The 72,089-nt window shown below is 35.6% G+C and overlaps 1 protein-coding gene across 1 annotated transcript; it reads left to right on the top strand.

Annotated features, from left to right (window-relative positions):
* Positions 1-12,396: 12,396 nt before the first annotated feature.
* On the top strand, positions 12,397-57,569 carry LOC100374328 (glycine receptor subunit alpha-2-like). The gene is made up of 9 exons (XM_002737410.3): positions 12,397-12,910; positions 13,141-13,238; positions 18,763-18,833; positions 33,067-33,284; positions 45,919-46,001; positions 49,211-49,345; positions 55,028-55,257; positions 55,586-55,747; positions 55,964-57,569. Exons 1-9 carry the CDS (start codon positions 12,828-12,830, stop codon positions 56,201-56,203), a joined length of 1,320 nt encoding a protein of 439 aa, XP_002737456.2. The 5' UTR covers positions 12,397-12,827; the 3' UTR covers positions 56,204-57,569.
* The last annotated feature ends 14,520 nt before the right edge of the window (positions 57,570-72,089 follow it).

Consider the following 72,089-nt stretch of genomic DNA (forward strand, 5'->3'; position numbering starts at 1 on the left):
CCTTAAATGTTGTTCAGACATGCTATAAGCTAGACCAAAAAACATAGATATTACGGAGTTTACAATCAGTAATTATTGAACTAATACTACAAACCAGTGAACAATGAATTTAAAATATCGACCGTTGGTGTAATTTGAGTGCGATTGTATGAAAAGGTCTTCTCAGCGAGAGTTAATGAATGGTTTTGTGTGCAACCACAAGAACTACAAACGGCGTAGGAGGTAGGTACAACTACTATAATATTAGGTTTCTCAACGAATATCGCTGGAACGCCATTATTTCACGCGAAAATGTAATTTCAAATACTATGGCAATAATTATTTATAGTTGCAGATCGAGGTTTCTGTACTTTGTAATCCCGTAAAATGCGAGTTATTGTTAGCAATACTCGTTCTAAATTGGCGCTACGCTGTCGGCACAACGTTCACGCATGTAACACATAGAGATAATGTTCTCGCAATATTGTTGCCAGTAGTATAATAGTATAATTTCTGGTTACAGTCGCCGTCGTGCAATATATTTAATATTTAACCTAATTGGATTTAGATCACGTAGCTCGATATCGCGATACTCCATATTGATATTGAAAGCCAAATTTAAAGAGGAGCAGAGGTCTGACCTTTGACACTCTATACATGACATTTGAGATCTTTGAATGAATTTTGTCGATAAAAACAACTTGTATGTGCAGCGAAATTCCGTAGATATATGGTATAAAACGGGCTGTGAAGTAGACAACAAGCGTCCGCTTTGCCTGGCGTCATTTCGCATCTAGAAGGCCAGTCAATGATGTCATCCGTGAACAGTGATAATTGAACCCGTTCATTCTAGTATGTCAATAGAAATGCTACTATGAAAGACCTTGTTAACTGACAATTTAAAAGTTGAAACATGGCGGGGTGTTGTGCGTATGAATGACATAACGATTCATGTTAAGTTTTTCGAAATACCAAATAAAAAATCACGTTGTTGGTTGCAAGAAATCGGCAGAAGAACTAACCTGAAAGTGAAGACACGTACAACGTTCTAGCTATCAGTAAACAGTGAGTGAATACCGGTCACTGGTAGCATAGTGGTTTTCGCTCCAGACTCATGATTGGTAGACCCAAGTTCAAATCCTACCTTAGGCTGAACATCAAAGGGTCAACCCCTACCCTGGGTGAGTGTGCCACAGACTCAATGGGAAGGCCAATTCCACTGGCCGAGATTCATTCAATAACGAATGCGACTTTGAGGGAACCTTTGTTAAGGTCCGCAGGTGCTTGTGTTCGACCGAGCCTGGCTGACGCCAGGATAGCGCATTAAAATTGCCATTTGACAGAGACATGGCCACACAGCCCTGTCATATAGTTCCAAACATGAATATGACTTCTGTGGCAAAATGCACTATGTGTCAGCACTAGCACTTGCAATTTGCACATACAAAAAAAAGTCAGGAGAGACAACGGTGACATTCAATGTCCAGAACTGTCGCCTGGCACAAAAATAGTTTAAACAAAAAAAAAAACAAAAAAAAACAGTGAGTGAATACATATTGTATGAGTTAAAACTAAATACGCGTACATCACTTTAACTACAGTACTCATGTCGTCCAACGTCTAACTTTTTTTGCGAGCTTTAAATCAGGTCGGAGTGGTTCAATTATTTTCGACCCACTCACTTCCAGATCACTGTTTCTAGTAATTACATACCCACTTCCAGACGAACATGTCAGTCTGATTTCAGTACTGCAAAATGCATGAACAGTATCACAGAATGACGTTGAGAATCTGTTGAGAAACAAGGGACAGCTCCCGAATAACAGTTTTCAGCCCTTTTTTTCCAAGACACATTGGGGATTTCTCGAACCTCTTACAATTAAAAAAAATCCAACCCACTTCTACACCACAAACGTTTCAATATTGATACCCTACCAACTAGTGTGAAAAGGATATCCCAGTCGGGTGGCACATACCCGTAAAGCTTTTTTATTGGATAAGCCAATTTATTGGATCATGAGGGTGGAATGCCAGTGTAATTAATATAATTGATGGAGGCATCGTCATATAATTTCGTGGCCAGTAAAACTAAAACTTGAAAGTTGAAATCATAATATAAGCATACAAGTTGGTACATAGCTAACCTAGGAGTTACGTAATGTTTAAAGTTCTCCCAGACGCAGTGATGACACAATTCGAAAATGCGTGAGATTCTGGTGTGCGTCTCAGATTAATTCCAATTGAATATGATTCAAATCGAATATTCTTTTAAATAAATGTTTTTTTTACATAAACAACAGTGTGACTTGTAAGCAAGTAAAGCAAACCCTATATACATTGGAAATATGTAGCATCGGGAGTAAGCCAGGAACAGTGACAGCTAACGATGGAGCTTTGTAAACCTGCAAAAAATAGAAGCAAGCCGATGCTGATATTGCATTAATTTTGCACTCACGATATATATGTGCATTGTCTTAAAAAACGATAGTGTAATATAAACAAACAAATTGTAGTTCCGGTCCCACAAGTAACCGGGATTAAGGGTGAAGTAAATTAGTGAATCCCTAAACAAAAATTATTAAACATCACCCATTTTTTTTCTCAGGCTACACGCTTTATTTTCTTTTGATTTTCTTGAGTTACAAAAGTACAAAGCTATATGAACTTTTTAGTCAGCATAGTGAACAGCTTAATAATCTTTTTTTTTTTCAATCCACATGAAACGATCCTGTTTTCGTTCATTCTGTGCACGTTTTCTGTTATCAGTTAGGTCAGGAGATAAATCAATAAAGCAAACAGCCGATGTCAATAGAGTAGCCAAGATGTTAAAATGGATTAAGTATTGGCAAATGAAATTCTGCATACGTATGTCTCTAACCCATACTTTTTGTTTAATTTAGTGTACTTTTTGTGGATATTACGTGTAATAATATTACGTGTTTTTCACGTTTTCCTCGTAAAGGCGTGTAGGCTATTCCCTCTCGGGACACACATGAATATTTTCTGCTGTACTTAAGTTGAACAAATGAGCTCAGCGCTAAACACAAAGGGAATGTTATGGCTTAAAGTGGGAATTAGATTGTGTTGTAATCCAAATCCTCTTTGAAAGAGTTGTAAGCTAAATTTTCATAACAAGAAACACTTCTTCTTCTTGATAGTAAAACAGCGTTTTCACCAAGTAGTCAAAAACTTTATTTTTCTCCGAGTGTTCAGCGAAGACGACAAGGCATGCTGCAATTCGTTGCGTACACACTGCGTTTACGTATTGACTGGCTGTTTTGAGGCGTTGATATAAACGAGCCTAATCTGCATAACAAAATTACAGCACAAAAATGAATGCTTCAATTCAGAAGTATACAATCTGCGTCAGATTAATCACTGTTTATCTTAGATAGATAGAATCTTGATCAAAGATGCCCGTTTTTAATGAAATGTATTATTTCTCAAATCTATATTACTTTGAATAAGATTGTGCCGTATTCCATGCATAAATTAAAGTCATTTTAAGTATTATTTTTTCAAATTCACAAAATGTTTTTTTTTTCAACCCAAATATTTTTCTATAGAGATGGAATCTTTTGTTTTGAAGAGCACATTATATGAACTATTTTTTTTATTTTTTTTATTATCTTAATTTGAACAATCCTCTTATTTTTGATGGCTTATCCGCTGGACTAATCAGAAACGAACATGCATGATTAGAATAAACATGTCTTTGTAGAATAAATGCATTTTTTGAAGCAGACCACATTCATTATATTGCGTATGCAATTAAAATTAACGCACTGTTTCCGTTATAACAGTGGTACATTTATGATGTACGTCCAACACTGCAAAGTACATTATTTATTATCATTTATATCACTACAAATTTAAATAATTAGGACGTCAAAGCATCATCCGATTTTTTTTTCAATTCGAGAAATGCCTCCTAATGCCGCGCACGTACAGATTAATAGATCCTGAAAACGCGTGAGCGACAGATGTGTGAGGCATATTATTTGTTTTTACACGTTGTTCGGAATCACCGACGCTATCTCGTTATGACACTGAAAATGTAAGGCGATACGAAATCAAAGTCATGTTGCAAACAAAAAGTCAATAATTCCCCTTGTACTTGTTGGAAATGATTGCGACTGAAAGCTCAAATCCACGGCTAATTAGCCCCAAAACAAGTGTTAAGAATGCTAATAGAATGGATCTTCATTTGAACGTGGTATGTCCACCACATCTGGAGACTGTACTCCGCGGTTTTGGTGACTGTGTATTTACACAGTAAGCTTATACAGACATCCTGTATAAATACGAACCGGAGTTTATTTTCTTCGAAAACAATGATGCGCGTTTTTTTTAGCTTTTAACACACCCAATGGTCCGGAAAGTCGTGGTCATGCTTCATTCGTTCGTTTCGCTGAAAATTGGTGGATGCGCTGTAAAAAACGTCTCTTCAAATTCAGGCCTCGAAAAAAAATAATAATACACGTAATAATAATATAGTTTTCCAGAGTAAAAATGTGAACAATAAAAATAACAATACAACGTTGTATTTCATGCATGGTATTTTGTCCTTCAGTGTACCATTGCACTTTTCAGTTAATAAAGTAAACACATACTAAGGTTAAAGTTTACCAAAGTATTCCGTTGATGGTTGCAAGCACGTGTCCTTCCTCAGCTCAGGACGGCTTGACCTTTCCATGGTGAGTCATCCGTTATTGAGGAACGCACATGCTACAAGAATCCCAGTTTAAATGGACGAATTATATACGTTGGCTGGGTAAAGTCGGTTTTCATAAAACTGTTTGTGGTTGCCAATCTTTGCGTTGACACACGATCCACAATATATATTACATATATACTTGTTGTCATAAAATTGTTAATCATGAACAACGTTGTATCAACATATGTTACGTCACATATGTAACATACCATGGCAAGTTAAACACTCTCAATACACTTTTCTAGAAATATAAATAAACTGGAAAAAAATTATAGTTTCGTACAACTGTGTATCAAAGCAATAAATACTCCAGTTGCCTGGGTACAGCGTTGATGTTTTCCATGTAAGTCAGACGCGATGGGGTGTTAGCTAATTCCTTTTACATGATGTATTCTCAGTAGTATATATGTAACTAGACTAATGTAAAAAAACAAAACAAGATTCATGCATGATGATAGAGTAATCAGTGAAGCCTGAAAGGGAAAAGATACTGTAAGGCGATATATAATTTTTCTAACCCCCTTCGTGGTGATTAATCAGTGTATGAAATCCGCCAGGATCTTACATCAACTAAGTCTTCTATCGAATCAATTAATAAATGTCACTGCGTTATAGCCGCAAACGAACCCATTTACTTGCTTCATGCAGTTTTCATTCCGTTAAATGCATTATGAAAAACGAAACAGTAGCGAAGTGCTGCGGGGTATCGTTCTTGTAGATGCTAATCTGTTCATCGACGGAGCTTAATAATAGCGAACTTGCAGATCAATATATGAGGCTGATCTTAGTTACCGACGTCGATTTGTATTGGGTAAATCGGCAGGTGTATGTTTGAATTACCCGATATTTACAAGAACTTGAGTGAGTAGAATACGTCTTAAATTCCTGCAAAAAGTGGGAAACAATTGCAACGTAATGGTCCATATCAATTTGAGTGTCGTTGTGCATGTTAAAAAAAATATGTTAATTTATAAAGTTCAGCGTGAATGAATTTAAATTAGATTGTTCCATAGCGCGAATCACAACTTTTATATCCAATAGAGTGATTCGTATTGAAATCAATAAGTGTGTCACAACACAACGTATATATATATTAAACATATAGAGTACTGATGGGACGTTGTTTAAATATGTGATGTCGTCATTTGGTGGCAGGCTTGGTGGCAGGCAGAGCGCTTCCTGTTGACCAGCCACTTTAACCCGTATAACAGCTTACATTTGAAGCAACACAGTACAAAAACCAACACATAGATAAGCAAAGGGATATAATCATGGATATATAAGGAGGAGAAATTAGGAAAGTTTTGAAAATCTACCCTGAATTACAAGACAAAAACTAAAATTTTGCAAAGCTTGATGGGTACAATCAAGACTAAGCTAAGCCTTGGTTTATTTGATTCCAAGCTACATTAAGACCTAACGTAAACACACACAAGGTCTAACACCTGGTTATACCATATATACAAGCGGCAAATCACACTGCATTGTTCTACTTTTAATACTTTACAGTGGTACACTAGAATCCGATGAATAAATGGAAGAAAAGGCAGACTAATTAGTGATTTGTCACCTTAGATTGTACAAACATAAACAAATCGTGTGGAACAGACAAAGGATAAAATATTCGAGACAAACACATCCGAAACGCTTATCGAACTGCAATTATTGAAATAAAGGAAATATTGTAATTCATATATATTCACTTTTTTGTCTTATTTGTGCATTTAGGATTTGGATGGTCGACGATAATGTTTTTGGAGAACATGTATCAAAAATGATTGACAGCAGAGACTAAAACATTCCCCAGCATGTCTTGCAGTTATACAGTCCATATTTTTTTTTTTTTTTTTTTTTTTGTGGGGAAACAATCATTTTTTATGTATTTTGTTTTGCTACTGGACGCCCGTGAATATAATACAGTTTAGTAAGAAAGAAATTTCAGGGCATGTTTTCTGGCCGCTGGCTTTGAGCGGACTGAGTGATTAGTAAAGAATTATGGCTAAACAATGTCAAACTTTGACGTAAAAAATATCTGTAATCATTGTTTAAGGGGAAAGTGTTGATTTAATAAAAGCTGTGCTAGCCAACCGGTAGTATCCTCTTGAAAAAGTGGAAACACCTTTCAACTACCCGGAAAAAAAATGATAAATTCACAGTCATCAGTTATTGCGCTATACATAGGTTACGTGAATTCCAATTATCAAAGAATAATGCAATATCCCCTCCTAGCGACTGTGTGTCGTTTGGTGTTTACATTACATAATGTTCATTACAGCTGCCGGAAACCCTCGCTACTTGATTTATGTAATTCTCGTTAGAAATAACGACTCTCTGCACTTCACCCACTTTGAAAAATTTATTACGTTTCCTGAATTACCACAGACAGTTTAGGATATACGGGTGTGTGGCGTGGCGCCGTTTTGTAAAATAGTAATTTCCTGATAATGTCATTGTCCTGTTTCGGCGGTGAAAGTGCACACGACTTCAACTGTCGTATCTTTATTAGTAGTATCCTACTAACTGTATAACTACTGTATATATATATATATATATATATATATATATATATATATATATATATATATATATATATATATATATATATATATATATATATATATATATAAGATTTAGGAATGGGGATTTATTCAACTGAATATTATGTACCAAACCTCGCATTCATATTGGTCGGTCGGTACCGCGTGCCTCGTGATAACAAGACATCACTTGTGGTCAACACACTGAACGTGCGACCTCGCAGCCAGTATTCAACGTTTTCTCACGTCTGTACGCACAATTTTTGTAAAACAAACCCACCACAATTATATCACGTTTAAGAAATCCTGGTGATGATTTTCATCTGGAAAACAGCATGTTTTCGCACGTCGTTTGGTCGTGAACTTATACGAGTAATTGAAACAGCGTTTACGAACGACGCGATCAGCTACCACTTGCACGCAGATTCATTTTATTGTGATTTAAGTAGAGTACTCCGCTTCACTCATCATTGCGTGATGACGGGCTTGGGCGCCAATGTTCGTTGGAATAAAGTGACATGCACGTTTCGTCCATTATTGCACACATCCCCGTCCTTGCCCTGTTACACGCAATAATGGACAGCGCGGCGTCCTTTATTCCCAGAACACCATACCATACGTGAATATGTCGCAGCAAAGGAAATAGACTATAAATCTTGGGTTGCCAGTAGATCTAAAGTACATTATGACTTGATGTGGGTATTGAAGTAACTCTCTGAAATCATTCATATAGATATATCAGAGTCTAGGGACGATTATGTGAAATATTTGATGATCGGAATCTGTGTGATTTGTGGGTGTACATAAGCGTTCTTATTACATGGGTAAGGTACATATCATTCATGGTAGTGACGTTTAGTATGAACGTTCATTGACCCCATATTTCACACATCAGTTTGCGACATGCAAACAACTCACAACTCTCAATATGTTGTGACAGTTCCGTTTTTATTGCCGCGGTGTAAGACATTTCAATCTCAGATTGAAAAACACTCGGATGGTGCAATGAAAATAATTCATAATAATGACGACTGAATTTGTCATCCGGTTTCAAACATTGGCGACTGTAACTGCAAATTCGCGTCCACCAATACGATCAGACGTCACGAATAATTAGCATAAATAAAAAAGCATCTGATTAAGTGTTGACACTCGAATACAAATGTCACCTGATAACACATATTCGTAACACTGGCGATACTTTCGGCTTCTCATTTCATTGTGCCTTCAAATTGTTATTGTTTAGGTCAGAAAATAGTGTTCGATTCACACATAATCGCAGTAGTTCGAAATAAAGCCTTGTAAATGAACGTATTACAACCATGTTATCCGAAAGGAGCTGGTCAGTGGAATTCTCGTCATACGCATTCGTTTGTAGATATGCATCACGTTCGTGTACAATACATACATTATAGTACTTAACTTTCTTGTTATCTTCAATGCGAATCTACATACAATATTGTCCCTGATTTGTTACCAGACCCAAACCCCTGAAGGTTAGACCAATCAGAGAGCAGCATGTTTGTTGACAGGTTTGTTCGACGTATCAAAACCTGCCTTGCATACATGCTTCAACGCATGCGCATGCGTCACTTTATAGTGGATGTATATACAAACTTCGCAGGAGGCCGTTTTTTCGAAGGATTAATTGAATTAACAACACACAATAATGTTATTTATCCACACTGAAAAACTAATTACAAAATCTGCATCATTAACACCGTGCTCTTCACTGTGTAATAAAAATAATATGTGATATACTATGTAGATATACATATATCTGAGAAGGTCGAGATATCTGAAGATAAATTTGAGCAGATCAAAATATCTGAACATACAGGCCACCCAAAACGCCAGGCCACAGACAAAGAACAATCCTTTGAAACACAAATGTCAAGTATTTAGCCGAGTGTGAATCATAGAACGTAGAAAAGGTACAAAAAACCATATGTCGAGTTCTCTGGATTATATGGCTTATTTAAAAACCGATTCTTCGTACAATATGGTGACGGTATTATACGATAATTTACATTCCATCGGTACCTTCAAACTCTTCTGGCTCGGTCGTCGTAGTCATATGGCGTTATGGCCATGACACAGGAGCACGGTAATATATAAAGTCGGGATCCAAATGCAATGGCGCGCCATTCTCGTATGCCAGGCACGTTAACGCGCATAAAAAAATGGCACAAACACGCAAATTGTGAATGATTTCACAGAATAAGCCCCGTTTTCGTTTAACCTTTGCCTACTCTCTTATAGGTGCATTCCGTCCGAATACATCCACTATTATTAGATTCCTTTGACGATTGCAAGTCGTGTAAATGCACGGCTGAACACATCCATCGCCATTCAATTTTCTTTGCGCAATTAATGAAGCATAAAATGACAATTAACTTCAATATGCAACATCCTTCGCTGTGTCCGTCTGCTTATTGATGCTTGTTATGACGACAGCTACAGCTATCCACTCACACTAGCCGGAGTGTTTTCGGAGTTCAAGTTCGCCGACTTTCTAATATTAAACACTCAATGTGGGTTCACTGTGTGAATACATTGCCATAAATGAAAGCATTGTGTATTGGAGCTGACACTATTGGAAAAACATCGAAACGTCATCAAGAGATGTAATATATGTGTTGACAGGTCTATGATCAAAATCGGTTTGATTTTGCTTTCTTTCCTTTTAACGGTGTGATTTATTCATGTCAAGTTCAAGATTCAATTTACCTTCTATATATAGTTTGCGTTCGCTATACGTACAACATGTGGACAGAAAACAGCGACTCTTCGCCCTCATTTGATGTGCAGTGTTGTACAGACGATTTGTCAATAACGCCATGTTCATTGGTCGTGACAGGTACACCACATCGCAGTGCGTGACGTACATGCTTTTACCACGAAACATGTCAGAAATGGCGTGTTTGCACACTCTTGTGAATACATGTGACAACACTGCTACTGTCTCTGCAATAATCAATCTCGCCCCAAACAATGATTCCGCTTGAAACACTGTGTCAGAGTTACATGAAGACAACTTAAACATTTTGTAATATATCTGAAACTACATATCTTTCACCGTGTTTTATAACCTAATGCCGCAATTACATTAACACCATCGAAGAGTACGAAATCTCACTTGGAACAAAATCTTTCAATATATTAAAACAAATTTAATAACAAATATGAAACGGATATGAGAACAAGGAATTCGACCAATCAAATCTTCACACTGTCTGTGTTGCTCATTCAGCAATTAATTTATATATACTATACATATTAACTAAAGTAGGTAATGTACTTCTAAAAATAGGTTGTGAAAGTAAATTAATAGTACAAATGAAACACGAAATACAATAATAATTATGATTATACATAATTATTAATTACACATGCTTACTTTTATTCTGACTGATGTCATTTCGACTGCTAAATACAATATCAATATTATAAATTATATTATATATTAATCATGATGTAAAAAAAACATATTTAAGATTCAATATAAATGTTTATGTCGGATGAGACATGCCACTGGAATACTTTGAGTTGTGTGTTTAATGAATCACTGAGCATTGTCATAGCGACAAAATTTAAAGTACCTGTGAGAAATATTATGAGAAAGAGAGAAGTGTTAAATAATCAGGAGTTTTTTCACCGATATAATAGAAAGGTATATTGTTTAAGGTGCTATTTAGGTGTTTCAACATTTGCGTACTATGCTTTGCACTTTCGTGGCGTGTTTAGTGTTTAACAGTGTTTAACGATTAGTCACAAATTGTCTAACACATCCATTACTTCGTTTACTTTCGACCATATGTCTAACTCTCATATTACCTACCTCGACGGATATGATTTTGTCCGATTTTGGTGATTAAAATGATGAAAACGAAATCATGAAAAATGTTAGTGCGATTTAATTTTAATTTGAAAGTGTTAATGTTCGTACTCGATTTGAATGAATGAGTAAGGTAATATATTTTATTTGCCTTATTGTCAGCCATTGTAGAATTATTTGTATGGAGGTTGGGTCTGCGTATTTACGTCGACAGTGTTCATTTGTGTGCCACCCCTCAATTACATTTTTAACCGTGCGTGTACTATACTGTACGGTCTAACATTTTCTCGAAAAACTTCTCACACGCCATAGTTGCGTTCATTTTTTGTATTTGTTCAATCATAATCACATAAACAACCATGGAACGCTTGCCACAAAAATCTATTGCTAGTTTGTTCTTTTAGCGGTCTAAGGTTGCATCTTGTAAACGCAGTGCTAACACAGCTGCCGAGTCATTCCGATTCCTCGCGTAACACGTGCTACTGGTTTAAAAGTATGCAATGTCTGAATGGACTACCGAAACAACTTTAGAACTTACGACGAACAGAAGTATCGCTTTTCTGGTATGAAGCGCAGAAAGCGCATGACATGTAATGTGAGAACTCAGTAACGTCATGCATCTAGTTCTTCCATGTCAAAAAAACCAATTTATTAAACATACAGTTAATGAAAGTAATTAATAGCATCATGCGGTGATATGTACTTCAACTATGCCCACACACGCTCATCCATACGTATTACGTGACGTTTGTGTTCAAGGTTCTCCCTAAATTTGTTTTTTTGTTACTCTGAAAAAACAACAAAATACTATATACGTCACAATTAACGCATAGTGTGACTGTTAGGGCACGAGGAAACATGAAAACGCATTCACCAGAAATGAACACAGCCATATAGAAAATGCAAAGAAAAACGTTTCCTTCCGTAAAGTCAATATTTCTATGTTTCAAACGACAATAATGAATTTGACCGACAAGCAAGTACATGGTATTTCATTGCTTCTTGTTCCAACTCGATGACACGCTTCAGACGACTATTTATGTGTGCATTGGCGTACGTCCATCACAACTATGAAGGCTCTTTTCCGTAAATTTATTAAGGCTGTCTGCGAGTGACGAGTATGGAATGAATTAATCGTTAATACCTCTGTAAATACTCATAACCTAACATAAACAGTAGTACACCGATCAGTTTAACTCCAACCCTCGCTTGCGTTTTTTTCTTGTGCGAGAGATGCAATCAACCACACCACACAGTCCAGTCAAAGAAAGATAGATCATTCAGTACGCATGCGCAGTGAATCATTTCGAAGGATGATCAGCGGATAGAAAACGACGTACGGAAACCTTCACAGTGTAGCATCAGCGCAAAGCAAGAAGCCATCACACCGTCTGTACAGTGTTCAAACATAAGCACAACCAGCAGTAGCAGTATAAGCATACCATTCTATAACAACTCACTGATTCTCACGTCTTCTTTGATTTAACAGTGGTTTAACCGGCGGCAGATGTCTCATCATAGATCATTAGCCACACCGAGGAGCTTCAACTCACTGTAAGTGGAATGTACGTGGTCGGCGCCAAACACCAGTCGAGGCACACTAATGACGTTAATGCTGAGTAAACTTGATATAGAATACGAAAAACGAACCGAGTGATGATACTTTGCAATTCTAGTGATTCGAGTATTGTAGTGGAAACTCTATTTGTGCCAAACACGTTTCATTAGGCGAGGTGATTTGCATCGTCCCGAACTCATGATTTCCAGTATCTGGGATTACCGGTTGAAATTCTATTTGACTGTCGTCATTGGCAGTGCGTTTACATCATGTTACCTTCGGTAAGTGCATTTTACGTGAAACGAAAAATTTAAGTTGACAACAGATTGCTGTTATTTTTAACCCATCTCGAAGATATCAATATAAAAACGCGTTCACTATGAATGGTCACACGTTATAACTCCCAACACACTGACAGCGTGAAGCTGGTGCCTGGTTGATCCTTAACGCAATTACGTTATAGACGCAACATGGTGAGCCTACATTTATTTCATTTATGGTATTGTTTCAGGATAGCAGATGGCGAGAGGCGAGAGGCGAACTCTACCACTGCTGTATTAGACAGCCTTTTAGACAATTATGATATAAGGATCAGACCGAATTTTGAAGGTGAGGAAATTAATTTATTTTTCGTTAAACAAAATGCGCATTTATAAAATCACACATAAAATATTCAGAGAGGAGAGTAGCTGTAATTTTATTAAAACTGGCACAACTGCGGAGTAGCGTCAAATATATATAAATTGCGATATTTACGACAGTCAAGCGATTGACACTTCAAAATAGCACCACTGGCAACTATACTTATAAAGTCGATATTACATATAACCTTGGTGGTGCGTGTATGCGAAGTTGCCTCACGGTATCCGATGTGAATTTGAAAAGATAAATGCGGTAGCCTAATGGATGTCAATTCTCTTTCACACTTTTTTTTTATTCAGTGCATCAATATTTTTTTTCACAGCGTGAAAAGTGCCGTCTTAAAGTAATAACGTTTTTGCTGGAGGCACCGACTCGAAAACCTACAGTGAAATTACACTATGTATATTTGCAAACTGATCGAAGTACCATTTTGGCTGAACTTTGACTCCATTAGATCAGTGAATGATTATATACTAATCATACAATCATACGCAATGTCTTGTAGAGAGATATTAAAGTGTGCCTATGGTATGTTTCATACTGACGAAATGAACTATACTAATGAAATGAAGCTTCCATATTTTATGATGGACAGATTTGTACAATGCTCCCGAATTGCATTATATCATTACAAATTCAAAATTTACGGGCAATATATAGGGTCATCTGAAGAGAACCAAATGAATTATTCATAACAGGGAAACACGTTTTTGTTTACCTGTTTGTATAATGTATTTTATAGTAAGCCTACCTCTATTGTGGATAGATATAGATGTGTAGTTCAGTTTCCCTCTATGACTACTACTACTTTAATAACACGTCTTCCCTTAATTGAACACGCATGTCATAGGTCACATCCTCGTTCAGTGATTCAGCAAACCGTTTGGCGATGAACAAATTAATGAATACATTTCACCAACCTTTATCGCGTTATTGCTAATTTTAATCGAATTCGAATTGCTATGAGATCAAATATACATTTATGTGTCATCAATATGATGTCGAATTACTCGTCGGTAGGAAGAACCAATTTGTCGGTACAAATTAACGGCTACCCGGATTTACCGTGTGTATATACCGATCATGATGGCATTTGAAAACAGTATATGGCAAGATGGTGATTATGCTAATTGGCAAATACTGTTGACATCCAACAATAATTATATATTTAAAATAATTTCATCTCCCCTGATTGGTTTGAAACAATCAAATGGCCATCGCTCGGCGTTTGTCGTCATGGCATCAACGTGTTTGTCTTTGCATAATACAACTACATTTAGTATAATTTATGCAAGGCGTTATAGAATGTTGAATGCCATGTAATACAACACCAATAACTTATAAGAGCTGAAAATCATAAACCTTACATTTTGTTTGAACTATATAATTTTATAGACAAAGACTAAATTATTTTATGAATAAAAATATTTAAAATACTTTGTCGTCGTGCCACATCGCATTCGACATATGTTCTAAGCGACAAGCGAATGCGAATGCGAATACAACACGTCTAATGAGATTGATCACATGGCATTTAGAATTCCATCAATCAGCTCATTAAAAAACGCGGGGTTTATAAAAGCATATTATTCACTATAATTAAAAATCAAACGAACCCACTTTAAACAATGCACTTTGTTTTTCAAATATTAATTGGATTTTTGTGTTGACATTTGCGCACCAGATTTAATATAGAAGATTATTCGGTACATTTAAACAGATAACTTTTTATTAATTAACAGTATTTGTTTGTTGGTCCATTCTGCACACACTGCAAAAAATACACTCATAGCATAATTACATTATTCAAAACAAGCTATAATAATCTCCAGAAATGTATTCCAGATTTTTATAATGAGATGTACATACGCGTATTAGGGAGAGCCGTATTACTTTGTAGTACTTTCACGCAAATAGATGGAACTGTGATAAGGAATGGCAATAACCTCAATTTTGAAGAGTTTTTTTTATTAATTCAAAGAATGACCAACAAACTACTCAGTTATTAAATTTTCTGTTAAGTGCAACAGGAATATATGAATACCCTAAATGACAATTGCTCACTAATCGGAACATTGCAATAAAGACGGAAGTACTGAAAAGAAAACTTGTAGTTTACAGAATAAAGGGACATCAACTTGAGGCAATGAAGCACGCACTAATAAACGTGTTTTTTTAATCAACGCATTTAGATTGTAGTTGAAACTGATATTTTTAAAAATTCTTTTAAATTCAAACAATGTGAAGGCTCTGTTTCATTCACAATCTTGGGGTTTAATTATTTCATTCATAAACGTGTAGTACTGGGGTTCATACCTTAATTTTATGACAGCTCTAATAATATCGGATGTTTACGGATGTTTATGTAATTATAATGATAAACGCTTTACATTGCATATATTCTAGGGATCAACACCTAACTGAGTCACTCATGGATGTTGTGACTGATGTGTTACTGATTTTATATTCATTTCTTAAAATCTACCCGCAAATATCAACCCAAAAAACGCGCTCAAATAAGTGATAATGCATGTTTTATTAAGGTAATTTTGCCATAATCTTTAACTCAAAAAGCCAGTGCGTTGTGAAACATAGCTATATGTTTAGATCAAAGCATCACCATACATTTAACTGAAACGGTCGAACCTTTGATGTGGATGGCAACATATGGCAACATGAAATATAAAACATCATCGAGAGAATTTCGCTCTTCAGATGTTTGTGAGCTTAATTACAATCGCGTTTTACAGCGGTGCCACACGTTATACAGCGTAATATTGGTACTTAGCTGAGGCAGTAAACTTTGAAGTGTGTATTATGAATCTTGGGTCACACACGTGCAACAGCGGCTGTTACGCGAATTCATTAATATACAAACATCAACTCACTATATCATTAACTTTATAGACATACCATATCTTTATAAGTTATTAATACTTAACACGACTTGTAATATATATATATTAAAACACTGTAAAAAGCAAGATTTATTGCGGGCCTCTCCGAATAAGAACCTAAAAAATATAAACATCTATCTTATCTATCATTAAATATAAATACCTACTATTAAATATATAATTCAACATTGTCTAGTCATATAAATCACGTGATGATATTGCGACATTTGAACGAATTTCTATCACTATTGCAGTCAATACGTGATTGACACACAATACCGAATGATAAATTGAAATCGCGCATTACCCAACAGACATTCTACCAAAATCGTCATCGGCTATTAAATTTTTGATTGACAACATCATGTATCAGAAGAGCCCGAAGCCACTTGTATAATGTGTAGCATAACGTGGTAAAATTAATTGAATGTATATGATTCAGATTCGAATTCGTCGCATGTCACGTTAGAGCGACGTGCTCACATGTTTTAGGTGTTTGTCCCTGACTCGCTGAATTATATTTCGCATCAGGGGTCGCCAGTCGTCGATGTTGTTCAAGTTAAACTAATGCATAAGTGTTTTAGTGAACAAATGTAAAATTTGGGTTCAATAAACTTATGATAATATAAATTGTGAGTCACTAATATAGTGAAAGTGGAGAATTGCGATGAAAGATGATAGAAAGTTCTGTATGTCATTTAAAAAAAAAACAGTAAAATCGAAAATTAGTTTTGTTACAGTAAAGCTTCAAACTCACCTATGTCACTTTAGTATGCACAGCATACCCGTTTTTTGCATGTTACCTTGGCAACGTATCCGGCAGATACAACTACCTGATTTCTGACTTAAGGGGATTCAACAAAACTGGAAAAACAAACAAATGATTTTGATTTAACCTGTCTTTCTGAGGTATAATGCAGGTTCTCATGGGACTTTTTATGACGTTGTTTCTAAGTCATAATTTTATCGGTTTTTGTTTATAGTTTATTTTATTTGAATTTATTTCAAGTGTCAAAATCAGTTGACATCCTGATACACGAGGCGGTATTTGGTCATTTACTGGTGTCAACTTATATTTTTCTCAGCATAAATATTATATGAGAACTGGACTCTCAAGATACCACAGTCGCTTGCCATTAATGTCTAAATCCCAATGAATAACAATGCATTTAACGTGCGCCATTTTTATGCCACATTGTTGTATACGTTCGAGGCAATTTGTCTCCACATGCTGAAAAAAAAAGATCAGAACTTGAATAAAAAAAATACAACACAATCATGTATAGAAAACAATAAATAAAACACATTTCAATCTGTCGATTAAATCCAAACGCGGATGCGATTTAATACAATCTGTTTTGTTATTTGTTCACAATGGCTTGAACACATTCAATTCTTTCTACGCATGATTGGAATAGCATACCGACTGGAATGGATATTTTGTTATTGCCCGTGAAGAAATAAAGTCTAAAAGTTCGTTAGAAGTACAACCATGACAGGGGAAAATAAATAAACCTTTTCTCGGCATGCCATCAACACAACCAGTTGTTTATCGGCTGACAGACAGACAGACAGACAGACAGACAGACAGACAGACAGACAGACAGACAGACAGACAGACAGACAGACAGACATACAGACAGACAGACAGACAGACAGACAGACAGACAGACAGACTCATGGGGATACCAGAGCGTGCGTCACGATATATACACATTTCAAAGATGTATTTGTTTAGTATTTCACCGTAAAATTCACCAATTAAAAAAAACTATGTATAATGTTATGCGTTAAGGGATTCCAGAAAAGCTAGTTATTTAAATCTGAATTATTTTTTTAAAGAGACATTCCTGCATTGATTGTACACGAGAGCTGTATGTTCTAATTATATCGTATCGTAACTTTCGATTTCAAATTTGTTGCACGTGATCAGTGTTTAGGAGTAAGAAGTTAGAGAAATAACATTTTGTATGCATTTAACGTCACTCTGTATAAGTGTCATCGAATTATTATTTCGCTTGTATTATGTTATAAAAAGCGTGGTTCACAAAGGATGTTCATTACGTCATTATATTAATTATTTATGAAAACGTTCGGATCGAAAAAAGGTAAAATAACAAAACCTTGACAGACATGTGTTATGACTGTTTTAAACAGTTTAGCCAAGGCTTTGTTCTGATAATAAACTTAATTTGAATTAATATCAAATTGACGAAAAGCCACATCAAAGCTACACGGTTGTAATTGTCGCGGTCGCTGTCAACAAATGACTAGTTTCACTCTCTGAACAGCGTTATAACTTTACGGCAATTCTATTTTTAGTACTATCTCGTAATCGAGACAAGCTCTATTGTAATATATTATTGTCTAATTTCCGATATTCGTGCATGGTTACAGACTGTTACGATGTACTAATCTAATGTTACTTTCGATGCGACGATATCTAGGTTTGACATCGTCTATGAATTACCCATAAGGCAACGGTATACTGTGTTATTACGTGTCATTGTTACTCAATACGGTACTCCAATGAAGCATACATTTTCACTGTTTACTCGCAATCCTAACCCGCCCATTTATATGTTTACATACAGGTCCAGCAGTCCGTGTGGAATGTGACATGTACATCTACAGCGGATTTGATTCAGTGACAGAAACCACGATGGTAAATGTATATTTCATCTCCATAGTAACCAAAACCTCTTTAGAATGACGATTGCTTTAGTAAATATGCAATGTGCGAAAATCCATACTCAATTGAATTTTGACCAAGCACACGCTGTTCGCGAATAACCGAAAACAACCGCCACTGTTTGCTCAAATTTGTCCCGTTGATATAACAACGATAATGTAACATAGAGTGAATTGCAGTTTCACCAAACTCTGTGATGATATTTTTTTTTCTAGACATTTATTCGTATCAAATAAATGGCGGTGTAGTGTGCGCAAATATACCCGCCATTTAACAGAACGTTGCTGTATCATGTGTCTGGTTACAGCAGCTCTCTTACGAGATTGGAATACATAATTATCCTAACCAATCAGAGGCCCAGATTAAGCCATCGACTGTATCATATACGTATCGATTGCACACTGTAATATTGATTTATGTCAACAAGTCTCCCCAGCCCAATTCAATAAGCTTACGAGGCCCTGTCTTAGATATGCCAACGTATCCACGTTATAGGTCATGTGAGGTGACTTTGTGTAATTTATTGTCTTGCAGAATAATTTCACTTGAACATATCGGAATAAAAAACGATCACCGTTTTAAGGGCTGTGTGTGATTTTTCCGAAAAAAAACTGTATATATATATTAGTATTGTAGTATATATTTTATTACAAAATCGTTGATACCTGCGGCAGTAATGTGTCGTTACTCACATGCTAAGACACAACGCTGTAAACACTGAAAGTGAATACAGTGGACACGATTCTTCATGTCACGTGGTTGTCGTGGTTACATAACGAAATCCACTAAATCCAACCTCAATTTCTCGGTTGCTGTTTTTAAGTTTGTGTTTATTACTCAGTCGGCACAAGTCCGGAATGTTAATCAGGGATCCATTTATATCGTGTATCGAGTAATATCTGACGGCATGTTTTCCTCGGCGAGCCAATGTGTACATATTGGCGAAATGCAGGTAAAGTGTCTCTGGGGGGATAATACGGCACAGGCGGCATTACTCACTATGAACGCATCGAAAGTTACAGTTAGCCGCCTAAACATACACCTGTCGGCATGTAAATTGAAACTTTTTAAACGGATATATTTTTGTTCGAAAACACGTTCCAATTGGTTGAATTCACAGCGTGTTTCGTTCTCACACGGCGAGTCCTGCTCTGTGCGATAACGCTTAAACGAGTATGTTCCAATTGTATCTGATTGTATCTTTGCTGGCTAGACATTTGCTATCAACGAAGATCCAAGTATTTTTTAGTGCAAAGATTTCCAGCTGCCCGTCTTGTCAACTTCAAACAGAGGATGATGCACTCTGGCAGCATTAATTACACCAAACACACAGATTACCGCAATTCATCGTGTTTCATTCGGCATTTTTAGAATATACGGCACGGCAAAAGTAAATGAAGTCTAATCTTCTTACTGCCGTCGACGTAGAATGGGTTTTCCCAAGGGACCCATTTGCAATGAAGTACCTCCTCGAAAACGCATTGCATTCTATCGCGTGTTTCAGACTGATAACGGCTAATGCGTTCCCTGAAAGGCAACGTTACTCGTACTACTAGTATTTGGAATTAAACGCTAGGTCTATAGTAAACATTTGTTCCGCCGAAAACATGTAATATTATTGTGACTATCTGCGTGTATAAGCCTAGTTAATTACAACAACAATGATATGTTATTTAACCCGCGTGGACATCAAATTATTGCCAGATGTATAGTATTTATTGAACAAATTGATCCGGAAGTATTGTCATTTATCCGACATTCAAACCCGTTCAGGCCTACGATAAAAAGACAATGTTGGTAATTGCCAAACTCAATGTAAATGCAGCTGAAAAGATTCGCTAAAACGAACTATATAAATGCATTGTTTATTGAATACCTAATTCGCCAGATTCATGATTTATAAGTTCATTGTCACAGGATGAAAAAAAATCCTTGAAATGCACTACAGCGCTTTTAACAAATAACTGTTCCGCTCATGCTGTAATGGACATCAAATTTAAATTAAATTGCCGGCCTGGTTTTTCTATGTAGTATGACTGGATTCATATATATGCAATACAGTATATATAATTTAAATAAATAATTTTGGCCGATATAATGAGCTTATAGTTAATAACGGAAACACCACAAATATAGCAGAATGCAATTGATATTTTCATTACTATATATGTAGTCTTCCAACTTAATTCTCCTTCAAACGGTTATTTGTAAAGTATGATGTCTTACTATCTACTGTGAAAACTGATTTTATCAATAACTTCAAATGTAAGACTTCAAATATTTGAAAGTTTCGTTTACCTTTTTCGCATCAGTGTTTCTCCCGTTATAAATGAAAGCATTTCCCAATTTTTTCGTGAAAGTAACTATGGTGTCATACTTTACCCACAATCCTTTCCCCCACACAGAATCAGATGTGGGTAGATGTCCGGATTTGATCAGATTGGGACAAGCACCCACGTCTATGAATATTTATAAGTTTACTTTCACAAGTGATAATACTGCGGTAATCCTGTGATCAATAGCGGGATTTCCAAATAAACACTGTGAACAAAAGGAATTAGTGGATCTGCAAATATTCAAACCTAGCAAGATTCTGTGTGGGGAAATGCTGGAGTGCGGACTGAAATACATTGGAACGGTTAAAAAGATGGTCACAGATGGCATCAATGTAATTTTTCTTATATAGACATCAGGTTGCATACAGAAACCACTTCGTCATGACTCATCATGATATATGGCGGATGCCACATGTGGAGCAGAATGTGCCTTTTTTTTCAAAACACCTGACTTTACTTCATACATAGTATGGGGTGAACATACATTCCTCTGACTCATTCGTAGTGCAATGTATTTTTGAGTTGTTATTATTCTTGCGAGTGCAATTGTTTTGTGTTCTTGGACTTGCTATTTTTATATACGACTTCTGTCAAAAGTTCTGCGATCGGGTATGTTATATCTGTTTTAATATTGTATTGTTACAGTAATAACAATTGACATCCTGCTTCGACACACTGTTTTTATTTGAAAAAAAACACATCTAACTTGTCAAATACCTTACATGCCATCCAGCGAATTGCTTGTGCCAATGTACAATATATATACTTTTACCAACAATCCATAATATGTATATCCAAATAAAAAAAAACAAAGAATACGGTCAATGAACATGTTTAAATCACTATGCAATTATACCAATTATAAATGACCTTACAGTGTTAGAGAAATGTACTATTCATCGGGTTAATATAATCTGACAATTTCCAATATTTACAAAACATATTTCACTTCAATAACTGGTATGACGTTTTCATTCACTCATTTTGCTATGCGATTTTTCATAATTATTATTGTTGCCACAATGAACATTGCGTAATATGCAATATACGTATACACTTTACATCATACGTAGTAGAATGAAACACAGTGTACACTATAGGCATAGAAGAATGAACATATGATATATTATGACGTATTACACCACACGTACACAAATGTTATATGCAATACGCACTGGACATGAAATAATGACACACACAATACAAAAGATATAAAATAATGGTTATTACGAGGATACTGCAAAGTATGTACGAAGACAGTACAACGGGAGTATTGCGTGGAGCTTGATGTGACCTCGTACTGTCTGAGTGCATACTTTGCAGTATTTTCTTAATAACCTTATTATTATATGTCTTTTCCTCCCAGGAATACATCATGGAAATGACGAAATTCTAAACGTTTAGAACAGATTTAGCCAACTTCTTTGTGTGGGTTCTGGTTAAACCCTTGGGGCAGCCGTATTTGTTTTAATTATTAGAGGACGCTTACGCGCGTAATAGTTCAATATTTGGAATTCGCGTTTCCAAATATGGTAGGATGAAAATACTCTGTAAAATACCGCAAAATTACGGCACGCTGTAACTTACGGCGTTACGGTGACAGGTGTATAATAATATAATATAACACGTGATACGTTCTAAAGTTAAAAATTATAACACGCACATAAGGAATCATCCCGTAACACACATTGCTGGTATAACTGTTTTATGACTTGAAGTGATTGTAACACAACAGAAAAAAGTAATGTAACACACGCCTTACATAATACAAATTGTAACGCACTTGAAATAATATAATATTGCATACAAAAAACACTAGACGTTACGCAACGCATAATACTCAGTGGATATAATATAATGTAACATATAATACACACTTAGACACAATACAATGTAACACACAATATACCACCTAGGATTTATTTGTAGTAATCTACGTCACCAGCATTGAACACGTGATCTATTTACATCACATTCACCTACTTTATTTTGTTTACGTTCGGCGTGACATGTTATGCGTGTCGGATTTTGTATAATTTTGTTGTTGACGTTTTGGACCCGCTAAATTATTCCTTCGACCAGAGAAAACATGTATAAAAATATTTAAAAAAAACTATAACGGAATTAGTATGAATTATTTCGATAACCAAATAATATTATCGACATATAGAGTTTGACAGACTTTATTATACATCTGTCAGTCTATCGCCACAAGTTACCAACCCACCATATTAGGAAATGCGCATTCCAAATATGGAACGATTACAGCGGTGTTTCCAGACTGGCGGACGCCTTTGAAAACGAAGTTCATAGCGAAAAAGATCTTCTAATTGTCATCACTTTGTTCAGCTCTGGGATTCACATATCAAGTGGTTGGTTCGAAAAGAGGTATAATAAATAAGGTTATTACAAGGATACCGCAAAGTATGCACTCAGGCAATACGCGATCGCATTGACTTCCGCCACTCGTCGGTCGATACTCGCGATGTACTCTCTTCGTACACACTTTGCGGTATTTTCCTAATAACCTCATAATACACACGGAAGAGATGTTAGCACTTCGAAGACACAATATACAAAATAGTATTGCATATTAAAAATACGATACTAGAATAAATATAACACTCAAACCATTCTAAACAAAATATAGAATAATGGTACCCCACTGTTTAACATAACACACACTGTATCTAATATACAACATAGAATAATATGCAACGTGTACACATTTAATTTAAGATACTGTAAGACACGATACGTCATGTACAACAACGAATACAACACACATTTTACACAGTACATTATGTAACACGTACTACACACTACGTAAGGTATAACGTAACATGCAATGTACACAATACATAAAAGTGTTACACGTAATACACAATAGACGAGATATTAAGTAACGCACTGTATACACAACACACACAATATGAGTATACGCACAACACTATACGAATCAGAATGAAAATATAATATAGTGACGGATAAACCTCAGCATGTTTGTTCACCAATGAACTCAGGAAAGTATGCCGATTATTTTACCACTTCGTTGAATCAGATATCATGACAAATGTTAATCATTTTTTCAGTCAATTTACAGCCGCGCTCGTATAGTTAATTTGATGATTATCACCAAATATCAATTCGCCTACACACTTTTTTTCGAAGCTCCAAGTTAGGTCTGTCACGACGAAACGGTTTCCTTCCAAATATGTACACTGTCAAAATGCGGAAGCGAATGAAGTTTCGAATACCATGGTTGCTACGTTACTGAGCTCGCACCCGCAACAGAATGAAAGACCGATTTCATAAGCAGTCGCTCACAGGCCCAGTTTGCCTCAGTTGAATGCAAATCCTAGTCTGTTATTAAATCCCAATATATGCGTGGATAACAAAATGTAATACTGCGCGACATAGCATAGCGTTACGCTCGCGTGCTTCCCATAGCTCTGGCGTTATGCGCGTTTTCTAAATAGATAACTGCGTTGTAGAGGGTCATCACTGTGACATTCAACTTAATGTCATTCACTATATATTTCCATTAAATATGGCAGCGGTTGTGACAATTTTAAACAGACAATGGTACGACTCACATATGACTTCTTAACTAATGTGTGACTCCGTTATTTACATCAGTGAATATTTATGAGTGTCATTAGCCTGAAGTAACGACAGACAAAAAACATCAATATACATAATTAGCTGGCAACGAAGTTCGTATAAGCTACCAGCGATGTATGCATTGTCAAGAGACTGCCATGTCATGGTACGACTATATACATTCAGCGTCTTTATTTGCTTGATTGATCAGGTTGTAAAAAAATCTAATAACAGACTCAGACTGTGCCTGGCTTTGCGTTTGTGTTTGGATTATGGACAGGGATCACAATCGTATCGGTGAAAGAGAATTCCGGCACTTCTATTTATGTGTAATTGTGTCAATAAAAAAAAGAAGGCCATTATCTCGCATATCAGTTAAACAGGATGTTTGAACACTCAGAACCGTTTGAGATCGTGAAAATCACATATATATTCCGGCTGTTTTTTTTTTATTGTGTCTTGATCTCTTGGGCAAACAATAATAGGTAATTCGCAATGTTCTTCTAATATTTATGAAGTAATAATCAACTCTGGTAATTACAAGTATATATCAAATTATTGTCTGTATTCAACTTATTTAACTAACTATCAAATGCCAACTTCTTTGAAAGAAATTCAGTTTTTGTAATTTTCATTTTTATTTGCCTTTCCTTAACAAAACTGATTTAATGATTGTGCACGTCTTTCAAACTAAATACCCACAGATAAAATAATAAGAGGTTGTTGTGGATAAGCTCCTTAGATGTAATCAGATGATGTGATTCTAAGACATTCCATTTAGCGATTCGATTCAAAATGGCCGACTGGCAGCCATCTTGTTTTTTGAAAATGTTGTATTTTGGACATGCTTTGTCAGTTTTCATTCAAACTTGGTACATATATTATACATGTTAGGATACATGTCCATGACGATTTTTGTCCGCAATTGGATCAAAGATGGTCGACTGGCAGGCATCTTGTCTTTTTTATGCAGTATCTTGGACGTGCTCTGTCAGTTTTCATTCAAATTTGGCACATACATGTATTATCTGGTCAAGGATGGCCAATTGACAGCCATCTGAGTTGTTGGCCTTACTACTATATTTCCACAATTTATGTACCATTTTCATTCGTATTTGGTACATACATCATACATATCAGTGTGTTTCATAATCAGATCGAAGATGGCCGAATAACGGCTGTTTTTATTTTTGGCCATATTATTACTACATGGAACACGTGTTTTGATGTAAATAAACAATCTGTTGTAAAGGCCACTCAAGTTGAAACTCAAGTTTCAAGGACACGCTGGCGACAACCCCTCCGCTTTAATATGACGAGCACAAAGAGAACTTTAAAAAAAATAACGGGGACTTTGTCATAAATCTAAATCATAAAAATCATTAACTACATTAGCGCAGCTCGGCTTCGCCTCGGTCTACAATCCTTTCTCAAGGTCTGTATATCGACCTCTCACATCGCCGCTGTATGCAGACGCGCATCTATCTAGGCCACACAAATCTGGAACCCCGAAAGATGGCTCGAAACAGCGTGGAATGAAGGTGCACCTATACAGTGACAAGATGGATATGCATATGCTTTTTTTTTATCGCATATTGCACTATTTGCGTACCTCCATCTCATAATTTCATTAAAATATACACCATCTCATAAATTCATTAAAATATTCACCATTTTTGACATATTTTGTATTTATTTAAACAAACGGAATTTATGAATGTTTATTTTAATCGACGTGCGTCGATATCGTGTTGTACTTCCATAGATCTGTGTTCATTCGAATTGCCAATAGAACAATCCTCTAAATTTGAGTCTAATTTTGCAAATTTTTATGTTTAATAATATGTTTTGCACTCATTAATATATTAATATAATACACTATCGGATACCTTATCACATTTTCTTGAACATTTGTTATGTGTTTTTTTTAATAATTAAGAAAATAAAAAAACATGTTTTTGTTTAGTTTGCTAATTCGCAATTAACAATCAACTTTAATATTTGAACAGCTTCAATTTGCGAAGTTCAACTGTGAAGTGATTTGATATACCAATTTCAACATATTATATTATTGCAATCAAATCAATTCATGCGGAAAATCACAGCTCAGTAACGAAACGTCGCCACACAGATGTGCATGGTTTATGGCTTCAGTCTTTTATGGATTCCTGGTCAATTGTAACCACGGGATACAGAACAGACGTTGGAGCGTATTGCACTGCCGGGAACTTTAATTTAAAGAAGTAGCAATGGCGAGATCGACAGTGAAACAAATCCAACACCTACAAACTTCGCCAGGGTTACACTTGACTTTGATTGCAGCCATGTTATAACCCGGTAAAAGAATGATAAGCGCCCTACAAGACCTTAGCAGACCTTCTCTCTGATCATTCGTCCTTCCACGACTATGCATACAAGACCAGTGATACAGTAATAGTGACAGATGGGGTTAGAAATTTGTAGCTAATATTTACTCACTGTGCATCTAACCAACACACATGCACACATATAACAAACCTAACTCTGCTTAACGTGCTTATATGTGTATCTTTTATTTGAAGTAGAAACCAGTAATATGAGTACATTGATATATTGCTTCATCATGTATTAAAATTTCTTTAATAGTAGTTGGCTGACTTTTATTACAGCTGTGTGGCTTTGTAATCCCCTTTACGCTTAATATAAACAATTATACAGACCCAGACAGATTGTAAGTTACGAATCCGGGAGCTTAAGGAAATCTCACAATTAGAATACATTTTTATCCGAACAGTTATATTTCAAGATATAGGCCCATGACAATAAAACGTAATTCGTAACGTAAGTGGATATCAAGCTTAAGTAGGTTGAATAATAATAGTAGATGGTTTCGATATCGTGACTATTGTAGAAATCATCTGAAAACAGTCATGTAACAGTTATTACAAAATGTAGGATTATCAGTAAAATGGGATAATTCTATATAGCAAAGTAGTATATTCACATTACTGTAAAATGACTAATTTTCACTGGGTTTAAATTTTACTGATTTACCATTTCAGGCATATTTAGTGGGTTTTAAATTCACGGTTTCGTCATCTAGATAACGTTATGCTAAATTTAACATATTTACTGTGTTTTAATTGAGCGCATTTTTCCAGTCAGCGAAATAAGCTAAATTAAAACCCACTGAATAATTACCCCTTTACAGTATCTTAATTTAGTAAGTTTACATTATAAACAAATTTAAATTGAATTGCGCGTCACATACTGTCAATCACTGTGCGAATAAGAATATAAGCGAAACAAACGTGTTATTCCGTTAATCAAGTTAAAATAGTAGTGCGCCTCTTGATATTATGTGTTCAACGTCTTTGATTCAGAATAAGACTGAACCATGACGTAAGTGAATCGCACCAGGGGTTCGGCAATTGCGTCCAAGTTTGCAGTTTACGAACCATGATGATATCCAGATTCTGATAAGCTTCCCATTTCAACCTGAACTTACGAGATTTTTTTCAGGTTTGGATTACAATAAGCATGGTCATTACCATCATTTTCCATCATCATGTTGTGTAAATCGAGTAAAATAATACAGTTGCATGGCAACGATACGTTTAATGATGCGTTTTATTGTCCTTGCTCTCTAAATAATCAAACATTTTCTGGGACTTATGGGAAAAAAAGCATTGAAGAAAAGGTCGAAAACTACTATTCTATCATTAATGTCAATTATATCTGATAAAACTCGTACCTACTAGATATTATCATTCTTTAGTTTAATTTCATTGTAAGTAAACTTTAGATGCCATCGATAAAGATGGCCCAGATAACAAGATATGTTTTGCACTAAAACTCTAAATGATTCCATGTATGACAACAATGTGAGTTCAACAACACAACTAGTAATACATATTGCTTTTAAGACATTGGGACTGTAAACGAGTTTATTTGTCATTTGGCGATGGCTTGTATTTGTAATCATGTATGTTTGCCTAAATATTGCCACAGGTCATCACATGGTGTGTCGGAATCGGATTGTTGTTCTGCTATATTTTTTTTTACGAGCAGCATTTTGAAAGCTGTTCACGAATATAATGATTAACTGCAATACGTAGTTTTATTTAAATCATGATTTGGAAGCATTGAGTTGTACTCACAAGGAAGGTATATCTCTTTACAGCTAGCCAACGCCTGTACAGGATATTCAACCCCATACTTTGCGCGTGCGCAACATTTACTAACGATGTCATTTCAATCGCAATGTTTCTTTCATTTTATTCACGCCTCGTCGCTGTGTGTGCATTGCTGATATATAACACGTGACGTAGTTTGTCTGCCCATGCCGCATCACTATAGCTGGTTTCGAATACGTCGGTTATTACATACGACGGACTGCTGTGTGTTATCAAAGACCAGATGTTGTCAACGTGGCAACCCTTCCTCTTTATGTTATGTAATTTGTTGGATGCGTATTTTTAGATTGCAAGAAATGAGCCAACATATTTTTTCAAATATACAGTGTGAAACCGACAGTTAGCAGTACCGCCATGCCGACATTAATCGGGAAACGGATGACACACACGTGATTGATTAGTATTCAAATTAATTAACATAATACATTAAAAAGCAAACCTTTTATCGTATCATCTCTCAACATTCAGTACACTTTCAAAATCAAATAACATTTTGCATATGACGATTGACGAGCATCTCTACGTTTTTGAGCGGTGCCGCCTCCTTGAACTGAAATGGTTTACTGCGATAATATGTTTGTATACATAAAATAATATCTCATCACGCACGCTGTGGTACACTTTATTGAATGTATATGGTCAGTAGCACGTTGCAGTCTAATGGCATCGCATTCTATTTGATGTCTTCCGAATGTAATTACAGAAAAAAACATGGATGCCAAACCAATTACACAGCGTGTCTAAAATTTCAAAACTAATTGCCGTGATTCGGAGCTGAGGTAGATAATGAATATTCATTAATGTTATATATCATCAATATTTAGTAGAACATAACCACGACGCAAATCAAATATCGAATTTGTAGTCGTCTTGACTTTCTGGGGACCGTATATCACATCACACGAGTTTGAATCCGGGTGACTCATTAACGAGATGAAAGAATATTCCGAGTACAATATCTGTCTGCGCTGAAAAAAAAACACAATTCAATCATTCATTGATACTACAATGACCTTGTAACACGTCGGCACAGGCGAATGACACCGGAGTTACACAGCAGGGCGGTACAATAACGATTACGTGCCGTACGCAGAGAATGCGGTCATGCAACTGTGGTTACATAACACGTTAGTCGCCAATAAAACTAAATGCGTCTGAACAAAAATTAGTTTCAATTGCTCATGCATATTCATAGACTGTAGCACACAATACTAGTACATACTGTGTCGTGATTGGGTAACAAAATGTCACATGTTGTGGCATCCGTTACGTCATGAAGCATTATTCATACAGTGAATGTCTAAACCATGGCAGTGTGTGACGTCACGTCACAAACATACTACACGCCAGTCATGAAAACCCACCATAGGCTGTATGAAAATAATACAAAATAATCACTAACGAGTTAAATTTAGTTTGAAACGAATACACATTGAACAGACGAGGCATGTGACGAGTTGTCTTTGTTGTCACGCAATTCTACTTCGACAATTCTATCGTGTGTCGTTAACTTGTACTTTTGCGTGATTGATTTGCTGCAAAGTACAGTGAAGATGCGTTGACGTTTAGTACGTGAATGTCAGAATGTTTTTTTTTTCACATAGCTAATGCAAATAAACGCAAAACTGGTCCTAATAAAATGTTCACTATAACAAAACTCACTGTCCTAAAGATCCCATTGAAATGTTCAACACAACAAAACTTACTGAGACTTACTGTCTTAAACATCCCAATAAAATGTTGAAAGATTTAATCAATTCGTTTTTTTATAATATAAAAAAAATCAATAACTTAGTCTGGCGATTTTAAAGTTTGGACTCCCCATAACAAAATCCTGTATCCGCATCTGAATTTCACTACAACAAAATACACTGTGACTTAAAGATCCCAAAGAAATGTTCACTACAACAAAGCTCACATAGGCCCACAGCCTTCAATATCCCAATAACATGTTCACTGATACAAAAGTCACTGAGACTCACTGCCTTAAACATCCCAATGAAATGTTCACTACAACAAAACTCACCATGACTCAATGCCTTGAAGATCCCAATGAAATGTTCACTACAACAACACACTATGTGACTCACTGTCTTAAAGATTCCAACAAATAACATATTTCTCAATATAAAACAAAAAACAAAAAAAACAAAAAATATTTTCTACCACACAACGTTTGGTACTCTTCGACTCGCAAATGTGTGCCTCTCACTAAAACGGGCTGGAGTATTTTGTACTACACAGTATATACGTATTATTAAATCTTGTTTCGTTATGTAGAATGCTATACATGAATCTTGTAATAAACATTAGCCAATCAGTAAATAATTGAAATAATTAAAACACGCAGTTGTGCGGTTACTTTCAGAGTATTGCCATGCGAGATAACTCACATACTCACGACGTTCTTATTGTATTTTGTTAATTTTTGATGAAATTTAAGTGCGGTAAATGTGTTACTTTGAAATGTTGAGCTGCACAAATCATACTCTTTGTTTCATTTGATATGAATCAGAATATATATTACAGGATATTAAATAGACATGGCATAATCTCTTCCAAAACATTAAAGTTAATTCGTTACAAAAACATATATATATATATATATATATATATATATATATATATATATATATATATATATATATATATATATATATAAATACTAGTGATGTGATATAGCACGTATGGTTATAACATCATTTGATATACAGTAGGTGTAACATGTCAAGTATTATTACACAGCAAAAAATAAATAATGGAATAAAACGCCATATGGACGTATTGAAACATTTTACGGCCGTCTTCCAAATTGTGCGTCATATTTACGTCACGATCGAATCCTTTTCTTTGTTAACATCGAAACAGTAACAATGCAGCGCAAATGCGAATATGGTTAAATGATTTTCGCTAAAACTTCTGGCTATGGTATACTTCATTCAATTACGACTACGTCATTCAGTAAGCTACGCGCCGGTCGATATGTCTCCAAACTGCTTTTTCCGCGCATACTTTGAGTATTTATTTTCGTCATGATCTCATAATTTATGCTCACTATTTTCGAAACACGAAACAGGAACTCACTATTTTCCAACCAATACATCACTTCTCATCAGTATTCTCTGTAGTTCATGTCCGAATTAGATATGATGTTATTTTAGCTAATATCCAGCCTCAACTTATCTAATTTACATTCCAAAATATTCAACATTGAATAAAAGCGTGTCGCGAGGAATGACTTCTGTTGTCTACGTTATACTGTCATTCTTTTCTGCATTCAACTTACTTGGATTCCAATGTTTTAGCGATTCCCGCCTATGCATTCATAAATACACTACATCAAATAGAAACTAAAACTACTCAACAAATGTGAATGTCGATCACTCACGCATGTTGAGTAGTGAAATGACGTGGAAAATTAAAAAAATAAACTTTCAATTTAAGAATATGTCGTAACAAAGATAAATTGTTCAGATCAACTACTATATATATATTTTTTTTTATTCATGCAATAATTAACAGTTAAACCCCGTAACATGATACTGTTTTTTTTCATAAATCAATTGTTTTAACATTACGTATATGCAATGTGCTTTGTGTCTGGGCATTTCGTAATAAAACTACAATTATTTATGTGTCATTTAAGACGGGAATTCTCGTTTTATTCCATTAATGTCATGGATCGATATTTATAATCTGAATCCCGAGCCGATAATAACTCTAGAATCAATGTAATGACCACGTTGTAGATTGAAAATGAGGGTATAATGACTCCAACACTCGCGGTGATTCGTTACAACTCAATATGTAAATATGTGTAAAAGGTAGTTCTGACGTGTTGCATACAATACATCCTCTATATTTGTGTCATTCTGTACCAGTCGATGGCTTTTTGGTTTTGTTGTTGTCTGTTAATATTTAATGAAGGTGACTAATCTATTGCTTTTATTGAAATAAACTTTGTACTTCTCAGTGTCGATTCGTCCACTCAGCTATTTCTTCCATACAAACACATGTACATTTCATCAGAGACGTTTCTTGCCAAGAACTTCCTTTAACAGTGGGCGTTTTATTTTATTTTCTCTCGTGTAGGATTACAGCGTAACCTTCTTCATGCGCCAGAGATGGAACGATCCACGCCTTGCTTTCCATGGAAATCATACAATCAGTTTGAATAACAAACTTGTGGAGAAGATATGGGTGCCGGATTTGTACTTCATTAATGAAAAAGACGGGAAATTCCACTCGATTACCGTAGATAACAAACTCCTACGCATCTCACCAAATGGAGATGTGCTGTATAGTATGAGGTATGGGTAGTTCTTGTGATGCATGGGGTTATGTCTGTTGACCTGAGAAGCGTGTGTTAACGTAATTAGTCTTTGAGGGAAGGAGTGCATCTTAGAATACCGTACGTGCATTCAGGCTTCTAGTCTCGACTAGCGTAAATACAAATCAAGCTAGGTTATTCAAACAAGGGATACATCCACGGATGTTTGCTCATTGGGGTCAGCGGAGTGTAGTGCATCTGCAGTTAGGCGTGTTCCCAGGTGCCTCACCGGCATCTTTTGACATCCATTATATCATTACCTTGTCTAACGCTCTCAAAATGAAATCCTCAATGCAAGTGTCACGCCGAGGGTCAATCTTTTCTTCATCATCTCAAATAAGAGAGTTGGAATTGAATAACCTTCGGTCAAGTGTGTAGAGCCGACAAATACACACCTCAACTAGCAATTACAAATCCAGGAGAACTCAATAACCCCCACTGGGAGCACATATAAGTATAACTACACCCAATTACTGCGAATAATTGAAACGGTATGAATACTAGAGGGAACGGATCTCAGGTGTATTTTTATTACGTTTTCCGTTCTTCTCCCTCTCCCCCTCTCTCTTTGTGCAATGGCTCATCCTCAATCTTTTGTAACATCTCAAAAGACGGTAAGGATCACCTGAACCGAAAGCTAATATGAGGTGAAATGAGATACTAATTGGATGCTTTATATCGAAATGTTAGTTTTCACACACGGCCTGCCAACCATATGTGATATCTATTTCGCGTTTTAATATCCACCGTTCCATCGAATAACTTTGTGGCTAAGGGTGCGTGTACGAGTTTTAAAAGAATGTATGGTACCTAAACTTGAACGCGATTAGGCACAACCCATCTCCTAGTAGTCAATACATTTATATAGAAGTGAAGAAGATACGGGATAACACTCCGTCTTTGCGTAATTTATTGATACAATTATAATTTGTTATTTCGAATTAATTTGGAAAGCTCTGTGTTTTACAAATTTTTAGGCACTTTATATCTCTCTTGCATGCTGACCGATCAAAACACTATAGTCGTTTCCGTGAACTTGTTATTTGAAATTAATCAGTTTGAACTTGAACTTGAACTTAAAATCTTATTTTAATGTAAAATACCATGTTAGCATGCTAATGTAATATGACTCTGGTCGGTATCGCATGTCACGCGTAAAATCGTATACGCCGGTGACGATCCAAGGGCTTTGTTTATTTAGACAATAAATTTTCTAGTTCGTTTGTTTTCTCACATATATGGGTGACTAACAATTTAAAAACATGAAATACAAAATACACAATCTTAATAACTGAATACACTTGTTATCGTGGGTGTAGTAACCACTTATGAAATTATGACGGATGTAAAAAACAAGGCGGTGACTCATACATCGGTCGTCAGTAATGAGCAATTTCAATTCAAGGAATTATTGTACAATATTTGAACTAATCAAATTTGAGTAATTGATGGAATAACGATTAGGCAGTATTTCTGTGTAATTTGTAGATTAGGTGTCAATCTGATTAAAATACGATCTCGTTTGTTGTTTTTTATTGTTTAAAAGTATGCATTTTATTGGCTTTCTAGTAAATCAATTTTCCACTCTGAGCTTGCAATGATTTAAAAGAGATTTTTTCAGTTGACCCACTACGATCATTGTTGGTAAACTGTACCAAAATTAATGATCGTAGTCAACACACTGAATAACTCAGTCTATTCGAAATATGCAAACTGGCAGTCATGATACAATTATTCACAAATATCAAAACATTATATGATAACCTATTTATATTGGTAGTGGTTAAAACTGGAAAATAGATAATATATATATATGAACAATTTGCGTACAAGCTAACGTCGATGACCCATTGACCCAGGTTACATTACTAGACCTTCTGAAAACACGTTGCTGTGCTAATTACTTCCTATTTTTTTTATTTAGGAATGTAATTGCATTCTTGTGTCTTATGATCGTCGTGCTCACTCCTTGATAACTTCCAAGTATATAACCACTTAAAAACTGTGATGTGTCTTGTTGTTGTTGTTGTTGTTGTAATATTTCACTATGAAACGGTGATCGATAATTTTAGATAAGGAGTTAGCTTTTTGGTAATGCGGCTGCAGTGTATCACATAACCCCAATGTCTCTACGAGAATTATATATGCGTAATGGCTGACTAGTAGGAGTCTGTATATTGTCGAGGATACTATAATTAACGATTTGAAATTCGAGAAAAATCGGCTGAATTCATGTGAAATGATTAGTGATAAACGAGAGACGAAATTGTTAGGTTATTTTCAGAAAGATGCTATCAAATGTATCGTACTTTGATGAGTTATGTGGGTCATGGTGGAAGCGGTGTAGGTTTCACACATACATAGGAACGTTATTATAACATCGTTTCAGTAAGTTGTCACACGTATGATGTTCGCTGTTGCTTGGGAATCGAAACTATATTTTTATCGCCACGAACTGCAACTAACGATCTAATCTATTTGATGATTTCAGGCAATATTCTGACCCTATCCTGATATTTGTGTTCAAAACAATAAATGAACCAAAATTATACAACGATGTTGTGGGTCTTGAGAAAGTGTGAACTCCTATTTAATTAATTATATGTAAATTTGAGACTGTAGAGCAATTGAAGCGGAATATAAGAAACAAATTGAATTAAATGTCTCGTTAACACGCAGTAAATTGACATTTAACCATGAACTGTTGCGCCCCGTGGTTCACGGAGAATGAACTATTCGGCAAATCGTCGTAGAATATAAACGCATTCCAAGCAAATTAATGATGTTATGAATTGCGAGTGCCAGTACCAGAAGGGCTTCGCACATTGACACTCACGCATGATTGATGTCCAATGTCCATTTCCAAACCAATTTCAAGCATCACTAAGAAAAACAAAAGTCATTCGATGATGTGAATGTCGCTCGTGGAATTGACACAGGCGACATTCACATCAGTCATTCGATCTTGAACTCTAAACACGGTGTATTTCATATTTGCATCTAGGCGTTCGGACTGGGTTGTCATCATCGGAGGATCTTTGAGTTGTCAGCAAGAAGTTTTACATATAAAAAATCACGATCTTTTGTTAACGAGACCAATTAGAGGCAAATGTGCGTTGAACATCGTGGCGCTACAGCTTGCGTTCATAGAGCCACAAATAAAGTCGGTTTCAATGAAGACTTCACTTCTCGACACGACTTTGAGGCGACAGTGAATGCGCACAAAGGGAATCGCCGAAATCAATGCAATCAATCATAGGTCGACGTGATGAAACCAAACTAATCAATTGCCTATATTCAATTACATCCGCGCTTTATTTCTTCATCAAGTGATAGGTTTAAATACGAAGTGACAAACTCCATAAGACACCTAATTACATCGCAAATCATACTATTGAGTGTATATCATATCATATCATATCAGAGAGCGACACAAGGCGAATCTCTTGTAAGGGAATCGCACTTGTTTACCTTTACATATTAGATAAATCTGTTCTGTTTTGGTTTATGATAATTTATATAGTTGTAAATTTGTTTGTTACCATAAAACGACTCAGAACCATTTGTTATTTCCACCTTCAATTTGCTTAACATTTTATAAAACACGAATTGCTTGTTGAACAAAATTCAGAAGCAGCGACTTAACAACAACACGGTAATTGCCATTCATTGTATTCACTCCATACTTAATTACAAGTAGATAGTAATCGATGGAGTTCATGTCGATCGATCTGCGCCGTATTAGCACAAGGTAGCGAATATGTCACTGGTAATCGATTCATGTATGTTGCCTATATACTGAGCCTTGAGTAGGCCGTGTGTTTAGACACAACGCACCCTTAATACGCAGTGTTCATGTCCGATGCTTTCAAGAGAGATTCAATTCATCAATTACAATATTTTTTTCAGAGAATGATTTGAATTAACATATTGAGGGGGTGTTTAAAAACTGAATAACCGTAATGGCTTTGACATTCACCTGTAAACGATTTATGAGCTGACTAGCTAGCGTCCGGATTTTATGTTTTTGTTTTACTACACGCGTTGCATTGTTCGAATTTGTCAAGACAGCGATATATATGAACCAAGATGCCGTACAGAACAGTGTCTTTTAATTTTTTAATTCCACGAGTGTTCACGATGTTTTCTCTCTGCGTTAGATTGACCAATTCAAATTGGACTAATGTGAACACAAGGTTTCCGTTGACACCAACGTGACGCTTTCGAAGTGTGCCCCGGCATTTACTGTACTCATTCGGATTTTTTCACGTGAAATAAAACGAAACAACAGTTTGAATGAAATTGAATAATATTGTGTTTGATTAGCAGAATGTGTGACCAAATAGGGATTGCAGTTATAGTGATGATCATGCGAAAATCACAACAAATCATCAGCGCACATTTAAACAGTTTCCGGTCAGGTAAACGGTAACGATGACGACCATTGTCTTGTGCATTTAATCGCAATGGTAATACGTTAGATGTATGATTGATATTTCCGCAAAACGAAAAAAAAACTTTCATCCACAACGACCTCAATTTGGGACTTCAAATACATGAAGAAGGTACAAAAGTAATCATCATCAAAAACAACAGTTTCGTAATAATATTTCTTTAGCCTTGAGACTCTTTGATATCTGGGTCTCTTCAATGCATTCATCTAAGATGTTTGTTTTTTTCGAAAGGAATATCAAACTTAAATTTTGTATATTTCAACAAATCGTTTAAATATAAAATCTATATGTAATCTTTGACCATACAGTATATTTGTGTAAATTTTTAGTACAACAGACACCCCGACATCGTTCACTATCTTGATTGATTTTGTTTCTTAGACGGCACGCCGGTTCGAAATTCTAGTGAAACTTTTATTCTAACTAGAAAGTCAGATAACTAGACGTTGTCTTCCATTCGTGATGCTGGGAGAAGTGATACTAACAGACAGGGTGCAATTTATGACATTTTGACATACATTATTCCCAAGTGATGCACAGAGCAATGAGTTCGTATCCAAGGTATTTACGGTCGGGAGTGGTTATTGATTCAGGTAATCTTCAAGGGCAATTTCTACACAAGACTAAAAAATGCGTATCATATGTCAAGCTATTCAATTAAGTCCACGCAAATGTATTTCTATATGCCGACCTTGATTGAATAAATACAATTTAGATTTGGTCGAGCGCAATACACCAGGAGAATATCAATTGTACAGGGTAAAAACATACTGTTATAATACAAGATTTTTTTGACGGATACCAATACTAAAGATAAATGATATAAACGCTGTTGTAAGAGCTGGCATAATGACGTGACTATCGAACAGCTATAGTGTCGTGGCGCAATGACGTTTAGTTCCTTCAAAACTGCAAAGCAATATTGATTCGTCCTGGCTCCGCTAAACGATTCGTTATTAGAGTGTTCCAATTATAGCACTCCCAGTAGAGGAATCTATGGAACCATTCTTCGAATAGATGACACCGTCCATTACTGTGGTTCGCCTAAATATAGCTATATGTAGTAACAATAGACCAAGGGAAAAGGAGCACATTCTCCGCGATAAATGGGTTACTTGTGTACATATTAGACAAAAATTGTTATTGATCATAGGGTTCGGTAACTCATTTATTTATTTGTTTTATATCATTTTTACAGGACTTTTGCAGTTACCACAACACAGTATTGAGTGGCTCATTTTTTTAACGGGCACGTGCGTTAGCCAGAGACAACCCTTTTATGTGTTTTGATCTTACATGTGCTCAAAAAGTGCAACCGGTGAAATTCAAATGAAGAATCCAACCATCGTTTATTTTTAAGCGTCATAGCCATTACTGAGCGTGCGTTTAAATTTCGTGAAAACGAACAGTGTACTACTATACATATGTGCTGCTATAAAGAACTCCCAGACAGTGCCAACATGAAATGGCGCTCTTTACTAGTGTTTACGCGTCAGAAAATAGTTTTGCTGGCTTTGCTAGCATATTTTTTTTCAGTTTGTTAGTTCTATAGTTACTTTATCTTGACGAAGCACAAACGTCCAAAGGAATGAACATATAACAAGGCGCGCTGAGATGACGTCAACAATGTATCAACCTATTAGAGTCATAAGTGGTCGTCAAATAATTAGGTGCAACGTCCCGGAAGGTGTCTAGCGAAATTTAAAAAAAAACAATTTTTACTAAAAAGGTCTCATTTATGGCCTAAATATATAATCGATTCTCGTGACGTCATAACTTCTTTTAGTTGTATCGACGCCTGTCAGATGTGATGAATGCAGGTAATATTTCATGACGTCACACTCGTTCGCAATATTGGCCGAATATACAGAAAAAAAGCAGCCAATGTATCGATGCGCGCACATAAGCACGTCCAAACCTACGTCAGTCAATTGGAATATTCGCCAAAGGTCTATCGTCTCACTGATGACAATTCACTAGCATTTTGAATATTCTAGATAAATTACTTAAAAGATAATGTTTCAAACCCCGTGTTTCTTCTTTATCACAATGTTATCCGATTCCTATATTCACGGTAACAAACAACGTTATTAACTAAACCCGCTAACACGTAATTCTGCGTATTTTAACTGTTTTTATGTGAGTGATTCTTCCACTTAGGTTTAACCAACCGAAAATCTAGTATTTCAATAAAATAACCTCATTTTATTTGTAGTAAGTTGTACGTACGATGCAACACGGCAAAAAGACGATAGCCACTATCAGACTAAACTAATATCTTTATATTGGAAAATGAAATACACGTACTATCGCGTCTTTTTTCATGTTAATTAACACATAAAATTGTGCAGTTTGTGAACATACTGAAAGTATTTCGAAATATATACCACGTGATCAAATAGTTATATTCACGAATATTTAAAAGCTATTGTTAGCTTGTTACCGAATTAACAAAGAACCGTATATAGAAATCACTGAATTGATTAACTTTAAATTTAAATATTTTAAACGCTTATTGTCTTCTAAGTAAGAATGGCCAACCAACAAATGAAATTAACTGTTGATATAGTTTTTTTTTCCAAAGTACATAATGATTACAATATTACTGATTCTGTAACAAACTACAAATGATATGATCAAATCATGATTAGTGATTTATTCAAAAAAAATCGGAAGCGTTTTTCTATCCGGCAAAAATACTACCTGACTCCACAGGGAGTTGGACAAACTTATGTATTTTAATAAAATATTAAATAATAAAATGTTATATAACTTTTCTCCTACCCCTTCCTGGTATCGATTTCAAGTAATCACTGATCTTTGTTTATACCACTCAGTCTTTATCATGATCTTTGTTACCCGCTAATGACTATATGCAAATTTTAATGCGCGATGTAGACACAACATCCACATCCTATTATAGTAATATCAGGGGGAAATCTCTCTCTCGGGGTTCTCCACACGTTCAGGGGGGAAACTCGTCTCGTCTCTCTATCTCGTCCCCTTGAGGTACGGGATCGGGAAAGTCACTTATACTTTACAGTCAAATAAGACACACACAACGAAATACGTTTCAGCTCTCGTCTTAGTCGGTCAATCGAGCACTCTATCAGACACAGCGCCCTGGGGAAAAAATCCCCAAGACTCTCTCAAGGCTGAACCAAGACTCGCCCAAGACTGGACTGCGTCAAGGCTCGCCCCAAGACTCTTCAGGACTCTCTCTCTCGTAGAGTATTCGCCAAGACCAACTCAAACTCTCTTTATTCATTTTCAAAACTCTAACCAATTACAAAACAGTAAAAGACTCTAGGGCGTAACCTTCAATCATAAAGCCAATCAAACTAAGTACTGAATACGTCATATCTTTTGATTAATCGTTCACTACATTAATAACTACGGATGTCAGAATAGCGACGGTATCTTGTAATTAGTTCCAAATCACTGAGCCAAGTTCCGTCCAAAACTTCAAATAGGCCTACACGATGACAGACATAACACATCAATTCGCTAATAATCAGTTAATTAAGTCGGTCAACAGATACGCGAAAACAAATTCATGACCGTAAAATACCCCAAGGGTTGAAACTCGCCAGGACTGTTTCCTGAAATCACGCATTCGAACTTTTAAAGTTTGTTTTCTTTACATACATGGCATCTATAATGACATGGATGGCATTAGAAAGTGACGCAATTGCATTTGCACTTGAATATTGTCAAATTAAAACTCATTGCGATCGAGCGACATGGCAGGAGCACAGCCGTAAAGCCGTAAACCGGATGTTGCGATCTTTGACCTCTATCGCAAAGAATGACTCACATATTGTTGTGTCACATGATCAGAAGTAAACAATTTTCCCATGAATCATGTCGGTTTTTTTTAAGGTTAAAGGTTATGTTTGATAATCTTATATGACGACGCGACGCTTTTATTTAGACTACCGTAAAAAATTATATATATTATATATGTTAAAAAGATAATATTTAATACAACTTACCAACATACATCAACTGTACGCTTTCCGATGATTGTGCTGCTGCTATGTTGATTATTTTCATTAGAAAAATCTCGAAGAGCAACGCGAACGACATTTGAAGTAGAAACCATTTTACAGAGGAGTCACTGATTCATTGAAGTTGCGTCGCATCGGAGATTACACTTGCCGGATTAAAATTTCGCGCTCAGTCTATCCTGTTTATTAATGCATCTCATGAATAAATTAAATGCCCACCGGCTTTACGGTTGTGCTCATACCACAGTCCTGGCGAGTTTCAACCCTTGGGGTATTTTACTATAATAGGATGTGTATGTTGTGTGTACATATCGCATTAAAATTTGCATATAGTCATTAGCGGGTAATAAAGATTGTGATATAGGAAAGAGTTATTAAACAAAGATTATGATAAAGACTGAATGGTATAAACAAAGATGAGTGATTACTTGAAATCGATACCAGGAAGGGGAAGGGGTAAAAGAAAAGTTATATAACATTTTATTATTTAATAATTTATCAAAATACATAAGTTTGTTCAACTCCCTGTGCTGACTCACTGTTCATGTTTATTATTAAGCAATGGCGAGTAAAAGAGATGTTTTTCATACCACAATACAATTGTTCGTATGCATGGACAGTCAGCTTTTATATAGGCGGCGAAGTCACAGCACTACTTCAGTGGGACAGTTAACATAACATCGCACGCGGCGAAGTCGTGTTTTCCGCTACTTGGTTTCTGAATATAAATTGACAAATTAATATAATAATTATAAAGACAGTTCTTAAAGTTAACACATCCAATACGTCATAACTCATAGATTTCTTATTATTTAATACAAGCGCCGTTCACTTACGCACACTGCCCTTTTTACATAAGTGCATGTCATTTATAATTAATCGCCTGTCGTGAATCACAACATGTCCATCTTCTTCAGAACTTAACTATTGATTCTTTACGAATACACGTTTTTGTTGGAGACAATGTAAATTGCGTGCACTAAGAAACTAAATAATTAGAAAACGAAACGCGACAACTAACTAATTTCAAATACGAATAATAAATGAAAAAAATAAATGTTAATCGCTTGGAATAAAGAAATCATACACTCAAAGCTTATTACGTAGCAATCGAGGATTACCATCACGATCTACTCATCTTTCTTAATCATACATCACGCAAGCAAGCTTTGAAACAAGCACGGTATAATTACAAAGCAACCAACAACACCTTCTTCCTTAGACACGTGTCGTTTTCTTTGGGTGGTTAACACGTGTAGTTGCCGTACCAGTTGGTGCTATTTCAAGATATGAGATAATTACACGCCATCAAAGCGTGATAATGGAATGAGGTGTTACATTTCGATGTACCTCGTGCGGGGTTATCTCCAGCTGTCCCCATGTTAGAAACCAGAGCATTCACTGGCAAGAAAAGTAGCTTATTGTTCTTTTGTTCACCTGACACTTTAACACACATTGCAAGAATATTTTCCAATCACGTGCTAAACATTTTAGAGCTTTAAAAGCATGTCCAATCTAGTTCCATTAAAATTGGCGATGCGGCAATTAACAGTCGATTGTTGGGATCAAAACGCCAATAGCGTGGCAGCGTGTTCATTAGAAATGAGAATGCATTTTGCATTCGCTGCATACGGCTTATTAAAAATAACTTGTATTCAGTTGTTATAATCTGCCAAGCGATGAATAGATTGCTTTCGTCACAGTATAGCAGTGAACAAAGAATGTCTCAAATAATTATTGTTTACATTTACATTGCGTAATCCTCGCACACATGCTTCAAATTGCATAGAAAGTGAAGTTAATACATCGATGATATTTGTGTACAGTTTCAATGTGTCTAGTTTCTGCAGGGTGTACGTGTATGCACGTTCACCAATAACACAAGCAATTATGCATCGAGGACTTGACAGCATGCGATTTGGGGAGATGTTGGGTTGGCGAACTTGAAACATCTTTATTTTAGCTTAGTAAACGTATAAATAATGCGGAAAACGCATACTATTTTGTGCGTGTTGTATAAAGTAATCGATTGGAGTCAGTTGACGTTTGAATAGCTGTTACAAACATGCAGTACAACTCTAATATGATTTATGGAGGATGCGCACTGTAAAAGTTTGTGTGGCATTGAATTAATAAGATGTTTCTCTTATCACTCCATCATTTCCTCGGTTAAGATGACAAGCGAGTCCACTGTGTTAACGAGTATGGTATAGTCAACACGCAATGGCTAAACAATTCTAAGCTTGCTGAAAATATCTACTATAATAACTTGTAAATGCGCCCATACAACTCGATCCGAATTTCACAATCAATATTGTGTGTAACTATTGCCAACTGTCTACTTCTCTCCTAAAGCCATAATCTGATGTGAAAAGGCACATTTATATGGTAATCCTTTCGAATGCATGTTGACTGTCATCATGGGATAAGGACCCGAAGCTTTCTGGTGATGAGATTCCCTCAGTTTTTGTTAAATATGGACGTTGGACAAATCTGAAATATACATTGTCTTGTGTGTGAACATATATGCATTGCAACTATTCCATTAGGAGAAAAATGGAAAACGGCGTAATCAATTCCCTCAAAGGTGTCACTTCAGATTAAGTCCTCTTAGTATAATGAAACTAGACAATTGCCATCGGCGCAGGACTTGCACTTTTGAGATCCTCGTTTGTATTGTTCAATGTTGAAGAGGTTATTACAGCGTGTGTGGTGACATTTCGATATTCTCTGAATTATTATTCAACATTACTTTAACATTAATAAAGATTTAGATATGCATAGAAATTTTCTTAATAAAAGATACATGTAGTTAATAAAATCAGTCTCTGATAGTTATTGCTATTTCAGAAATACTGTGATTCGGGCCTGTTCTTTTCAATTTGTAACTTTGACAATATATGATTCTCCAGTAAACGTGATTATACAAAAACATAGTAAATAACATTGTCGCTTTAGAATGAGTATATGGCAGAAAGGTTTGAATTTTTTTACAGTCGTTCACTGTAATTTTAGTATCAAATTAATATATTACGTAATTGTGTTTAGTTTAGTTGAGTTTACGGACTGTGTGATTATCGTAAACAACAACTGAACACCAGTTGATCTACAGTAACTATACATTTCACACAAACCCAATGTGCAGAAGTGCTCGCAATACGACGAACCAACAGTGAAACAAGTATCAAGTACCGTATGACCACATGCCCTGATATATCACGACCGTTGTACGTAGAAAGACTCACGGGTGTTACTATATTAATGTATGAAAACATAGCAAAAAATAATAAATTACAGCAAACGAGTCAGATCGTACCACGGCAAGGAGTATCGACTTTGAAGGCGGTCGCACTCACCATACACAAAATAATACAGATGAATCATGTTTCGTAAGATGATCACGTTCATGCGTCCCGAACAATGTGTCGGCGTTTAAAAAAGAGTGAAAACAACGTTATTAAATACAATTTTACTGTATGCTGTTACCAGAACAACCGATGTGTGCATCTGGCAATGTAGCAACGCATGGATCGCGCAATAAATTGTAAGCACAATTTGAGTCATGTATGGCGTTACCAATAAACAAACAAACAGTGTTTTGCTGTTACGTATATACACATATATATATATATATCTGCGATGACATAAAACATTATTTAAATTCTCCAGAGGGCGAACGAGCATGAATGATTAACATAGTAACATACTACAAAACAGTAACTAAGGATCGATCGGTGACGTATGTTCTAATCATTTCATTGCAGCGGCATACAAAAAACAAGTATGTGTATATATATATATATATATATGTTTGTGTGTCACCAGAATAAGTAGGCAAAGAATTCACAAAAAGGATTTACACGTATAAATATACTATATAGACCACAGTTCAAGGTCTAACGGAACAAGAATATGAAATAACAAACTGAAGCAGTCATGAATAAAGTACCGGGTATTTGCATAGAGTGTAAACATGTCTTGCAAATAATAGATGAAAAGTGTTAATTAACTATAGAGTTAGTTTAGTTAAATATACAAAGAGTAAAATAGAGTTCAACACGCTCATTTGGAGCTTTTAATGAATATCTAACGCCGAGTTCATTACTATTAGAATAAATCTATTCATATGCATATTTCTATTCTTTCACAGATTAACGCTAACTTTAGCATGTTATATGAATTTACAAAACTATCCAATGGATCAACAGGTCTGTGAAATGCTGTTAGAAAGTTGTAAGTAATATTTCTTTTAGGCTTTCTCTATATTCTTGTATAATGTTATGTTGCTACCCGACCGTCAAATGTACACTCGGCATTTGAACTCACAAGCATGAAACATATGTCTATATGTTTAAGCATTGTTTAACTTAAGAAAACATACACAAGCATATTTAACCCGAGAGACAGATATATCGAATGAATTTCCCCTCGAGGCGTATATATCCAATACATCAGCCACTATTGGAAAGTCAAAAGAGTATTTTAATTTTTCGACTCTTCAAAGCTCGGAATCTAATTAAACAAAATTGGATTTTTTTCATAAATTCCAAGTGTAATCGCCTTTTCACATCAGAGCCGTAATGAGTATGTACGATTTTGGCGTGTATAACTGCGTATAGATGTTTTAATTTAAAATTTAAAACGATCGCACGAATTTGTGACCGATACCATGACTATACCCATGGGAGCATACAGTAGTTAACCCTAATATACATGGAATAAACAAAGTCCGGTGTTTATTTAGCAATCAAGAACCAGGCCATATCCTGAATAGCTACCAACTTTCAACCGTCAAGCAAAGGAAAGTAAGCTTTCTTATAGAGATAACTACGTGCTTCCGTGATCAATCGCTGGTCATGGGTGTTATTCCACCTGCGCGCATTGTCATGCATGCACACAATGTAGTATGCGCGAATTATACAAAGGATTACGCTGGAAGCTGCAGAGACGATCTGACAGTTGGCAGTATAATATTGTAGTCATTAACGCAATGTGTGTTGGTGGCGGCGACGTAGATTTAGAACAGACGGAATCTGCGAACATGTAAAAATATCAATCTATCGCCACATTGATGAAATTCAGCCACATAGGCACCGCCGCCATGCTGTAACCGCGCTCTTATATGTCAATGGAAGCTTCCTGCTTAGAAGGACGTGCGAATAGGTGCATAATTTAGCAATGTATGTCGAAATAAATTGTCTTCCGCAACAGAAAACTGTTTACATTAGTGAAGTGAGATTTTAAGTATCGCTTGCTTAATAAATAACGTCATGTTCGTAGTGTGGTGCATCAGTTATAACATCATTGATGTTAATACAATGTGAACTAGCTCTCCGGTCAGGACAACGGAATGATTACGCAATAGTGTCAACAAATATCATCACTGCGTTGTCTTTCACAGCATATTTCAAATGGAATGATAAAACGCACTATGGGTGTGCCTTCATGCATGTATGGTAGCTTCATTAATATTGCATATGCAACGAGATTGTCATCGGATGTTTTCAATTTGATATCTTCGGGGTACAATCAGTTATACACATGAGCTAACACAATTGCAGCGTTCACTTCCTCTCTAATCAAAGATTTATTCATCACTAGAAGCCCAGTGGGTATATTGAAAACCTAAAGCACATTTTAGGTGCTGAAATCTGCTTTATTTTTTTTTAATTTCTAAATAACTAGAAAGATATCGTATGTGTTATATATCATGGTTATAATAATCAGGGAAGTTGTTACACGATAAGATGTGAGGATTAAACAATTAATCACCAATTAATTCAATACTTACCCCTATCGCTTAATGCAGTAAATGGACAGTCAGACTATCGACATTAAATGTCTTCTCTTTCAACATAAAAAGATGGAAGTCGTGCGACTCCGTAATTTAACTGGAACGCCTATAACTAAGCAAATATATCGTTGTCCAATGATTGTAGAATTTGCCTTCCCATGGAAACATTTGGGGAGAGTAAATTAAAATGTCCAAAACTCAATTCTCGTTTAGGAAATTGCTTAACACTAGTAATATATCTTATTTTAATTCGATACAGCTCACTAAGCAACTAAGTGGAGTATAAATTAATTAAATATTCATATAATTCAGGTGTTACTTGTTATACTCATCTTCTAAACAGAATATGTCTTCTACTTGATGTTCATTGCGTTTTACACCATTCGTAATAATGCAAATCTAGCTGGGGAGTTATTTTCTTAGTCTTTTTCTATTTCGTTGTTTTCCCCAAACCACATACGCTCGGGGTATACGTTACATGTTGTCTTTTATATGATTTGTCCATTAATTGCGCAGGCTTAATCAAGATTATGAACGCCATTCTAAATGGAGCCCATCCGTACTTTAACATGAATAACAAATCAAACCTGTGGCAGACAGAGAAGAATTACATGAGCGCGTACATTCTTGTTAGGTTGATTAGAAGCATGAAGCAAAGCGCCACGTTACGATAACACTGTTAATTTATTTAAGAATAAGGGTATACATTATTAAGTAGGTTATGACACAAATAATAGCCACAACGGTAGTGTATGTTTGATTTTATATGAAGAAATTACATCTCGATTAATTAATGTATTCCGTGTTTACAAACTGAATATTGTTATTGCCTATAGTTACGTTTACAAAAAGCTAACAATCACGTGAATATAAAATAACAATATTGTATATTTCAAAATATGGATATATTTATAGATAGATAGCATAGATTATAGTGTGATAATCGAATTATTTGTATGATGACGTCAATCAGAATCGGATAACGAAATTTAACTTCAATAATACTGATATATTCAGTACTAACTGTTTATAAATTAAAAGAGGAAAATAGTGACTGGAATAATATTAGCCATGCACTGAACTCCAATACTCGAAGCTAGTCGTCGATGGTGATTTCCTTCGCATAACCGAACAATTACGTGTTTCCAATGCCAGAGCACACGAGCATTTAAGGCTTCGCTAGCTACCACGCTTCAACAATCTTCGTTTGTAGTAGTGAGATAATGTCCAATGTTCTTGTACTGAAGAACACACGTATATATATATTAAGCTTGAGAGCAAACATACAATGAATGGTCCATATGTATGATGATGGCGAACTGGAGCATGATGTATACTCGTGATATTTTTACACAATTACCTAGGAGTATAAAACCACATTACAACTAACGTAAAGTACAATTACCTGCTATATGTATTGTTTGTTTTTGGTTAAAAATAAACATTGTTGTTATGAATAATAGTATTCATTATTAATATTATTTTGGAGCAGTTTTTTAGGTCAGTGACTGTGACGCGACAAGGACCGCGTCTGCCCACAGTGTCGAGGCGCTTGCCGTGATAACGGGTACGAATTTCGTGTTCTCTAGTTGTGTTGTAATATACAAGTGTCTTCGTTTTCCTGTAATTACATTACAATCTCTTACAGATGGATTCACCACCGAACACGTAATTTTCGATTGGGCCCCAGGAACGGCGGTCTCGTTAAACCAGAACCTGAAAATGCCACAGTTCGAGATTATCAATATAGTAGAGACAAGTACTACTAATCCATATACAACAGGTGAGTGATCTTACCGACATGTATAAAAAAAATTTAGTGGACCCGTAATCTCGCTGTGAGCGAAGGAGTCACGAGATTTGTTTTTTTTTCCTCAAGTAGTGTAACATTCTCTCCTGTTTTGTGTAACTACTGTTTTAAACAGCAGGTGTATATAGGTCAGATGAACATTAAATGCGAAGACGGTAGAGAATGGAGCATTATTTGAAAGACAAATACAAGTCTCGTGATTCTCTCGTCCTGGGCGGGATTTTGGCCGCCATTTTCGTCTAAAGTATATTGGAACTGGTATTCTATTCTTAGCAAAATCGACCGAAGATAACAATCTGTTCGTAAATAATTACATACATTGGTAGTTAATATTGTATTGCCGTGGTCATCCACCAGCTTGGACAACCGTTCCTCCATACCGTTGTCTTGTACTGATCAATGGATTCGCAAGTTGGCTACCGCGTGTAGTCACACGAGCCGGGATCGCAAAAAAAAACACGAATTACGACGATGTTTATGACTCTTGTAGTATGCCTGGAAGAACAGACGGTAAAATATAATTATAAACCAGAATATTTGAATGAATTTTGTTCATTCATCATACGTTTCGGCTTTCTCCATCATCTAGACTTAAATAATTGCAAATAATAGCATTGGGCTGTATTATAGGTGTCAGTTTGATAATTCGATTGATTGTCAAGCACTTGTATCGCAACAACGATTCGTGACACAAACAGATAATTTTTTATCTCATCGACTTATGATCTGCTCCGATTTATGATTTGTAGAACTATTTGTTGAATCCACCGATTTTACTAATACAACATTAGTAGGAAGATGGCACGACTCGCCCGTTTAGGTGACATTTAGTTCATCCCTTATTGTGGCAATAATTCCATCTTTCACATCCCACGTGAAACATCCGCCGCGTGCACATAACTACGCATGCGCGTATAGGTACGAGCTAGTGTTTTGTGTTCTGCTAAAAGCAAGTACATTTACAGGCAATGTTGTACATTCGAATTTGTGTCAAATTATATTTATTGTGACGCTGGCTTACAAATTATCTCCATGAGCAATGTTTGTGTTTATCGCGTCTGAATTCACTGTTTATTGCACAGGGCAGAAGAACAATACTGGAACGGTATAATACGGACATGCGCGATTCTGGCGAAATAGTTGCTTTGACTTATGCCAGTAGACGCTGTACATTTTCAAATACATTCACTGCAATAGGTATGTTGAAATTGAAGCGTTAATAGTCAGATATCATTCGACGAGAACGTGCAATCTCAACATTAAAAAATCCCACGTCACACAGGAATGCAATGTTCAAAACGGAGAGTCGTCACCTGCGCGCGCGTGGGAATTGAGTCTCAATCGATTATAAAAACACGCGTTAAAAACAGGAAGGCTCATGGGTAGACGCTTATTTGTAAACAATGCCAAGCTATGGCCATCTGACGCATGCGCAGGTGATGACCCTCCCGCTTTAATAAATTTCACGCCACAGAGAAATGGAATGTTCAAAGCGGAGACTCGTCACCTACGCACGCGTGGGAATTAAGTAACAATCGACGATAACAACGCACGCTAAAAACGCAAAGGCTCGTTGGTAGACGTTTGTTTGTAAACAACGTCACGCTATCTGACGCATGCGCAGGTAATGATTCCCCCGCTTTAATGCATTATATAACACAAAATATAACCCGCAGGTATGTATTTGAACAATAATTATGTAAATAACAAGTCAAATGAACAGACAAATACGTTAGCGATATATAATGCATTTATATTGCGCTTAACTAAAGGTTTCTCGCTTGTTGTTTTCGTCCCCTCTGTTCGATGCATGAATATTCGCGCACTACACTACTGAACGACGCATTGCTGCTTGTGTGTGGCATTTATTTTTCAACTGTGGTGAAAAAAAAAATAGTATTGCCAAGTGTTGCTGCAATTAGGTGTCACGTTTTCGTGATGTGAACAAGGTCGTGATATTAGGCAATCATCGTAAAGTGCACACACCCGTGTTGGCGATAACACAGGTCAGGTCATGTGTGTCTTGGTAATTTGTCATGGTATTGATAATAAGCACAACATCTGTCATGGCGGCTACGGGTATTGATTGTTCTTATTTGTTACTGCTTATCTTATCGACAATGGCGCCTCTCGATAATATGTTTTATAGTGTTTTTATGACACAAACGTCTACATCGAAAGATTGATGAAATGCGCATGATTTAAAAGTATTATTCATTTTCGACAATATCGTTTATTAAATATAATTGTTTGAATGTGGTACGGAGAACTAGTTATACAGAACCTACTGTAATCAGACAACATGCCATTAAGTAAAACAACACATACGTATCTAATGCAGTCGCGCCGAAAGTCAAATATTCAATTTGAAAACTATATTTACATAAATTCAGATGAAATAAAGAAAAATAATTAATGACTTGACTACAACCAAGGGTATTGAAAAATAATTAAATATTGAATGTTTGTTTGTTACTTACTGAAATAATTTTACATTTGATTAACGGATTACATAACATTATGTCATAGAATCAGAAGCAATCTGATTAAAATCAGATCATATTGGGTCTTTCTTTTTATTGTTCTTTTAATTGTTTTATTAGTTTCTTAATTTTATTTTTGAATTTCCTGACTGTGAACGCGCAAAGATTTGAACAACCTCCAAATATATGATCTCGTTCTTGAAATCATAAATAACCAGATTAGTCAACCAATCAGAGAAGGTCTTGTATATTACAGTGATTATTACATGTTTTGCAACCGTGGCTGTTAGTGATTGGTTATTGAAGTTTGCGAGAGTTTATATGAGATCTCCTATGAAGGTAGCTCAGATATTTTGGCTTTCGCAATCAGACAATTACAGAAAATTAGAATTATGAAAATAATTGAAAAAAAACAACAACAATATAATCACATACGAAAAAAAAAGACGATTACAAAAATAAATAAAATAAAATAAAAAAATAAAAAATAATCAGAAGTTGAACAGATTTATCATGACCGCATGTATTCAACCATCAATGTTTTCCATTAATCGTAAGTGGGCAACAACACCTCCGGCGCTATAATAATATCGTCTTTGACAGAGCACTCTGCCACTTGATTTGCACCACTAAGAATATTGAAAAAAATAATCATGAGACGTAATATAATCCTAGATTGGAATTTCATCTGTTACATAGTAATAAGTGTTGAAGTATACCCATGCAATATGTTTATGTTTGCATTAAAATGCCGACGTATTATGTTTAACTTTAATGGTATTGCATTTGCTGTTATGAAAATACATAACCTTTTAACAGATAGAATAAAATCTAGGTGAGCATCAATTGTCAAACCAGTCAGAGTGGAGGGGTAGAATTAGAGAGACGATATTATGATTCGGTCTTCAATGATATGTTGCATACTCCCCGATGACGTCATTCCTGGTACACATGATATTTGAAATAAAAATAAATGATTCCTCTCGTGTAAGCATTACTCTATCAAAACATCTAATGACGGCTTAATCGTTTCCTCTCATTTACGGCCATCGCAGTTTGGGAAAACTAAGTCAAGGCCATGGAAGCCCACTTTCCACGGTTCGGTTTTCTGTTTAGAAAGACATTGTATAAACAATAACAGAAAAGCAAATGGAATAAAGGATTTCTTCAATGTAATCACCAAAAACAGACAGAGAGGAACTCGTCACGTGGTTATTTACACTTATCCAGTACCTAATATGCGTGATACTGCGATAATATAAAACAAATACGCTATATAAATACTCTGCGTTTATTCGCAAATACAGTAAATAAGCATCTGATTAGGATGCATTGCTTTATTAGTGAAACAGGCGTACTGTGTTCATTCACATTCAACAGTTACCATGAGGCGTGAATAACTCACCGATTCCGATGTGTGAACAAATAAACGTCTTGGGTAACATCTGTGTTCCGTCACACTATGACACAGCAATGTTTAACCTGTAAAATGTTTACGATATAACCTAGTATGAACATTGTACACAGGTCATCCAGTTACTTCTTGCTTCAACAACGGGGAATAATAATATTTACAAGTACATTTCAGAAATCCATCTACTAAAAGACATATTTTATTTAAGATAACAATTCCAGAACCATAGTAACGAGTCCATGTTTTAAATCTTTTTATAACAACCGTACTGATTATATGAATATGGTTGGTAAAATATTAAAATCATATGTGTTGATAAATATTGCGCAATATGGGTTAGCACGCCGTTTCCCAAAAAAATATTGTCCTTTTTACGTGATTGACGCACTGTCATTCAAAGTTCAAATATGTTATTGTTAAGCATTAGTCACAGATTCACCTTTAAAATAGGCATACATTAGAATACATTATCATCCTATATTTGTGATGTGAGTCGATAAAGTTGACTCGTCATATGTTTTGATCGATTGCCAGTCAATATGACATGATTGTAATTGTATTATCTGTATGTATTATGATGTGGTTGCATTTCAACTAATTTGTTTCTCTGTGTATCCTCTCTGAACAATCCTCTAACAAAAGAACTTCCCAACGCCTCAAATCTACGATACAGCATATATCGACGATCTGTTCTAATCGCGACACTCTATTCACGCGTGGAGTACTAACAGAGGCTTATTGCATTAACAGGAAGGATGCGCATGTGAATTAGAGATTTTTCATAAGATGCTTTTCTCGGGTTTTCAATTCCGAATTTTTAAATTAAAGAAAATATGGGGATTCTAATCATGCTTCACAATGCTGACGTCGTATATGTGCCTCAATACTGAAGGCTTATTTCTATACTATCTGTCATGTGTGTGTCTTTAGCTCCGAGTTGTTGAAGAAATTGGACAAGTGGATCTGGCGTTGATATAATAGAACGGTTGCAAACATACAAATTAAACAATATTTTGGCAGATAGCATAATGACTAATAACTTCATGTAAGGCAACGTAAATCACCCATCTATTCACATACGCGTATGTCATCGAGTGATTTTTCAAATCACAACCTCCAATCCATCTCATTCGCGACGCGAGCGTTTCAAAATAAAATTGTCCTACAGCCCATTCTCCGTTCTAGGAAAAATACAACCAACGCTATTTGCGACTTGTACAGATTTGCATTGAACGGACTCCCTACCGTTTTTTTTTTTTACCTACAGTTCCGACAGCATCCCTTGGCGTCATGTGTATGCCTTTACAGTGCATACCTCGTGACCGACCTACATTTTCACTTCACATCATGCGATTGAATTCATCGGGAGTTGTATTTTTACAGCCACCACGCGTGTTATTGTAAAACACGTCATTGTGGAGCAACAGCAAGCATATCTGAAATTCTCTTATTCCTGTGTCGTTATTGATTCTCATGAATATGCCCAGATAGGGAGTATTCTAGTTTATATATTTAAATTCATTGACATTCTACTCTCGTAAGACAGAATTGCTCCCACTACCTCATCATTAGTTCTATTGTACTAGAATGAGGATACTGTTGGACATCAGTATTTTGAGTTAAAAAATGAATATATATATCAGAATACAATTTAAGACTCTTATTATCGGATACAATCAAATGCGAGTATTAGTGATGCTAGAAATGCTATGAGATTTAGTTAGATTTCATTAATCTGTCATATTGTGTTTATTTCAGGTAATTACACACTATTGGTTGTACAGTTTACACTACGCCGCTTGATGGCGTTTTACATTCTTCAGACGTATATCCCTAGCATATTACTGGTGGTTTTGTCTTGGGTGTCATTCTGGATCAGCGCCGACGCAGCGCCCGCTCGTGTTGGTCTTGGAATTACCACCGTTCTTACTATGACGACACAGAGTTCTGGCATTCTTGCGTCGTTGCCAAGGGTGTCGTACATCAAAGTGAGTAGGCCATTATCGCTACTATGCTGCAAAAGTTTTGAAAAACAAAACTTGAGATACATGCAACGTAAAATGGCTGTATGCGGCTTTTGTTTTACGTTTTCGTGTCGGATAGATAATTGACGCTGTGAAATAAACAGCGCATCACAAGTCAAATATGTTCAAATGTTTGAGCATGGCCCCCATGCGTGCTGTTTTATTGACAGTGTGTTCTCTCTAATTTGGGGGTTTCCGGTCAATCGCTACCGGAGATAATATGAGAAACATATCGGCAAATAACGCAATGACACCGCGTAATCCAATGTTATATCAAATCTTGGTATTGCAGGCCATTGACGTGTGGATGACCACTTGCCTAGTCTTTGTATTCGGTGCATTGCTGGAGTTTGCACTTGTCAACTTCCTGGTCACGGAGGCAAAAGCGTCTGAAAAACGACGAAAAAGGGAGGAAAAGATGAAGGGTGAACGAAGATATTCAGTTCGAACTACGGTGAGTATTATAGTTGGTGGCTTTGATAACATTTACATCAATCGAGCATTGCTACCCGAATTAAGATGCAACAAAATAGAAGTTCAATTTGTATAACCATCATAACTGTAAATATAAGTTTCAGGTTGTTATAAATTATAAAAGCGCCTTTTGTTCTTTGTTACTCTATAAAATTGCGTACAAGTAATAATACCAGGCAACTTTCGTCCACCACAGGATGGGACAACAATCCCCCACAAGGAGTCGGAACAGTCGGAATCACCGTGTGTTGGAATATTAAAAGCATGTCTTGGAGGACCGCAGTTTAGCAAGAGCCAACTGATGAAACCTAAAAACAGGGTACATTGGACGTTACAGGCTGAGAAGATTGACAGTCTCGCCAGAATGGCATTTCCATTGTCGTTTATATTGTTTAATGCTGTCTATTGGCCGACATATCTGACCAATAGTCCTTAGGACTACATGTATGCATTTATATATGGGCGGCATAAATAATCTCTGTGAAGTAGTAGATTACACAACATGATCCAGGGTAATGTAACAACAACGTTTAAGCGTTATTCCTGAACACCGCTACATCCATCTACGCCGTTGAATTATCACCGTTAATTATATCCGGATACTGAAAATGTGACGATGAAAGATTCCACAACCACCCCCAGCAAAGACAATTCTGCGATTTGAAACAATATATGAAACTGATGTGTGATATAATCACAATAAACAAACACATACAACAGCGGCGACCCACGCCTAGTCCTAGTTTGTAAATACGCAGTTGAAAATAAATAGAATTTAAAGCACTCCAACTTGATTACATGAACAAGTATGTTGACAATTTTCAATTAGTCTTGTAGTATTTATTCTCAAATGTTCATATCAGTACAATGGCCGCACTCACTGGTGCAAGTCATCTTTGAATTAATAATAGTTAGTAGTTAGTATAATCGTATAATTTGGTTTCTAACCTTTATCATTAGTAATTATTGTGTGAGTAAACTATACATGTACTGTATGTTCAATCCTTTGTGACATAAAGCGCCATCTAGTAGTGTTCTAAGAAATCTTTTGTTTTTGGGAATAGGGATTGTCTGATTAACTGCTTCGAGAATTATATGACTTCGATTCTTGTATGAGTGATACACAGCAGTACGTACATTGTTATCTTTTAAAATCAACATATACCTGATATATATATGATATAGCCGAAAAAAGAACCATCATCAAAAGAGTATTGGTATTAATTACCGATATTAAAATAACCTTTTATTATTCAGACCAGTACTGCGCATTGAAAACATGGACTGTTACTGTGCGATAAATACAGTGTTGCTTATAATGGTAGTCTTCGTCTCTGCGAAGTGCCGGGTGAAACATTGAAACATTATCAATGCAGCTAACGAGAAACACGCCTTTTTTGTTACCGTTTAATATATATGACATATGTGATAATGTAGAAACCCAGTATAACGTATTTCGATGTGACGGGTGTACTAGTGGGATGGAGAGAAGTATGTTTGTGTACATTACGATTTATTGTACATTGTATTCAACTCATGGTCACGCCAAGCTCAGTGTGTACGAGGTCCACGTTTTACAATACGTTTTAGGTATCGTGCATTTCATGCTGCCTCGTGAAGTCGATTATGTAAGAGAAATATATATATATCAGGTCATTCAGCTAAGTTCCATTAAATTCCCGTAAATTTAAAACGACATTCATATGCTTGGTTGGTCCCCGGTGTAAAAGTGTTTGCTAGTGAACAATCAGCAACCTTTTTTTGTAAGGTGTTGGATCATAATAAATTTATTTTATTATTAATTATTCGTTGTACTTGCTTGTGTGTGTGTGTGATGGCAGTTTGCTGTGAGACCACTCGCGAGTTCACTTGCGAAGGCTGATTTAGTCAAAGACATTAGAAATTGTCTTTGATTTAGTCGAGAAGCAAGAAAGATGAATTGCGCCAACTACGGACAGATTGTGTGTGCATATGTCGCAAGGGGCGCACGTCATGAAGACTGCATAACAATGATTGGCATGCGATGTGTAATAAGAAGTCGAATGGAACCCATACTGAACGCGGTGTGGCGCTACACATGACTGCCAATGTAGTTATCGATCATTATAAAAATCGGTCGTAAAGTTTACTAAATCTTTTGATACACTCACATCCAATGTCACTATGGATGATATAACGCTCGTACACTTGACCACTGTACGCTGATAATGACGCTGTCATTCGTGGAATAACAACTTTGAGGTTCGTCCGAACACAGTATGGTATTAAATAGTATTAAATGCCTCATTATGTACGTTGAGACTGCAACCACCAGTTATCAAGCTTAATGACCGAGTTATTGAAGAATTACTGCACTCGGGATTACAGTACAATAAAACTTAAAGTGGGATGCATCAATGTATCAACAATATTATCAGTAAAGCGAACCGACATCTCGTAGCATACGTTGTCGAACTCTTTACTAATTACCAACTTTTGACTTGATAACAATCTATACCGATTATATATGCATCCTTTATTAGAATATGTTAGGTCTGTATGGCGTCCTGGTTTAATGGCTAAAAACACAAATAAAAAATAAAAATATCTTGTGCTCTAAGTACACCACTTATAAATGTAAAAACTATCCATCAACGTAAACCAATTAAATGTAAACAATTTGCAATATATAGCTTGTACATTTCATGTCATTTTAACCATTAGCTATCTTGCACGCAGCAATATCTATCAAGCAATATCTCCTTTTTGTAGTCATAATATTTATAGATCTGCAACTTTTTAATCAATTGTTTAAACAATTGCGATCCATTGCAATTTTATGATTATATATAATATTTTTTTTTTGTAATATGTTTGTCGTTCTTTTTATTCAGCTATATCATTATATATTATATTATATCCAATCAATTGCAATTCAGCTTTAATGCTGTGAATTACAAATGCAAATAACATTTTAAATTATTCAGTATACATTTCTGTTACCAAGTTTTGCATACGACCAAACAAGCAGTACAACAGTACGATGTAAGCTGACATTGTAATGGCTTTGGCTGCCACACCATGTAACAACTTTATTCTTAATTTTCGTGCAATTAGGTAGTACATATGAAAGAACACTAAACAAAACCACCAATTTAAAAATATTAAATATATTTTGTGCAAGTCTTGCCATTCATTAAAATAAAGCTCTCTTTGTTCTTTTTTTCTAGATTTGAAAAGAAAAACGAATATCAATTTGTTGTCTCGTAGCAAATAATCACAATTTCTCCATTGAAAAAGTCAGACATACTAATCCCGAAACCCCTAGGAAATAGAAGATGTTAACATTATCAGCCCAACAGACAAAAATGTCTAACTGAATACGAAATAATTGGATTTTCACCACTTAAATCGGTTTGGTGCTCAGTTTGACTGTATGCGTGATCCGGGACATAATTCAATGCATTATCTAATGACAATACAATTCCTTCCAAATGCCTGATATCCCTGGGCTTGCCAGCGATTTCCCTTTCAGCTACTAACTAATCCCAAGTCCCAACCATATGTCACCATGATATACGACACAATTTTGCATTGTGACAGTGACACAAACTATTGTCAGTGTTGTTGTCTACTAGGCCGAATGATGGTGTATTGCTTTTTGTGTTCCTCTATTAAAACCAATGAAATTATTACCTCCTCAAATTCTAACTTACGGTTTATTCTGAGCATGGCTAATATAAAACAAATATCAATCAGCTTGTAGGTGGTTATTTGAATAAAAACGAAACAGTCCTTGCCGAACCATAGTGTACATTACTCTACAGTGCATAGGTGCACACCCAGATCGTACGCAATCGACACGTCGTCTAGGCGGTAAACGAACGACAATGCGCTGACACCACACGCAAAACGGCGCGGCACCCAAATGGTTTACCACTCTGGCCATGTGCACGAACTCGCGTTCGCGAACACACCAGGCTTGTGAGATCACGTGTTCGTATTTGTTATTTGTTATTTTAATACAAAAAATTGTGAATAGTAGATTAAATCTGAGCGTTTATGGCATCGGTGTCCCATTTCGAAAAGTGTAGGAATAGAAACATCTAGTCATTATGCCAAATTACTAAATCAACATAGTCTTCTCAAATCATTTGCTCGGGGACAAATATACTAACTGTGACAGTAATGAATCGTATATTGATTGAAAATGTTATTTCTACCCTTCCGGCAACAACAAAACTATTAAACATATATGTATTCAGCAAATCAACATCCTAGATCGATTGATATCTATTTCATGTTTTGATTAACACGGTCCGACTCAAAATTATCAACTAAATTTACTTTATTTCTAGTATAAACTATTTCTGAAAAGAAATTTTCTCTTCCAGCTACCGGATGATTGCCCGGTGACCATGATGATATGATATAGTATGATATCCAACCCAAAACATAATCCTAGCTCGGAAGCTCCTGCTTGAAGACAGTATTAATGCTATGAGCCATGGTATGCAATAGCACTTTGGTATAATTGTGGTGAAAATTGCACCGTAATCACGTCAGCTGGAAACATGTGTTTATATTTGCTCCTACTTAATCACCGACACATATGACAACTACGTAATTACCTTCCTTATATTCGTCATGTATAGATTTCATCGAATTTTAATTAACTTGGATTATTCAACAGCCCTATATGGACATATTATTATCGAAATGATACATAAATGTAATGAGATAATAATTGGCGTCCTGATATATTAGTAAAAAACAAATCAGTGTGAAAAAAAGAACACTACATCATAGATATCACCGATTTGTCTTGTTTGTCTGTTTGTTGGTCCAAACATTAAAGTATATTCTCCATTATTCTTGCCTAGTGTGCTTATTTGGAATTGTGTCGCAGCCACTTCTGCATTTTAGTGCTTGATTTGAAGTTGGAGTTTGGATATTGGAAAAAATCGGCGAAATCCGATTTCAACCAATAACTTTCGTTTTGACTTTAAATATAAAATCAATAATTGTTCAGAATTTATTGCGCTATGAGGATTTTAACCGATATAAATGAATGTTTACATTACCCACAACTCACTTCCCGGGGCACCTAATTCATGGACTAACTTTTTACTTATAAGTCAAAGTGAAGGTAAAAGATCAAATCATTGATCATACATATTCATATTTCATTTTTTTTCTGTTTCGCGGCCATCTTCATCTACCCACTGGTATTCATTGTTGTAAATTACCAAAATACCCGATCTCCTAGGTGTTTGGGCGCTGCTGGTTCTTCAAACCTAGTTCTACATTCACTGCTTCCATAAATAATAGTATCAACTAAATTAGAGTGCCAGGCATTACATTATATTCTCTATATAATGTTCTCAAATATAGAGAGCGTATTGCATAATTCGAAAGCCATGCCATCATATTCAACAGGTAAACCATATGCTGATTTCAACTGCTCATCTCTGTGCATCACCGTCTACCAGTGACCGAACGCAAATCCAAGGTAGCAAACCACTGATGAACACCAGATAGATTGTCCAGGAACGTATCGATTCGTGGCAACAGATATGCATCTTTAAAAGTCATTTCGTTTAACCTTCGATAGCCTATGCAACAGCCATTTGTCTTACATACAAGGACCACGTAGCTAATCCATCAGCTCGAGTGTCGCATCACACCTGCGTAAAACATCTTCTTTTTATTTATCTTATCTCCATATAAGCAGTAGTTTCGGTCACCAGTGAGAAATATATCTGGCTCGCTATTCAACAGTCTCCTCGGCTGTTTCTATTACATTTCTATAGCTTTTAAGAAAGTCTAATGTCGTTTCTTCGTCTTCCGCTTCTGGAGCCTGCCTCAATTTATTACCTAATCGAAACCAGTTTGATGTTCCTCACAGTCTTGCCTCCTGACAAACAAATAACTGTTTCATGTAAACTAGCCCCACTGCTAAACTTTCTGCTTTTCTAATCACTGTGCTATCAGTTTTTCTACCAATACTCAAATGTAATTTTTTAATAACTAGCACACTTTCCATAGCCACTGGAACGCATATTTCAATTACAACATTTGTCACAATCACTCAACTTTCGTCTTGTATCGCCAATGTGTACGTAAATTGTCGGCATACCGAACTGAATCATCGTATTGCCAATGGTTACCATTATCTCATGAAAAATTGGCCGTATTTTAGTAGTTGCACTCAACATTGATCTTCTGAAAATCATTTCCGACATCAACATTCCTGTGAATCAGTGCAAATTCGTAGCTTTCCAAGAGCTCCATTAATCAAACCCATAATATCCATTCCCAAGCTAATTGGCAATCACTCACGATTGGTAATAGTCGCACATGGCTTTGCTTGATTGTGACGTCACCAATTTAATTGTTTGCTGTAATCCATGATCAGTGGTGCAGCAATGATTGTTGAACCATTTCCCATCCTCAATATCGACTTGATCCCCAGGCTGGTTGTATTTTTGACATAAAATGTTTTGGAGTGTCCTATGAAATCGCATGCCCATGGTCGTCACAGTTATAGCAGTCACTATCAAATATAGTCATAGCCTTGTTCCACCATTATTCAAGATCTGTTTGTATTCCAGGCTACGTTAATCATAATCACTTCCATTGCACCTTTGTCAATAAAACTACGATAAATACTTTTAGTTTTTCGACAATGTGAAATTCTTCCAATGTGGGGGGGGGGGGGGTAACCAGTGTCAATTATTCCTACATGCAACTTTCACTTTGTTTCTTCCTCGTACTCAGGCTGGCAGATTTAAGGTACTGCCTCGCAATTTGATCTTGCAAGTGTACATACGGGATAACCACTATCCTTTTTAGATTTCGTCTTATACAATTCCCCCATACGGCATCTCTTGTGCAATAATAATTATAGTAGTACCAATAAGCCATTATCCAAATATCAGTTATCTATAAAAAATATACTAACATAATCGATAAAAGCGGAACATCACAAACCCTCACAAGGGAGTCAGACCAGGTATACGTGAAGGGTAAGCATCTGATGTTGGCATGCCACACCCGCCGTGATGTTCCAAAGTCATGCCAGGGAAAAAATGTCAAATCAAGTCACAATTTAAGAATAGAATTATCCTGATCTTTTCTCTCGCTTACAAGTGTGCTTTGCTCCAAGTGTGGCTTGTAATCATGCCAGGGTAACGTATATTTAATAACTAATCAAGTTTTGTGCTTATAAACAAACGTTGTCACTAGCTTAACAACATTTACCTTTTTCTAGCATCTGCTGAATTAATATGGTAACTGAACTATCTGATACCCTCTGAACCCCATCTGGTTCTTCATATCACATTACCAGTAAAGCCCATGCCACGCATTTTGGGGATTTAATTCTAATTCCCTATCTGTTTGCAGCTTCACCACGCGTGTCTATCGGTGTCTAGTTATTATTTGTTATGTAGTGTTGTCTGAATTCTATGTCTTTGAACTCAAGTTTTTTGCATGATTATTTCAATGTTTATAAACTGGGTATCATTACTTTTGGTCTCTAATTACGATTCCGTTTCCTCTGATTTGTGAATGTCATTCTCCATAGATTCTGTAAATCTTGCACTCCAAATACAAGTCTTTTGGTTGGTTGAAGGGTCTTTTATAATAAATTCTGTCTCTGTAAGGCTGCGCACTTGTTCTCACTGGATGCATTTTTGTCAGGCTTTTTATCCACTACGTTAGCCAACATTTAGTTAATTTTGGAGATTTTAAGTTACCAGTTCGCATCATTACAGCTGGATAACTCTGTTCTCAGAGTTGGATGTTTTACATAACTCAAAGCACACGAGAATACAACCTTAAAAATAATTGCTTATTCTTCAGCCTCGCCTTCAGTAAAACATAATATTCTGTTGATGAATGGTAAGTGTGATCTAATTACATAATAAGCCGGGGTCATGTGATAGAAATTGGCAATTTGACCATAGTTACAACTTTTGCCAAAAATAATAAATAATAATAAATAAATAAACTGTTTCACCCCAAAAAATCATCCTATTTTAAAGAATTAATATACACAAACATGAATAAAATGATTAAATCAAGTTATGATACGCTAAACAAGTTTGATTCTACAATCCACTAAATATTATTCAAATAAATATTCAAATGAGAAGACAAGTTCCCGCCCATCTTTCTCGTGTCAGTCATAGTTTTATAGCCTTCTTTTTTCCATATCGCTGTTCGATAGTTGTCACATTTAAAACCCTGTCAAGAGCTCCCCGTCGCACTGATTGCGTTAATAAAGTTTAATATTATGTTCCTTTTTAATTTTTATGAAACACGCAACTGTTGTAGCAGTGACAATGTCCGCGTTTCAACATTGTGGTATACATCTTGGTCGATTCTACTTATAGCTTTGTAGTTAATCATTATCTACCCCTCATGGATATTCAAACTTTCAAAAACGATATAGATTTAGTTTTTTTGTCACATATTTCGTTCATTAGGGTCTCATAATATCAAATATGAGTACAAAGTTTGAACGGAACCCATCCTTAAACAACCAACATCAAGTTCCAGAATGACAAAATGTTTGATTTTGATAAATTTTAACAATAAAAAAAGTCACCATTCAGCCATCGCAAGTCGGACAAAAGTTGACATCATTTACCATATAAACGACACTGAAGACCTGGCGGTAGTGCGTAATTGCATACCAATGAACAAATGATTTTTACTTCGGAAATACAGGACGTATGCAATTACGTAACAAACAAATAAAAATCTATTTGATACTGCGTGGATGTGTGCGCTTGTTCTTTTAATGCAAACAAAACATGGGTGACAGATGAAATACCGAGTATCGTATGGTCGCCGACTCACATGTCAGAAATATGACAATAGTAGCCCAATGTAGTAAATATATCAAACTGCCGTTAAATTATTCATTTTTCCAGGAGAAAACGCAGAACTTAGAAGATATAATGTGCTTCGGGACAAAAATACTATTTCTTAGATACTAATTGCATGCGATATTTCTTCATTGTCGGCATTCAATATATGAAATTGGATATACTTCTATAAAAGAAATTAAGAAATAATATACGTTTCCTGTTCTGATTGATACGAACTTTTCCATGATATCCACTCAAATGACTTTTTTTCTTACCAAAATAATAGTTTGAGAACACTTTACCCACCAGCAACAATTTGATTGTCGGATAGTTATGCTGGTAATTACGTGAGCAAATTGCTCATAGCCCTATTGGTGTTGCATACAAACAGTTTTACCGCGGTGCGCCCCGGGAATGTAATAGAATAATAATATAATTGCGAGAACATTGCGTCATAAATTGTGGTAACTCTAGAACTGGTTATAATGAGTTTTTATTTATTCATACTCAAATCAACAACATGGTTAACTCTCTTTGAATTTGTCTGAATGCCCCGTTGCTATATTAGTAATACTCAAACCAACATTGTACGAATGTAATCCACCAGAATAAACACATACAATATAGATAGCTGTTTTTTTTTATACACGACGTGCCTCGCACGTGTATTAATGCAATACTATGGATTATTACGAGGATACCGCAAAGTATGCAAGAAGACAATACAGCGGCAGTACAAACGGAGGTCGATGCGACGGCGTACTGTCTGGTCTGAGTGTATACTTTGAGGTATCCTCGTAATAACCTTTTTATTATACATCATTTCCGTTCAAGGATACATCATGAAAAAAGTTTAAAACAAAATCAGCGAATTTAATTTTTTTGTTTAGGTCACTCGGTTATTTCTTTAAAAAATGGAATTTTTTTTGGTAAATCGATTTTGTACAACAGTTACTAGAAATACTCATAAGTTGTGAGCTAGATAAAAGAAAGTAAAACATATATGCAACATATGTAAGATATATCATAAGCAGCTACTGCCCACACCAATTCAAAAATCTCACGCAACTAACAGACTAGTATATATTATCATATTTGTTATTGATTACTGACACTTTAAAGCGGGGGAGTCGTTACCTGCGCATGCGTCAGATGTTTACAAACAAGCGTCTACCCATGAACCCTTGCGTTTTAGCATGTGTTGTTATCATTACTTGGAACTCAATTCCCGCGCGTGCGCATGTGACAACCCTCCTGCTTTAAACGTAGTCGTAACTGTATAACCAACAAATTCGCACGATTTTTAATGGGAACGTATGTGGTTGACAATGATTAATTATATGTGTGGGACTGTGCAGTAAGTCAAGTACATACATTTCATGAGAGATATGCGTATGACGTTGGTACATTTGTGGCATCGACGTTCATTGCTTCATTCCTGTTGTTATAAATTATGTTTGCGAACTTGCATAATTTAAAGTAGCCTAATATACTTACTGGTACACGATGCTGGTTGTTGGAAAGTTGCTTTTATTTTTTGGCACTAATGTTATTTTCCTATGCAAATATGCTGTTATGTTATTCGATCTCACCACCCCCCCCCCGACGTTTGAACCCATTTAAGTAGTTTATTAGTATCTATGGATTGTATTCGCCTAATTGTTTTGTTACACAAAACATTGTACAATGTACAAAACTCACTCATCACAAGAAAGTTTACACAACTTTCATGCCAGCGCCACTCGTTTGTGAGAGTATGTCAGTGACTTATGATTAGTTTATCCAGCCATTATGTAAGTCACATGTGTATTCATCATTTCACGCCCAACTTGAGATATACCCGTACATACAGGTAGTCCAGAACTACATGGGCTTATCTAAGGGATTACTAGGGCACTAGAGCATGTAGTAGAAACGGACGCAATTAATAAGGACTATGTATTGCTAGCAATAAATATGTGTATCTGCGTGTATGGCATACAAAGGTTGCATTCACTTGTCCAGTTATTTCTCAATTCAAGATTGAATTGTTTAGCCACATTTTATACACTGTTATATATGTTTCTACTAATGTAATGAAATATTTGTAATGACAGGTTGGGCAAAGTTTTAAAATATGTATATACAAATGCAGCTGTACATTTTATATGCAAAAAAAATTCTGCCCTTGGTAGAACGATTCTGATACAGGTTGATACAGGTGATTGGAATTATAACATGACACAACATTACATTACATAATAAGTGTTGTACAGTATATGTTTGTAAAATTATCACACAAATGACTGTCAATAAATGGACAATTAACATATGTGAGCAAAAGTCAGATCGGGACTTGCTTACACACATAGCACACTGCACAATAGCATACATTATAGTTCGTCACGCTAACCAATTAGCCATCCCAATCCGTAATCATGAATAAACATGATGTCCCACCGGCGACGCTGACGTTATATATTCCAAGCACATTAGGTGGTCGCATGTCATTAATGGCAACGCTAAAGGGTCTTTCTGTTTAAAGACGATGTCAGGTATTTAAAGAGCAAAGCACATTTGTCTGAAGTACAGTCTGTAGCACAGTGAGGTTTGGTTATGTATTGGCTACATAGAGCGTACAGCATATTTTTGGTCCAGCTGATAAGGTGAGATTAGATATAATATGATTAACGTCAACAATATATGCTTTTATCTCATTACAACGAATTGCTTACATGCGCTTTTTCACAAATCGATATTACATGTAGTAACATTTAATTTACATATCGCGGTTTAGAAAGACAATGGTTGTTCTTTCCTGGAATTTAGCTCCGTGGATCAAGGCAAAACATTCCTCATGGGTTTATTTAGTAATAGAGTATCATGGCTATAAATATATGCAAAGTATTTATTTTTTGCTTTTAATTCAACATATTTGCATATTTGCATGTCTTTGAAATAATTATGAGATATCATTTACCATTTACTGAATGTCAAAATATTCAGATTTCAAGATCAAGATTTCAAGAACATTTAATCAGTGCAGCAAATTTACAATTCAATTACAAATATGTAAATTTGTGTATATATTTGTTTTAATTCTGACATCATCATGACCAATCAAATGCGACCTACTCAGTGGTTATTCTTTCAATTTTTTTCCAGAAATTAAAGTCATATAAATAAAGAATACATACTTTACATATTTAGCTATCTGGGTGCATACACGCATTCTAGTAAATAATGCTATTCAATGCTATTCTCTCCGAACGTTAAAAGTGTTTGTGACATTGCAACTTACTTATTAGCAGACAAATAATATTATAACACTGTATAAACAAGACAATGTAATGTTACTACATAACTATGTATGTATGGTTATATCACATGCTACAATATAGAAATGATAGTATAAGTGATTGCGACATTTATTTGTATGCAAGCACATATATGTATATATCCTTGTGTATACACAAGGATATATACATAGCTATTCTAGCAAGACGAGTCATAATTAACTGTCCGCTTCTTTACTACACTTCAGCGCTCTAATAATCTCCAGGATAACCCTAAACAGTGTAGATATCATCAACTGTGTCTTGAAATGAAGCATACAAACGTGACTAACATGATGACTGCTGTTACTATTCTCAGGTTTCTGAACGTGTCACACGGATAAATAATGTCATATAGAGTCGTTTCTGATTCGTCAGTTCTAGAACGCCTATGTTAGGTTACGTTGTACAATATTTTGTACCACAAACTATATTTGGAGAAATCAGTTTCAATCTTTTCAATAACTAATTTGCGGTTGAACAACATGTTACATATATTAAAGGCTAACATATGCCGGTGTTGTCGTTACTAGGACGAAATTGAAACAATAATAACAGAATCTATAAAACACACAATCTGATGAAGGTGTAAGCATATGTCAAACAAATGTTTTAACAATAAAAGTCTATACCTGTGTCTAAAACTTATTTCTATTTGTGAATTCAATTAAAGTGGAGCTATATAACATGTTGACCTGTGCCGGGTGGTAGGGCTCGAATATCATAACCTGTATTTATCAACATAGTCACATGGCGTGTATGGGTTAAGTCTGAACATAGGCACTACGTTTTGCGGGGGGCATTAAAATATTACATGCATTTTTATATTTCAGCAGCCCGACCTTGTTTTGTTTTTCACAAATTTCTATTCAATATGACCAATACGCCCATATGCCAGGATTGCAGATATACGCGTTTATTTTTTTCATGTCCCTGAATGTGATGTTTTCAACATGTGAAGTTTAAGTTACTAACTCTATTATTTAAATATACAATGCCAACATTTATTAAGATTAACGCACACATTCACAAGAAACGAACGTACTTATAGATAATTAGTTGATAAACCTCGAGATAACACGCGACATCACGCTGAAGCATTCAATAATAATACCACAAAGTTAAACTATTGCGTGAACGCCATATTGTAAGTAGCATAAAATGATAAAACATCAAATACGTAAGATCCCGGCATTACAAATGCCGATGCAACGTGGTGCCCAATAACGTGCCAAATTATATTGTGCCGTCAGTAATTTAGTCAGCTATATTATAATATATCTTCGGTGTTCTTTCTGAACCAGACGATCGTATGTACGAACGTTCACATGCGTAGCTACTCCGTGCAAAAATAGCCATATATGGAACTCGTTGAAAATGATTCACAGAACTAAGCGCGTAGACAATTACTGTATTGAGATAAAACGAATATGTCCCGTGAGAATTAATACCATGTTACATACACAGTAAGTAGATTCCGAAGTCATACATGTTATCACACACTATATGGTCTGCACACTGTATTCACAAAATGGGTTTTATTCGTCCGGGTAACTAAAACATATAATAATTATTCCCCGGTGTGTACTTACCAACATAATATGGCCATATTAATTAAAATATTTGGATCCCAATTATGAAAAAATACATGCTGGCCGTGTTTTAAAAATAAAAAAAAATCAAATTGTGAGAAATGCAATTTTATTTGTTTTAGAGGTTTCAGTAAGATGCCCAGTTACCAAATTAAACAAAGTTATTTTTCTTACGTTTATTGCATTTCTTTTTAAATGCTAATATCGGCGAGCAGAAAGGAAATCGTACAAAAACCAATATTTTTTTCATATATATTGCATTCGAAATGCAATTCGACTAACATATAAGGATGTTCAATATCCATTCACTGTACAATTTATGTCACTTCAGTTTTAATTTAAAATGTGAATATGAGAAAATGAAAAACATACACGAGAATATAAATTGGCAATTATTTCAATTTCAAGCATGTGCTATAATATAATTTAGTTATTGTGGTAATAGAAATAGAGTATAGATTTGAATACGTGAAATTCAAAAGAAAGAGTTTTTCAGTATTTGTTTGTTAAAAAAAAACTCCGCGCATAAAAAATCGTGACGGACACTCTTCCTTTTTTCCCTTGTTGCTGTAATAGAAATAATATACAAAGCTGAATGCATAACACAAATAAACACATAAGATTTCAGTTTTGAATTTGTGAATGTATTTTTAATATGTTAGTTGCATGGTCGAAAAACGCTACACATTAAATGTTCACACGCAATTAAACAATTTATCATGCTAGTGATTAACAATTTATATGTCCCTATATTTCTGTTCGCTCAAATACATATATAATTACCATCCGGATCTAAAGATGATATCACTGTTTTATTCACTGGCAGGTGTGGCCATACGATAAAATATAATATAATAGGTGACTAAATGGTGTACTTAAGAAGAAAAGAATCGATAACAAAAACTAAATTCGTCACAAGAAGACATCGCGCAGTTTAGGTTTATTTCAATCTTCCATGGTACGTGATTTATCACTGCATTAATTGAAAAGAAGTGAAAAAGCCTCTTGACGTATTTAGTTTCTATTTTTCAAAAATCTAGCCTATTTTAGGAGCCTCTTTTCATATTTTTTATTCTACAGTTAATAACTCATTATATCTATTTACAATCTCTCAATATTAGACAGGATATATGTTGGACAGAAAATGGTACCACATACATTTGCAAAGTTGGAATGCAATGTGATATTTGTTTGTGAGTTTGTTCTTGGCCTTATAAATCTCGGTAGAACATTGTTTATTTCTCTCCTGATGCGACAATGTTATGTGTCAATCGAAGCAAGTAATTGGATGCATCTACATTTCTATCTACACTCTGCCTGATTACCATCAGCAACACGATCATTGGACACTGATACGAACGATTAAGTTCTGCCAACCAAGAGGTCGCTATTGACGTCAACGATCGGCTTCGATCGACGATCATCATTTGGCAATGCCGAGTTTTGTAATGTACCCGCCAATGCCGCTAATCAACATATATGTTAAATATAGTCTGGCTCCCGTATTTGCGATGTTCCATTAATGTCAAGGTCAAAATATGATCCGAAGATCTATGCCATTAAAATTATAGCTACACCTATTTGTATCATTACCATTCTTTTCATCACATGTCTATAGTTTGGGTATAATGAGATAATAAAAATGTAAATGCTCAACTCTCTGCTCATATACACTGATTAATCTTGGCTAAGGACGATATCAATGTTTGTAGTAGTCAAGTAAGGGTTCGTCGCCCGATGGTATATATAACTCCACATTAAAGCGATGCCGACTTGCATTATTAATGCGTTGTACAATGTGTGTATTGTTAATATCACGACATCGTCTCAAAGGGGAAAATGTACTCGCGCGATCACAGTAAAAATAAAAAGGAATGCTACTAGCAGTATATATCGAATTCACGTTTATTATGAATCACATGGGTATTCAATACAAAAAATAGAGATAATTAATCACAAATAATCACAGATTCATATCAGAATTACAATGGACAGAGTCGACAGTCGAATCTGTTTATTCGTATTCTGATGATTCCTGGTCATACACATTTTTGTGACCAATGGTGTTTAACAAAAAAACATCTGAAGATGCTCTATTAGTATCTCATACTTACTGTGTGACTGGATTTAATATTTGAAATACATGCAATTTTAGTTATCATATACTGTTTTATGTAAAATAATAACATAAATAGAAACGATTCCACGCACAGTGAAACGCCCAATTACTAAACAACTCTTTTACGTGTTTAATTGAATCAACAGTATTGATTGTAATGCGGAGAAAAATTTCAACTTGTTTAAGACATATTTTCATATATTTCAAATATGCTCATTTGATATATATATCTTCACGTAATTGAGTATGACGTGTATCTCCAGTTGATGTTTATTTCTTATGATTTCTTGCTCAAACTAAGAGATTGAAAACATAATCTTTAAGAACTGCAAAATGAAATATTTGATGTTATCATGTATTAATTGTACGTGGCCTCTTTAAATAAACACATCACAAATATCATGGCAGTTCAGTGTAATAAAGTATTCGGTGTAATAAC

This window comes from Saccoglossus kowalevskii, chromosome 6 (assembly GCF_978046115.1).
Source record: "Saccoglossus kowalevskii chromosome 6, keSacKowa6.1, whole genome shotgun sequence".
Classification (NCBI taxonomy): Eukaryota; Metazoa; Hemichordata; class Enteropneusta; family Harrimaniidae; genus Saccoglossus; species Saccoglossus kowalevskii.

What these genes read in the sequence shown, in the direction of transcription:
- LOC100374328 (XM_002737410.3), top strand. Translation starts at nt 12,828, where the DNA reads ATGATTTCCAGTATCTGGGATTACCGGTTGAAATTCTATTTGACTGTC. An exon ending in CAGTGACAGAAACCACGATG is followed by an intron (nt 18,834 to 33,066) that starts GTAAATGTATAT and finishes TCTCTCGTGTAG; the next exon opens with GATTACAGCGTAACCTTCTT. An exon ending in TGAAATGCTGTTAGAAAGTT is followed by an intron (nt 46,002 to 49,210) that starts GTAAGTAATATT and finishes AATCTCTTACAG; the next exon opens with ATGGATTCACCACCGAACAC.